This window comes from Labrus bergylta, chromosome 9 (assembly GCF_963930695.1).
Source record: "Labrus bergylta chromosome 9, fLabBer1.1, whole genome shotgun sequence".
In the NCBI taxonomy this organism is placed as follows: domain Eukaryota; kingdom Metazoa; phylum Chordata; class Actinopteri; order Labriformes; family Labridae; genus Labrus; species Labrus bergylta.
In genome coordinates, this window is record NC_089203.1 from 22697065 (window position 1) to 22769153 (window position 72089).

The window sequence follows — 72089 nt, forward strand, 5'->3', positions numbered from 1 at the left end:
CACTCGTCAGCCTCATGCAGCTGGAAACAGCTGGGAAGTTAATTCAGACACAGCTCATGGAGATGGTGAATTAGCCACGCTGTTCTTGACCCCGCAGACACAAAGGTATATGGTTTTCTGACATGTCTAAAATGGAGATTAATTGTGAAAAATAAGAAACGATCCTGTAATTAAACTCAAAGTGTCTGCTCCATTCCAGTCTTACCACAAGCTGTCCAATGCACAATCAGGTCAAACTGTCGGAGATCACATTGGCTAAAGGAATATTCAGATGCTGATGCAGAAAAAAAGGAGATAGAATGAGAGCTAATTTGACAACAATCTGAAAAAAGACAGCGAAGCCAAAGGGATACTTGAATGTTTTTTTTATTTTGAGCATGGAATAGAGAAATAAGACTGCTAAAATGAAAATGTTTATTGGTTAAAGGTGTAGTATCTCTGATTGAGATGTGTGTCTTGTCTGCTGGATTGATTACATTAATAAAACAACAGTTTATTTGGATAACGTTTGTTTAAGTTCAAGTGTCTGTTTAACTGGACGATTAATCGATTAATTACAAAAATAACAAATTGTTAAAACTGAGTTAAATCATTCTTAGTTGCAGCCCTAAAATCAAGTGAGTGAAGTTAATCTAGTCTTCTTTGGGTCGCTGCACATCATCATCATCATTTCTTAAAGTGTCCAATGGGTAAAAATGCAGGAAATCTCATCTGAACAGTTTTAGCACATAATCAAAAGGTGACGGATAATAATAATGGGCATTTTGTCGCTTCAAAAGAGACTCAACATTGTCGTACACGTGTGCAGACGTTTACATGTGCAACAAATGTGTTCACACTAACACAAATGACGTCAACAAATTCTTTACACATAAGGCTAAAAGTGTTCATCCTCAGAGACACATTTCCACTGATAAACACCAGCATGTCATCTGCTCGATAATAACCATGAATAACTTTATACTGCCACAGAAACACTGAAGACAACAGTACAGAAGCTTTAGAGTGAACTTACAGTACGTCTTTGTCCTTCTCTGCTCACTAAAGCAGATTAACAGGGTTTACCTTGATAATATACCTACAGCCTGGAAATAAAACTTAAGTTCTATGATACACTGATATTACATTATCTTACATGCAGAGCCTCTCTGTCATTAATCTGAAAGCACATTTTAAAAGTTAGGTGTAAGTCTACTAAGCTGTTGAATATCGAAAAAAAAAAAAAACCTATAGAAAAAGCCTTTCATTTAGTAAATATATTAAAACATACAAACACATAAAAAAAAATATTCAGATAAAAAAAAATAAAAAGACAGAAAAAAGGAAAAGAAAAATAAGTCTGATGTCCTCCAACATCAAAGCAGTAAAAATGTCTTAAATCTGATTTGTTTTTTATTTAATCAAACTAATTTTCTTCCTGTGTCGAGCATCAGTTTGATTTCATTGATTCTGGTTGTGCTTTTCAGTGTTAATCAAATCCTGGTCAAACTGAACGGAAAGATGCAGACGATCAAACGCAATTTGTAATTTGAGCGTACTATATTAAAAGTATTGCTCATCAACCAGCAAAATGCGGTTGTTGTTCTGTTTGATTAGTTATTGCATCTGTGAGGAGTTCTTATCAGGTTATGAAACAGACTGTTATCATACTGATGCCTCTTTATTACCGAAAACAGCAAATGAGACCATCAAGAAGAAGATTATGAATCCTGTAACCACGGCTACGGGGGGGGGGGGGGGGGGGGGGGGGGGCATATTAATTCCTCCTAGTCACTGAACGAGAGTCATCCCCTCCGTTGAACAAGGACGTTGTTTGTAGAGGAATAATTGCAGAGTGTCATTGTCGTACAATTGCGGGAAAACTGTCAGACTTTCCAAACCGAATGAAATACTTTGTTTGGTCAAAAATACTTCAAAGAAATAAGAACCCAATGACAGTTGGGCTCCTTATCTGAAGGGAAATTAGTCCTACAAACGGCTGCACTTTGGAATTCAACATTTATTAGATCAAGAGTTGCATATTTTATATTTAAAAGAAAGAAGGATTTAACCTTTTTGCCAGAAAACACCACCTACCTACTCATAAAGGGCCAGATCAAAAGAGATAAAGCATACTGCTTTTATTCCAGGGGGCGCCAAAAACATCACAAACTTTAAGATGGACAATGGACGACAGACAATAATCTGCAAATGTCTGCTCCGTAACGCAGATTTCACTTATCACTTGAGAGTTAACCACCAAGATGATGGTGAAAGATTCATCGTCAGGATAACAACCTTCTAATCTTTTGTTTTTCTGAAAGTAAGCAGAGATGATCTAAGTGCTTTAAAACTATTGAGTGTTAATATTTAGTGCCAGTATCGCTCAGTTAGTCACGCAGGTGTTCCATATACAGATGCTTTTTCCTGTCTCTCTATAGCTTTCCTGGCCCAAAAGCCCCCCCCCCAAACATATGTGATGTCACAGGTTTAATAATCGCTCTAAGGCATCCTTAATACACGATGATGTAGACATACGCAGCAGGAGTCAATAGACAAATTGAAAAGCACAATCCTCAAGAATATTTTGGTTTCATGAATCAGAGCTCAAACCATTTGGATACTCAACCCCTTTTTTTCTATGAAAAGTTTAAAACATTTATTTTTCGGCTACAGTTACTTGATTGTTGGAATCATTTTAAAGTAGAGCGCCATTCCACTGAATAAGGCATAAATCAAAGTGCAACAAAAAGTGAAGTTGTCTTTGTCTAAATGAGAAGAAGGGTGGTTGGTGAAACTCTAAAAGCTCTACAGGAGAAGCCGCTTGGGATAAAGTTTTAAAGTCAACACTACTTCAGCAACAGTGTCTAATCCGGACTTTCAAAGATCCAAATCGATACCAGTCTGTGAGGTAGTTTGATTTTTCTGACTGAAATATTAAAACACACCAGACGATATATATAACCTTTAAAAGCCTCTCAGAAGTCTTCTAAAAGTATCTTGCTCCTGAAGGAATGATGCGGTTTTTAATCATACTGATATTATCATTACATTGCACTAAATAACTGGACTTTGAAACTCTTTAAAACATGTGCTAGATTAATTTAAAATGGCCACCACATCCAACAGTAGCAAATTAAAGACAATAATAATAAATGTGCCCTAAAAATGGTTTCTGAATGGTGTGTGGGTGTGTTCATGTCCACCTGCCAACAGTCACTTTATCACTGCACCAGGTAGGGAGAGAACGCCTCCTCTGTGAGTTTGAGTCCGTTCCGCTGGATGATTTGCTCGATGGCTATGTAGGTTCCCGTGAGGAACCCGATGAGCCCAATCAGGCTGATGACGACGTTCTTGATGGTCATCAGCGGCGAAAGGCCCTCTGTGTGAAACGTGAGGATCTGAAGTAAGGGGGGGAAAATCAGCGCCAGGAAACTGCTGCTGACCGAGCCCACCAATGAGATGACGAGGTCCAGCTCGGGTATCAGGATGGCGAGGGCACCTGGAGGAGGACAAAGAGAGATTTGGTACGTTAACAGGGTAAAAGAAATTCATTTAGCTACGAGTCTTCTTTAGTTTAGGACTGGCTGTGCACAAATTTTACAATCCATAAAGTCTGTTTCTGGTATGTTTCTCACACTTTGAGAAACTTTGGAGAAAACGTCCTCTACAGAAGTTAAAGTGGCTTCCAGTAGATGTAAGAGTTACAAAAATCCAAAGCATTCCCTTTTTTAAACAACTAAACAGCATATATTCTCGACATGGTCAGGATAGGCTTGATGCTAAGCTGAGCGGAAATCCTAACAGGACCATGCTATGAAAAAAAGCATTTATTATTGTCTAAAGTGCAAGTTTTGGGGGGGGGGGGTGGGGGGTTAATAGAAATTTGATCTTGAATTGATTCTAAAGCTCCTAGCCAATACAGCTTCCCCTTTTTTTCTACAGTTTCGTCTACAATAAGGAGTGACAAAATTAACATTTTAACAAAAAGGCATCAGACTCAATGTGCTGGGTTTCTTTATTAGCTGCATTTCTGGATAATGCATTGGGGGGAAAAAAAAATTCAACTTCTTACGATGTGTTTTGCAGGCAAATTCAATAATACCATCTCTGAAAAATAACGTATTTTCTGATTTTACCCATCCACTGCCTCTCACACAAGAATGATCACGTGTAATGGAAGAGCTAGATGAGGAAATGACTTTTGTTGTTGGCAAGATAAAAGCGACGGCTTCTTTATTTTTCATGTTTTCTGCTGCACAAATCTGGTAGGAAAATCAAAACGACAGTAGATAAGGGGGCAGAGGAGGTTATGAAGATGAAATAGAAAAGAAGGGACTGATGAGAAATGAGGTGAACTGTAGTAGGTAATAAAGGAAGGACGCTGGAAGGAGAGTAAAAGAGATGGATGAGGTCAGAAGGATGAAAAAGTGGGAGAAAAATAAAAGAGAAAGCAGCAGAGGGCCTCAAGTGACAAAATAAAGCTGTGATTCTGGGGATTATTTTTCACGTGGGCAGGAGCAGTCACCACGCTGCTATGGCCACCAGGCACCTGAGTCACCTTTATCTGTTGCCGTGGGGACAGGAATAAACAGCGATGTGCAGTGATGCTTAGACAAAACAAGCCCCTGCTCCAGTGACAGCATTGTCACGACCGAGGTGTGTGTTGTCGTTCCTGCGAACAAACTCCACAGTGAAGCTCAAACCTTGAAGCAAGCACTTGGGCAGTTGTTACATGCATGGACACACTTGAAAAGAGACGCACTTGCTTTGCTACACAAACACACATATACAAGGAAAGCTCTGTCCATTAGCATCTACCTTTAAGTGAGTGGAGAGGACAAGTCAGATGTTCTTGTTCTCTCAGTACATCGGACAGCGATTACCAGCGACTGATAAAAGACCCTTTGAACAATAATCAATTGCACACTGCTGCATCTTCACAAAATCTGTCAAATTAACCTATGGGGGCGCGGCAAGGTTGAACTTTCATGTGACAAGTAACGGCAGAAGCACCACGCAGCCACTCGCTGCGAGGGAGTAAACCTGTCACTTCTGAGAAAGGTCTGAAGGGTGCTCTTCAAACTACTTGAAAAGCTTTCCTCGAGGCGAGCGTGGCCGTGATAGAGGACGGCTAGTGGGGGGTGGGAATACCTTAAGATTTGTATTGAGACTTCATAGCAAATAAACTGTCAGGCTGTAGCTAAAAAGTCTGGCTGCCATCCCCTGAGAGACCGGCAGAACGTGGATCATCAGGCAGCTTCAAAGGGCTGAAGAGGGATCGCGTCGAGCACACTAATTTGGCTCTCCAGCCTCCGATCGCAAAATAAACAAAGAGAAAATATGACTTTCTTTCCCACCTCAGCCTGCCAGGGCTTCGGTATGCCGGAGAGCACTGCATACATTGAGAGACGTCTCAAACAAAAGAAATGCAGGAGGAAATGTCAAGATGGTTTTATGATGTTGCGGAAAGTGAAGAATATTTGAAAGAGGCAAAGTGAAAGAGCGACCTTTCCTACAGTATGACTTTAAGGCTTGGCATCGAATCTGCAGACATTTGTTTCTGTAAAGGCAGGAGAATCCTCAAAACAATCTCACCAAACAAAAAAAAAAAAAAAAAGGTTTCTTGTCTGGAATTGCTCAAGTAGATTCCATCAGCCAGTAAATGCAAAACAAACTCTCCCCAAAGCCACGAGACTCCACTGACTAAACCAGTCATTTTACCTTGCAGGATACAGGAGTTGCTGGTTCCTAATTCTGTGGGGTTCATTTGAGCTATTGTGTGAAATTGCTATTTTAAATTTTTTTTTTATTGGATCCAACACAATACAAAAAAGTACAGACTATAAACTGATTATAATAGGACTAATAGGCCCAATATTCAAGTATCTGTATTGAGACAGAGTCGAGTTTAGTGTCAAATGAAAGGAAACTGAACATCATTTAGACTTGAACACACATTGGTGTAGGATGATTGACTGAGTTTTACCATAAGGATCCCTAGTCCAAACAAGTAGGAGAGGATTAAAGAGTTCAAGCAAAGTTGTTATTGATGTTTAGTTCATATATTATGATTTTGGTGATTTTGGTGTAGCGACTGACAATGGCACATCCAGTCATAAGGAAGTAAGACAGAGTTGGAAGGGAAGGTAAAGCTTGACCTTCAATCAAGACAGCCTAAGGCCAAGACGTAGTGCAAAGCCTGGGAAGGAAATGTTGAACAAAAGATGTTTCAGAGCCTTATTGTCACCAGTTTACTGTCTTGTGTCACATTCTTTTAACTACACATGCAGGGCCACACACCATTAAAAACTAGAAACACTGAGCTTTTATCTTTACACTAGTAGCACACAGACACACAGGGCAGGCTGAGGCAGTTCAAATAAGAAGAAAATAAAGGAAAAGCTCAAAGGGAAGAAGGGAAGTGGGCTTCTGTATACATTTAAACTGTCAGCAGGCATTTTCTGAACTGAGCCCACAACTTTAAAATCCAATGGGAGAGAAAGCACGGCAGACAGGTGAAGTCGATTGCCTCCAGAGGCACAAAGAAACAGTCAGCAGTTAGTGGTTGCACTGGAGATCGGCTCAAAGATTGGTAAGGAAGGTCGTGGTTTCTTTTTCTCCACAGTCAAGGGGAGCCATCTCACTGTGTCATTTCTTCACCTTGCCACCAGCAGGACGGACCCACAGGAACCAACTGCCTCCAGCTCAGGACTTTCATCTGGTAGGACCCAGAGCTGGCTTATCTGTTACTGGACTGAAGCTCATTAAAAGATGGAGTGGAGCTCAGTCTCCTAAGCAGACGCCCAGGCTATATTCACTGGGACCAACAGCCAGCGAACATTGAAGGTCTGCATATGCTAATGTTAATTGGCCAGGAGTCTCTTAACTCAACATGGAGCCAGCAGCTGGAGTAGCAGCAGTGGTAGCAAGGTTAAACTTTGCTAACACTCAAGATAAAAAGAAAGAGCTCAAATTGCTCACGCCTTCATTCACCAAAGCTGAGCTCCGCAAGCTTCCAGTCAAATGTAACCAATAACTCAAACATCATCATGCAGCTTCAAGAAGAAAAAACTGCTAAACTAATTTCCCCTTGGGAGGATACAGTTAAAGTATAGCTCATCTACAGTAGCTGCTGGTTCACACAGTGGTTTAGTGTGATGTATTGGTTTATGCTTGCCTGCAGTACAACATTGTATCAACTGCATTTAAAATCTTATACTACAAAATTAAGAAGCAATGTTAATCTAGATCTTATCCTCTGAGTAATATGTTCATAGATATTATTTGACCGTGTCCTATAGCCAGCAGGATAACTTCACCTAAAGATAATGTTGTGTAGTTCTTCCAATGGGATCTGTTCATCTTGTATACATTCTGCAATCCTGATTGAAGTCCTTGCTGTTGGCTCCTGTGTAATGTGTTGCTGCTGCCTCTTAATGTCCTGTGTAATTGAACTGCCAAATGGTCTGTATGTAGATAGACTCAACAGTTAAAGTGATTCACAACCAGGAAAATAGTGAGGACTCCTTGAACTTGCGGTGGTTTAATGCTTAGTTCATGGATTCAATCTGCCCAACAATCAGAGTATAGCTGGTCTTCTGTTCAATGACAAATCTATTAACCATGATGTTGCAAAGAGGAAGACAAAGTTATAAAACTCTGACATAAGCGATTTACTATTTCTCTGCTCTTGTCATTGCCTGCAGAGTTTATGACTTAACTAAACAGCCATGATCCCTAACGATCATTACCTTGGCATCAAACACACCTCCTCTGCTATTTTCCCTCCCCTTTGCCCTCCACTCCGCTATCAAGCTAACCTCTGGCTCACCTCCCTCCCTCCCTCCCACTACTTCATCACGCTGTTGAGTCAGCAATCAGCTTTTCTCCTCACCCCTATGAGCCGACAGACTGTGTTCTCCGTTACTCACTTCAGACAGCTCTTTTTAGGACTGATGTTTCCAATGCATGGAGCTTCTTCTGCCACAAGATGAGAAAGGAATGATGGAGCTGTAACTGTTTCAGTGTCAATGTGAGGTCAATGACATAGACACTGCAAGACACATCAATCCTAATAGAAGAGCAGAGGAATGAAGTTGCAATGTAAAAACTCAAGTTTTATATTGATAATAGATCATTTCAGTCTTTGATCATGAATATACAGAAACTATCTCTTCAATATTCAGTTTTGTTTCACTTTACATTTAAAGTTTCCAGAGCTGTTTTCAGTGGGTCGCAGAATGTGTGCTGGCAAAAAAAAACCCTGTCAAAAAGCTGATGCAGCAGTTTTTTTAACCTGTTATTTTGTTTCTTTTTTTTTTGTCATGTTTTGTGCTGTCTGAGGTCCAAACTGTAAAATTGTTCATTAACTCAACCAACCATCTTATTGGTTGAAATAACTGGGTAGTAGGTCCTGAGGCTGGACCATTTGAGAACCACTGTGTTGGACAATATCCTTTATGTCGATATAGTTTATGATGTGATAAAATAAAGTTATATAAATAATGTTACAGCCGCCATTTCTCCTCCTACTGTCTGACCCTCTTCACCCCGCTCTGCCTCTCTCCCTTTCTGAGCAAAAGTGCCTGCATATTAAAAAACAAAGCTATATGTATTTTTAATGCAGGAGAGGAATTTTATTTTACTTTTGACTTTTTTTCTTCACAAACGGGTAATTTATGTTGGCATTTTCTATGCACACGTTGACATTGTGCAGCTGGCTGTTGTTTAAGCTGCCTATGTGACGCTAGGAATGTGGAAAATTGGATTAAAACTTGAAAAAAGAAAAGATAAAAAAAATACATATATTGTGTATCACTAACTAAAAAACAAACAAAAAAAAATAGATATGGTTTTTGGTCCATGATATCACTCAGCCCTACTTTGTATATAGTGAAGTAAATGTGAGTCATCATGGCTCCAGGACAAAAACAAAACAACTTCCACTTCAATGAGAAACATTACATTGTGGCCCGAGGAAGGGATCCATCATGAATGTTTGGTGAAAGGTGGAAACATTTCCTTGCTTTTCAATTACAAACTCTTGATTGAATGGTTGGCGTTCCTTACTCAACAATTCCTTCTAGATGCTCAACAATTGGCAAACCATTTCCTCGGAAATTAAAACATTATTTCAGCCCTGGGGATAACTGGCAAGAGCAGTGTCGTTGAGTGGAAAAAAGGATGTTCACTAATCAAAGTTACCAATTCAATTTATCTTGGCTTGTGGTTGTTTGAAATTACAAAACTACCAGGCAACAGACGCTGTTATTACAACTCTTTCCTGCGAGAGTCATTTCATCAGGGAGTGACTGTGTGCTGGAGGGTGGTAATCGAATCTATGATTCATTTTTAATTTAATCTTCACTTAACCTTTATTTAGCCAGGAAGGCTTGATATCAAAGTTTCCCCAAAAAAATATTTTAGGTGGAAACTATACCGAATTATAAAAAACAGAAAACACACACCCACAGACACACACACACAAAAAAAAAAAAAAACATTAAACTGACATGTGGTGTGATACCTTTTATTGGTACAAAAAGCTTCTAGCAGGAAAATATTTTTTTCTTCCACTAAACTGATTGGCTCAAGACGTGTAGTGACTGAAAGCAAAGCCATGTTGGAGCTACAGACTGACTCACGGTTTGTTTTTAACAACTTCCAGGCGTCTGGAATCTTCCTGAAATGTTCTTGAGAAAAACCAAACCCATTTCAACACAAACCTTAACCTAAACCTGCAATTAACGCAAAGGGCAAATTTATCTGCATTCTCAAAATGATGAAAGCATCTGTTGAGAATACTTTGTCTGTTTTATGCCCAAGCAGTAGCAGGTTTCACCATTAAATCCTGTTTCTTTGCGTCAGTGAGTTAGAAGCCCAGGAGGCATTGTCCCAGCAGAAGAAGCCAGGCTCTCAAGTAGATGGAGCTCCTCCAACCTTCAGTGAGGCGATCACAGGTGATCACTGCCATCCTCATTCATTTTTTCACCTGTCCAAAGCAAAAGAACTTTGGGTGTCTGAGCCAAGCAGACGGCGCATTGATGTGGGCTAAACAAGTTGGAAAGGCTGATTGAACCAACTAAATGGTCAAAGATACTCAATCAAATTGGTATTCTCTTTAACAAATTACACAGGTGAGCAACAGGTGAGCGGTTTTTTTTTGGTTCTATTTTCAAGTCAATGGATGAAAGGCAAAACAAACCAAAGTTTCATAGCCCTTAAACAATAAATGATCAAAATCAAGACAAAACTAAACCATACAAGCGCTGGCTATGTAACCGCACATGATCTAAAAGTTGCACCTATTGTAAGCCCAGGCTGATAATCAAAATGAAACAAACATAGTCAAATAAAGCTCACTTTAAACCATGAGGACTGTGACGTACCCAGGCGTATAAAACACATCTCTTAGTGTTGATCTAAAGTATGAGAGATTTGGCCTTCAAAAGTCGCCTGGATAGGATGTGTGAGCGGCGTATTACACACCAACGAGAGTGCAGCATGTTGTATCCGTATGTGTGTTTATGAGAAAAGACGCAGCATGGCTTCAAGGGGGAATTATGACAAATTCAGCCGACTGTTTACCTTCTCTAGCAAAGACGACAATTGTGAAGAATAATTGCTCTAAATTGTATGGCTGTGAGGGACTGTATGATAAATAAGTATGCTTGCTGCTTGTTTAGAGCCCCGTTTCATGAATAAATCCATATCAATCTCCCCTGAATTTTGAAATAATTGACGTACATCTTGAGCAAAATGGAATGCAGAACATGGGGTGAGCAATCATGTTTTCGTGGATGAGATGGAAAAAGTTTGTATCAGACAATGAGGAGGAACTGGTCAAATTCACGAGAGGGAAGTGCCGGGCTACAATTTGAATAAAGAGGAGTGTATTCGGTTTGCAAACAGAAAATCTAGGCAAGATTAACGCTTTTCTGTGACTTTACAACTAACCTAAAGTTTTCATTAAACAGGAATGTTTACAGGGCGCTCAATTATTACAAAGGAAAAAAATAGATTAAAACTGAAATCATTAGAACTTTAACTTTGAAAGGCATATTCAAATACACGTCTGTTTAAGGGAAAAGGGCATATTTTCATATTTAGTACTACCGTATATATTATGGTAACACACCATGGAAGAGCCATTCTCTCTTTGTAACAACAAATGTTACATTAAAAGACCTTTCTAGCTTGCCCTGTTCTTCATCAGAAATCCAACATTTGTATCGTGTCACTCCTGCAGCATAATACGAACAAACAAATAGACTCTCAAAACAACTGAAGGCATTCACTGAATAAGAGTGCTTGAAGTCTACAGGCCCTGGAGTCACACCTGGAGGCTGACATGTTCATGAAAGCATCAATAACTTGACTGAACAAGATAAAGGAGAAAAGCAATCAATCGTAAAAACTTAAAAAAACTCAATGAAATGTTTTGTGACAAACAGATTGAAATGATCAAGGGTCATCCTCTGGGGTTCATCAACCTACCTACCAAATTCAAACACATTTTTTGCAGTAATAGTTGCATGAGTTGTGCACATCCATAGACTAACTTACTCATGTCTAACATGTATTTTACTAAAGGCTTAGGGCTTAAATACTACAGATATGATTCAAATACCAACCCCCTCTCTGGTTTGTATCTCATTTCCCACCATGATAAAAGCTTACTCCAGTTATGAATAGTTCTATATTTCTGTAAACGATATTATCAGACAAACCAAACTCTTTCAGTACAACTATCAAATCAAGAAAATAACGTTTTATATAAAAGTATTTTCTGACTGCAAGTGAGTCAAGTTTTGATACCTTGAAAATTTGAAATCAATATCAGCAACTGAAGGTTGTGCCGACAAAGCGGACACTCTTTCAAAAGGCCTTCAGTCTTCTATTTACTTCAAGATGTTGAAGAAAGAACTAGACTGATAAAAAGCCAAAGCCTCTTCCTTTAAACAACAAACAAAAGCTGTAAGCACCTTTTGGGAATACTACAATGGAAATAATGACAAAAAGAGTCCAGCACTGCGGGGCCAAGACGCTCCCAGTGGACACAATACTTTATCTCCTTGCCAAACAAGGTTGAGAATAAACGAGCTGCAGGATCAGAGAGAGACTGTTGTCCTTCACTTGCTAGACATAGCATTGACCTTTCTATACTTTAAGGGCTCTTGGTTGGCCCTCCAAGTTTTTTAGTGGCCTGAAAGTGCAAGATAGGCTTCATACAGGCTCTTTTACAAAAGTGTGTTGACCTGTTTGTCCTTCAAAAGAAATTTAACTTTTTGTCATGAGCCATAAGGCCGTTTTTGTTTGTCTGTGTACACGCAGCAGAAAAGGAGTTTGACACCTCTCGATACAAGTCCTTGTGCCGATTGTTGAACAAAGATGAATAAAACTGCTTGGGGGTCACAGCGGGACAAGGCTCCTGTGTTTCTGCTGACTCTCCTCTGTATAAAAGTCGTACTGCAGTCTGTAAACAGTTACGTTCCTGCTGCAAAAGTGCTAACTCTGAAACCTTAAGATTCCAAAGTCTCACACTGTCAGGACACTAAGCTACATCCAGCACACTCGTATTTCACTACTCAGCCACTCAGTGATCATTTAGACCAAAGGAAATCTAAGCGAGGCATGGATCAAATGTTGATTACTTATGTTTTCTCTCCCTGGACAGGAACTGTATTTTCAAATGTAATAAAGTTTCTATGTTTCTTCCTAAAGCTTAAATCATTTGATTCTAGTGTTTAGAAAATACATTGCACTAGTGGCCGCATTGACACGCAACTTTATTGGCTCAGATTATATGTTTTCATTGTGAAATTAACATTTGTTTGTTTTTGGCAAGTTAAAGGCAAACCAAGTTTATTTATATAGCACATTTCAACAACAAGGCAATTCAAAGTTAAATGCCGGCATTTTCTCACATCTCACTTTAGAAGCTTAAAAAGGAATAAAGTTGTGTTTAAATGAAGACTGGTTAATTAACCATGTCACATGACAAAAAAAAAGTAACTCAGTAGCTGCCAAGTATTGGTCATGTCTAACCATTCCTTTCTTCTGTTAGGTGTCAACTTAAGCCCTGCTAAGCAGAACAGAAGGGTATGCAAAAATAGCCTGGTTCATTCATTCACCTTAATGGACTGAAATGTGCATGCATGCTCCAACTGAGGGGATATAGATCATCTTTTCATGTCGTTTGACATTTTTTAAGAGCCCAAAAATGATGTCGGAGGCTATAAAATGTTGAGTTAACTTGATCTGGACACTGACAGTGAGGAGACAACAACAAAAAAACAACGGAGGAAAGAAAGGGCAGAAGGCATAAGAAAAGCAGAGGAGGGCTGAAGTGAGGGGAGATGAAGTTTGAGGGTGATGTTGACCTTCCCCCATCAGCAGGAGGTAAGTGCTCAAGACAGAACTCTTCAGGCTGACCTGTCTTCTTACAGTTTGGCTACTCCGGCTGTGCTTCTTGTAGCTCAGCTGGCACACACAGAGCTACTGTTTGGATGTTTGTGGAGAGAGTTTCTCATCGAAACATAACGTGCCTTGCATGTTCAGACATTATTCTGATTAAATACAACCTTCTTTCACTTTCTAATGTGAGGCGTTATAATCATCACAGGCGTTTTGAGGCATAATGGTCAACTGATATCTAATTGATAGAGCAAACAATTATATTTTGGACCATGGTTCCCCAACCCTTTTTTGGCCTCTGACCCCTAAACAAAGCCAAGACTACCTCCAACCATTTTTCAAATGTTGCAGTAGTTTTGGGCGGTTTGTTGTTTCAATTTCTTAAACTCTCTTGATGAAAAACATGAAGAGTAAAAGTAAGTGAATCTTACGCACAATTAAAAAGGTTATAACCAATGAATTTGTGCCAAGTAGGGTTGCCACAGTTGCGCAATTTAGACAGGGTTCTCTCTTTCAAACGTGGCAGCTTTGGGTCAACAATTTGTCTAAAGAGCTGTATGCAAGTTTAAACTAATACGAAGCTAATCATTGTAAGCTTTCTAGCTCCATCCACCCGTCAGCTAAGAAGTCAAGAAGCCTTTACCATGATGGGTGACTTTCCATCAACAACAAGCCAGACTTCACTGCCCAACATTAGTGTTGGAGAGCAGTAATTCTCTTTTGGCTGAAGAGGAGAAAATCCCTGCAGTCAGGTTTAACATTTGGTGGAAAGCCTGAAACCAGGACAGTGGAGGCAAGAGCATTAAAGCATAGAACATTAAAGCCTTGGTTTTGAAATACATTTTTTAGGTGTAATGTTTGGGCCCTTGTATTTTAGAGTTTTTTACTTTTCACTTAGCTCAGGCTAATACAAATGAACTGTTTTTAATATAAAACACAAAGCAAATACTCTTTGGAAGATAAACTCAACTGCTTTCCTCTCAATATAACTAATTGTTGCTTTTAGTTTTTATTGTAGTGAATGCAGTACTTTTCTTAGAGTTCTCTGTGTAACAGACATTTAGATCTACAGTCGGTTTAGCACACCACAGGTCATCTGATCCTGGGGTTTTACTTCTTCTAACAGACACGAGGTAATTCAGATGAGGCCGAACAGCCGCTGAAAGCAAAGGCCAAACAGTAGAGGTGAGTTACATCCACAAACTTAAAGGTGAACGTGTGCAAACATCATGTTTCTGAAAGGGTAAAAACATGACAGCACCAGTCCAGCAACATGCAGCATGCATTCCCGGTGGCACGCCACCTTTGTGCCAGAGTGCTCCAGGATGAGGTTGGAAAAAAAAAAAAAAAAGAAGAAGAAGAAAGAAAGAAACAAGAGGAGAAGAGGAGGCTCACGCGACATCCTCCCGTCCTCTCTTGTTCCCGTCAACAGCTTCACAACACACGCTAGCTGCTCTACTCAAGCCTGTGGCAAAGTGACTCAGACAAAGGAAGCAAAAATAAAACCACCAGTGCAGCTAAGAAGCTCTGCACAGACAGGAAAAGAAGGTTTGGTTTTGTGACTTGCTTTGCAGGAAGTATTGGTAAACGTGGCTTGTGTATTTAAACATCCTTTAAAATGAGGCATTATGGAAAGGAGAACTGTCTAGACTCGAGTTGGATTTCCCATTAGTTGTCTTATTATGTGGACAATTTGGTGTGACGACAGCATCTTTCAACTGATTCTGATATCATTACTTTTTGTTGTAGATAAATTGCCATCATGAATGGGGCATTCTATATGTTGATAACAACCCATTCATCGTGTCCTCTGCTGAGACCACAGGGGCGGATTTCTATCTGCAGCAGTGTACTCTTGGAAACTTTCAGCTCTGAGAATTCAATGAAGTATTACATTGTACAGATACGATTGTTTCACCACTTAACATTTTAAGCACCAAACGTTTCTTTTCCAGCATTCAGATCCATTTTCATTTTAGGCATTGTGCCTTTTCTGCGCCATGATACACTGTAATAATAATCCACTCTTGTGTGCTCTTTTGCTTATTATGAAATTTGCATTTAAACACATGGACTTTAAGAGTTATTGTGTTGCTGCACTGTTTCAGCCCTTCACAGAAGTTCATATGTAGTAATGAATGCTATTATGGGATTTTCACACAGACTGTAAATATTAATGGACAAAGCCTGAGTGACATCACCCATCCGTTACTGCAGGGGTCTCCCATCTAGGCGAAATGTTGACCCATCCATTTCCCCGGACAGCTCCCCCAAGCGATGTACGCGTCCCCTTGCCTTGAGTAACACCTACACTTGGCTGGTAAATGCTATTACACAAGTATTCACAATCCAAATTGGAGATATTGTTTATCAAGAGGAAGTTTAAGAACTCTATTTGCCACCAGTGAAGACAGTTTATTTGTATAGGGTGATGGGGTGGTCATTAAAGTATTCAGTCACTTTTTTACCCCGCTGATACTACATGTTTTTTAATTAAACAGTCTGTTATACGAGAGAGAGCAGCTGTGGTCCATTCAAATGTACTGAAATAATGGTATTTCTCGAGTCTTTTTGGCATCTCCTTGATGGAAAGGTTACGTTTATGTCCGTACAGACAGACTAAAGGATGTGACCCTGTCCAAATTGCAAAGGTACGTTGGCAACATACATAGTTGTACAATTCAGAAAATGTGAAGGAGTTTGCTTCTATGTTTTCTACGAAATAAAAACAAGAAATTACATAAACATAGGTGCCTAGGACTTCTATTTTGGTTACTGTGGTATCATTACAGGTTTCAATACTGCTTGATTTTTTTGGTATTGTATTGACGTTTAAACGTCTGATAACTTGACGCATAAGTATATACATGCATATTTTCCATCTAAGACCATGTTTTTCAACACATTTCTGTAAGGGATTTATCTCATGGCACTTTTCACATAAAAGTCCAGACTATACTCTCTCATGATTATATACGGTTGGCAAGACTCACTTAATGCAGCTCTACGAGCTGGCTCACTGTTGAGAATTTAAGTGCCCATTTGAAGTTTATAGGCTGATCAAACCTCAATCAAAGGACCTGACCTTTGGCAAACCTTGTTGAACCCTGTAACATAACTGTATCAACGTACATAAATCTGCAAGAAACAAGTACAAGTCATTTAGCAATTCTACAGCTGCCACTGAGAGGCTCTCTGATCCAAAGCAACAGTAACAGTAAAAGTAAGCTCCTCAGCCAATCTCTGCTAAATTAGAAAAGAGTTCACTTCAAAAGAGATCTCCCTGCATTGAAATTAACTGACCTTTCCAGCTGGAGCATGAGTCAGAGCACAGCTGAACACAGAGAGAGTTGCACAGTCGTTTTCTCTTTTACCTCCTATCTGACTGCTTTAGCTCAAACTGAAGCCACTGATGGAAAAGAGGGTTTTTTTATTGAAACAACTGAAAACGGTAATGCATGCTTCTTTTTACAGATCTGCCACTTAAAAGCTCTCCTCAGTAAAATCATGACAACAAAATAACTTCCCAAACATCTGTCAATACTCAACGCACTGTGACATTTTCCACCACTTTCACAACATAGATCCACACAAAGACGTTTTGTTGGCTGATTGATCTCCCATTACGCAGAGACAAACTGAGTTTAAAACAAAATATGAGACATCTAAATCTTAAGCACCTATTCACTTGAATGTTCCCTCTCTTTGGGAACTTTTAAGATGAAACGACCTTCAAGCAAATGTTACAGATCTGCTTCTCTTTCCTATATCACACAAGTCTTTCTTGGATGTCACAGTTTGAGGTTTAGTGTGTCTGTGACCTGTTTGAACACTCTTTGCTCGCTTTGTCTAAGGCATGTTTTCTTTAAAAAAAAAAAAAAAAACCTGAGAGGGGGACAGGGAAAATATCTGATGAAATAAGGGAATAAACACTGAAAACACTGAAAAGGGTAAATATATCTCTTGCAATTGGTTCAGCACATTGTCATCCAACCTTAATTTATTTACTGGAATTGACCAATGCAAAAGCATTCAAAGGGCTGGAAACCTTTAATTGCACAATACTTCCCCGGTCTCCCCCAAATTTATGCATCATGTTTGGGATGATGCCAATCTTTTCCTAGTTTCTGCAAAGATATCTTCCAACTAAAAATGAGAAGGGTAGCAGATTAAACCATTTCATTGCATTATTTGGTGTTGTATGTACTGTATGGTACTAAATAGTCATACGGTGTGATAGCTCATTCAGGATGAGTTGATTGAACTGTTTTTATGTAAATCCTTTATAACCTTTTCTCGTCCTTTGATTTAATCTTTCCATAAACTTTAGTTTGGAAAAATTAAACATGTAATAAAAAAATGTGATGCAATATGGACACTTTGTCAATGGAATGCGAAATAATTTCCCAGCAGATTCAGGGATATATTTCTCTTCATTTTCATTCCCTTTTATTTTTGTAAGACAGAGGCAAGGACAAATACTGTGTATGTACAGTAAGAGGTCTAAACACTTGACATATTGGGGGTTAAGAAAGGTTGTGTCATCTGATGTAGATGACATGTATGTTAGAAATACTGTGGAAATATTTTTTATTTGCATTTTATTTGATTGTTGTTTAATGTCTTTGTTTTGAATTATTCTGGAAGTTCTTTTACTAAAGATTTCAGCAGATGTGTGGTCTTAATTACCTTCCAAAAAAACGTCCAGGAGCAATCATTCTATAAATACCATCTGTAGGTATGGTTGGTTAAAGTGAAAAAAAAGAAAAAAAGAAGTTCTGCTTCATTTCTTTGCCACATTTGGAAGAAGATCTGAAACAATCTGTTGAAGCGAAGATGCACCTGCTGTGTAGAGCGGTTCAGGGCTTTGTTTCTTGTGCACAGTCAGTCTCTCTCTTCGCTGCACACTTAGATAACCTTGCACTGCAGAAAGACGCACATTGCTAAAAACACAACAGTGGCATTGAAGACAAAGGCTTCTCCCTCCAGACAGACAAGAAATGACATCTGCTCTCGATTCAAAGACTCTCAGAGGCATTCTCTTCAAGATTTACTCCACACATACGCCAACGACAATGCACTGCTTCAATCTCATCTTGTATTCTGATTCAAAACTAAAAGCAATCTCCTACTCGCAGACGTGCATGTAGGAGCAACGACGTCCTCCGGTCCCCTGTCCCTCGCCTCTTTCATTCAAGCATGCGTCAGTGGGATCCCTCTGGAAGCGTCTTTTCTTGTTGCTGCACCGTCTCTACATTCTCAACACACACTTTGCTCCGTGCCAATGAAACCCTGCGCTGCCTTGCAAATGACCTGCAGTCATGAATGTATGCATTTATTCCCTTGTATTAACTTATCAACATGCATGTGCAGAAACCTGTAGAGCGTGTCAAATGTCATCTGCATAATTCTCTACAGGCTCCAATCAAAGCTAATAAAGGAAATGAAGATCCTGCGGCTAACAAGCGCTGCGTTTCTCTAACTGAATGAGTCTGCCGTGACTTGAGGTTTAACTCCATGTGAGGTGCGGCGAGTAGGGAATGGTAATGAACTGAGGCTGGACATTTCTAGTGAGGAAAACAATAATTTCACATTTTCACAAAGTGGAACTGTGAATCTGTCAAAGTCTGATTACTGCACGGCCATATACCTGGAGTTGGATTGCACATTTCTGTAGTCAAGTTAAATTAATAAATTATTATAATATACATTCCTGCTTCCAAAGTACATCTTATTCTCTGCTCTGTTTTCCTTCTGAACACCTAAAGCACTCCTTTGTGCTAAGAAACCAGCATCTGTATCACACTGAGATCGCCACATTAGTCTGCAAAACTATGAACTCCTCACATTTCCCTCCAGAGTGGTGTGATTTGAACTGCAGCCCTAACATTCATCATTTAATTGAGGCTTCGATGCAAAGCACTTAACACTGCTGTGTGTGGGTAGGATACACAACACCTTTTCAGAAAGTGAACCCTCTATTCAATTGTTGACTTCAGATGTTACATATCGCACACTGCCAACAAACACTGCACCAATTACAGGATTTGGAAATAGACCTAATTGAAGACAGATGAAAACTTCAAACAAGCAGATTTAAGTTTACAACAAGGAAGCAATTAATCCAAGTTTGATTAGTAAACTCTTTACAGACTGCATGTGCTTTTTCAGGCACACTGGAGGGACAGATCTATCTTAGCTCACATTCAAAGATTTCTTTAATCTTAACAGATGTTGAAAATGTGAGAGACCTTAAAAATGACAACAAATAATGATAAATTAAAATCTTTAGAAACATTTTTTTTTTTTTTTAAATCAACACTTTTCTTGCTAAAAGTTTGAACAACAAGCTGCCTCCACACGTGGCCCACATGCTGTTGCGAAAGCAGAATTGGAGAAAGTTCAAGCTTTAAGTAGACTTACACAAGGAGAAAGGAAGACAGTAGCTGGGCAAGCTGGTGTGTGTGTGAGAAGGAGGGAAACAGGAACTGAGCAAAGTCAGCCGATTTAAGAAGTTTGTGAAGACACTAAAACAAGGTGGAGGAAAAGGTTACCTAAAGACAGATATGCTAATGTACAGGGTAATGTACTTTTATCTACAAATTAATTTCTCAAAGATAGGAAGTGATCATTTAATTGAAATTAATTTGATATCGGTGCTACAGAATGCTGAAAATAATTTGACTGCTGCCTTGAATTTAAAGCTGATGAGAAAAGGATGGAGAGCTACTGACAACAAACCACCACACTTCTGATTTGATACCTAAGTCTGCACGTCTTCTTTGTAAACACACTGAAGAGTGAATGTGAGCTTCCATCCTCCTCATTACTCCGAGATTGCTCATCGATTTGAGAGTGCCTGCTGCAAACTCAATTACTCCTTCAGTTCCTTGTTTTTGACAAAGTAAGCTGTTTAGAAAACCTCATTTAGCCTTCCTTCTCTTTAACAGCAGCGGGAACAATAGTGAGGTCTCACTCAGATTACAATGACACAAGGGTTAGCATCATGTCAGTTTGCAATTTGCAATCCTTCCATCCCCAAATTAAATTAGTGCCATCCATCACATTTTGCTACAAAAAAAAAGTAATCAAATTCAGGCTCACTGGAAGAATCAATCGAGCAACTGGTTTTAAAAACCATGTTGAGCGGGAGGAGTTGATTGAACTATTTACTGGTAGCTTTTATAGGAAGCACTTTGAAATATTCATTGGTTTTCCAGCTCAGGGTTCTTGTGGAAGAAGGTAGTCCAAATGCTTATCTACCCGAGACCTTCTCTCTTTCTAGGGGAGAGTTGTTTCCAGGGAAATCTGGTTGCATAACCCCTCTGGTGTCTTTTGGGTGTGGCCCCGGGTCCCCAACCACTTTATATGTCTAAAAGTACCTCCACAATGACACAAGGAATCACGTTTTTTTTGTTTTTTTTCACATTTTGGTTTTACATGACACTCATGAGAGAGATTACAGATGCTAGGATGTACCCCCTTTAAGTCCCAGTCTTAACAGGACACCATTACTTTACTTCGTTCTCTTCAAAGCCACCAAACTTAATTGAAAAATTTGACAAACCATACATACATTAAGGCACTTACTTTGGCTGCAGTGTTTGTGTTATGGTTATTTGAATCACCAGTCAAACAACAGTACAAACTATCTGACTTACAGCAGTAGTGGTAGACAAGCAACTCCTCAAAGTTTTAGTTAATAGATCAGATGGCTTAGAAGAGAATGATGTAACAGCTTTAAAAACTTCTTACTCTTTCACAAAAAGTCATCTCTGTTGAAATTATGAAATTATAATAAGCCAAGGCTTTGAATCCTCAAGAATGTTTTCCCCTGGCATTATATATACATAGCAAAACATGTAGAGAGTTTAAGAATGTAAAATGTTGGTTGAAACTCTAAAACTCAAAATTAGCTTATGTGTTAAAAACAAATTATCCACTTTATCCATAACAAATTTCTTCTGGAGTATCAAAAAACATGTACAATAATATATTGATATTCATTATGTGTGTTTTTTAAACAACGTTGAATCAGCCATGTTTGATACTATTATTTTAATGATCCCATTTCAACACCTTTAACAGTTCTTACCAACATAAACTGTAAGCGTTGGTTGCATAAATCAAATGGCTATAAAGCATTTAAACTTGTAAACTAAAGCTGTTGCGACAGCTCTGATTTTTATGAAATGAGTTAAGTTACTGATATTGATCTTTAACTGGGTAGAAGTCTGCCCCCTACTGACCCCAACGTGTCTCAGCACCTCCTGTCTGAATCACAGCGATCGGACCAGAAGACACGTGACAAAAACAGAGTTTAAGGATCAGCAGTCCTCGCTGAATGGGAATCAATAGCAATTGGAGGACTGTTTCTGCTATATATAGCCCGGCAGAGCTATTACAGGGAACCGTGTGCTGCTGCCTGAAACTGTGCGAGGAAGGAGAACGGATGGGAATTGTGTGTGTCTGAGTGTGTGTACCGACACGACACGTGGCTGGTAAGTTACTGAATTTCTTTTCTATTCACGTGACACCAAAAGGCACACACACATAAACTACTTGATACACACACATGCGACTGCAGTTGAACACAAATCTCTCAGCAACAAACACTCCTTGAGACACACAGGTGCACACGCACACGCACACGCACACACGTAGGGATTGAAACTCAGTTCTAATAAGAGTTGATTCTTGTCACAGGAAAATAGAATCACCCGATTCTATTTTCCCGTTGACTTTGCTTGCAGGCAATTAGGACACTCCAATAGTAAACAACAGACTCAAGCTGATTTTGTCGCTGATGCTCGCTCGTTTCACATGCTGTTAGGTGGAAACCCAAGTTCTAATCATCTTATAAAAGCAGTTCCATTAAATATGTATCGCCGTCTTGTCTTTCCACCAAATATTAGAAAATTCTCTATACTGTATCAATACAGAATTTATCATAAACTTATTTTTTATCTAATCGAGCTGATTTGCCTAATCTCCAGATGTGGAGGACTTGAGAACAGCAAAGTGCATTGAGGACTTAATGATTCTTGATTAGTTCCTCTGGCTCTTTAGTACCTGGAACTTATTGATCAAGAAGCGCTGATCACTTAGTGGCTCCTCAGAAGCCGTCTTCCAACCACAGATTCAAGGGTCAGTGACAAATACGGGTTGTTCAGATGACCAATTCAAAAATCTTTGAAAGCATGCATCAGGTTCATTACAATGTGAGATTTGTATTCATGTTGGGTTTGTGTTTTTTAAAATGACATTTAAACCTTTTTTTCAAAAATTAAGAATATTGAATATTTCATACATTAGAGTATATATAAGTGTACTCATGATTGTAATTACTTCATTTTAAAATAACATAAGAAAATAGATTTTATTAGGATTATCCCTAAATTTACAAGTTATGCCCTTTTTCAATACTGAGCGGGGCACAAAGCTGAAAACACCTCTGTTTTCTAATTCATTTTTGGCAAATTATGTAAAAATTGTTAAAAAACAAATTCTTACTGATACCTGATCTAGCTGTCTTAGTCAGGATCGGTGCATCCTTAATTAATTCATATCTTAAGTAAATTACAACATCTGACCAAAATCTTCAGGGGGAATTCATGTCTTCAGTATTTGGAATAAACTCAAGGTACTTGTGCCCTAATCAAAGGATAACATACCAACAGGCAACACTTTACATCTCTCCTTCTTTACATCATGGCCATCACAGCCCAAACAGCATTGCCACCTTCTATAGTAGTCTAACAGAAAGGCTTGTCATAAATGTCAAATAGTGTAACCGGTTACACCATTTGACCTTTCCACTTCAAATCAAATTTGACAGGCATTATCATTGAGACCTATGTAAGCACATTTCCTGGTGTGAACATTTCAAATCTATTTTTCGAAGTGAATACAATTTTTTATAATTATCATAAATTGTTAATGTTTTTCTGAGGTCATACCATTTGACATACCTGACCACGCCCTTAAAATGTCCAATTATCTCATGTTTTAAAGAGAGTTGCTAAACTTGGCCTGCAGCAGTTAGGACCATCAGGGGTTCTTCTTTGTGATATCATTTCTTGTCACATGATATGATGGATATATAGACAAAATGGCTCCTTCAATGGCGGTTACACCATGTTGACAATTTGGTACTTGACTGGGTGACACGATTTCCCTAAAATAATTTATAATAATAAGAGCAATGATGTTCCATTACTTTTATTTACTATTGAAAAGTTCTATTGTAAGATTATGCCAGGCTAGTTCATAGGGTGTTATATTGAAAATTTAACCTTTTTAAAGCAAGTTTAATTCTTTGGTATGAAGTTTCAACGGTTACACCACTTAGACATTTTTGCCTAAATACCCCAAATATTCTCTAAAAATGTATAATTAATATAAATTTTAGACTAGGTCCTCAAAACAAAGGATGAAAGCATGTCATCTGTGCATTTAAAAAAAAAATGTAAGCCTTTAAAAGTTAACTAAACCTTATGGACACAAAAAAAATGAGCGTCACGTCATTGACCCTCAAAACAAAAAACTGTCTGAGCATGACTTCTGATCTCAGGGCTACAGCTCTATCTGAAGCTGTCTGTACATTTAAAAAAACCTCATGCCAGGGGGATGCCTCTTTTCAATTTTCACCAGTACTTTTAAAGTACGTTATCGTGCACTTTTACCTCCCTGTGAGTTTTTTTAAAAACAAAGATACATGTAGAGCTATTAAAGAAATACAGATCTTGAAGCTGTCTGCACATTTGGTGACTCATTAGAAAGAAGGCTTTTTTTTTGTTGTTGGCTGTGATCCCTTTAAAGTGCCAGCTGGAATGCAGATTATCACTGCTCGATTTTTTGTTATTAAATGAACCTAATAAAAAATACAATAAAAGAAACTCCACACAAGTAAGTTCAAAAGCTTTGCAGCACCCAGGAAGGAAGTACAAAACAGACCCTGATCTATTGTTCCTGCTCGGGCCCTGAAACGAAGGCTTTCTGCTGAACTTCACTGTGTCTGCATCAGAACATCCAACCGACGGAAGGAGGAAATAATCAGAGAGCTGGTTTGAAGTCTGGGAAAGGGGAATGCTGCCTATGACGCAGGGCTCATCATAGAGCGTCCAACATCTATGCACCGCAGCCAAACTGATGGACTTATTTCAGCCGTTACATCACTCTCTAAAAGCCACCAAACAAATACTAAAACATCATTTTTCCTTGCTAAATGTCAGTGTTGCTGATCTGCCTCTTCCTGTATCAGAAATGTTGTTTGTGCTATTTTATGCCATTAATGGCTAAGCACTTGTGAGGGTAAACTAGCATATAACCAATTAAAGGGATCGATGTGTAACCACATGAGCACATGCATGTGGACGTTAATCACAAAGGGGATCAAAGGCTGGCTGTTAGCACTGCTAACCACATCCAGCAAACCGATTATACATTCTTTACCAGCGTATGCTATTATCCTGCTCGATCCGAAGAGATCACACAGCTCGTAACAATAACGACTGCACAACACAGATACAAGGCTTTCTTCCCTTTAGACTCGTGGACTAGTCTGAATTAGAAGTTCCCTTTGATCAACAGAGAAATGAGGCTCGGTGATTACTTACATGTGAAGATGACCAACAGGGTGCGGAGCAAAAGGTCGACGGGCTTCTCCCACCTCTCGGGCACACGGGCCAAAACTGGTGGAATGAGAATCTCAGCTGGTACGTAGAACTGCAGGGCGAAGGTGATGAAGATACCAAAACAGTAGAGCAGCTTCACGGCCTGGTACATCCTGGAAACAAGTGGGTAAGAGGAGAGAATGACAGAGACACATCAATTAAACAGAATAAATGAGAAGGATTTGAGTAGTAAAGTAACAGCCAAATATCCATTAATCATCACATTTGAATCTGTTCAGTGCGCTGAAATGCAGCGAATCAAAAACAGATCATCAAAAACAAAACAAGCATCAACACAAGGCCTTCATTTTCATGTTTAAGATCAATGAGGAAAAATATTACAAGATGAAGAGGAATCAATTTGTTGTCCTTAGTAATTATAGACTGAGAGTTTTCAACGTCACTGAACAGACAAGCTATTCTACTAATTAGCGGCATCAGTCCAACCGTTTTAAATGCCAATCTGTCTCCTGCCGCTGTGAAGATCCTAACAAGTAATGAGCGGACACATCCAATCCGAGGGTTTGGTTTTCTACCTTTATTCTCCCTCAAAGTCTAAATGAGCTGAAAATGAGTACACAATGTTCCTGTGCTTTTTTTCCTTCACACAGAATAAAAGATGAATGGTGTTAATCAGGACTGCAGAGAACTAGAGCAGAGGACACGCACCACAGATTTGTCAGTTAAGTTAAGTCTGCTTTGTGAAGTGAAGATTCATTTCCTAACCTACTTTATGTGTGCGTCTGGATTTTTAGATTTCAGATTAGCTCTCTGTCTGCGTGTGCTGAGCCCCAAAGTGAGGACACTTCTTTTCAATAGAAAGTAGTAATATTAGACAGATTCAAAGCTTTTGTTTAATTATAATACAAAATATCTATTTAGAAACCGGGCCCCGATAATCATAAAACTCTGTCTGGGTTTGTGCGTACATGGGAAACATTCTCAGGTCAAGTTTTATACACAAAAGCAGGAAAGCCCATTTATGAGAACTGATGAGTTAACTTTTCAGTCAAAAACTTTTGTCTGAAAAAAAAATCACCGTTATACATTTATATTTCGTCGTTTGACCAGATAAAGCACCAAAAGTACAACATAAACAGCTGCTTGACTTTTGTTTATTACAATCACACGTATTGGTTTCATCTGTGCATAATTTCTAGAACCTTTGTGATGAAATCCCCCAAGTTGAGCTTTGGGAAAAGTTGTTGAAACTCAGATTAATTTCGTAAAATTAAACACAAAAAACACAACTGAAAAAATAAAGTACAAGGATTAAAACAGGCTCAATAAGATGGTTAGATAAATATTCTTTTTGAAATGGTCTTACTGTCTTGTTAAAACAGTTTGTGGTTCTACTGAAGATGACCACTAGAGGGCATCATAGGAAAACTGTACAGAAATTCAACTCCCATTCAGCACTACTGTTGCCTCTTTTAGTGTAAAGCTCTGATTGAACAACCACCAGCCTTCAGGAAATGCTGTGTAGAGTAATAATTTGACTAACACTTTTCCTAGCTTTAATTCTGTGTTGGTATTGAGATGCAATAAATTGGGGAATTGAAAATATTGTCAAACACTTTAATAAACAATCTGAACTGGTCAGTGTCCAGGACAAGCACATTTAGGGGATGTTATATGACCGTGTGTGATCTTTATGATTCCGCTGCAAACACTACACCTTGTCTTTTGATTGGTGGCAGAAGCAAACTACCGGAGGAAGCAAGTCAAAGCAAAAACCCACAAACACAAACCTTTCCATTAAATAAAAAACAAAGTTTTTGTCTCACCAAAAACAGAAAAATAGCACTAAAGGCAAACTTTTACATCGCTGTTTTTACAAGGCGTTCGCAGTGGAAACACATCAGAGTTGAAAAAAATTCTCTAGCATTTAATAACTCTCTTTCATTCAGTTTTTGGAGAATATTTCTACTATCTCTCCATTGTCTTGCTGCATTCTCCTCTGCTTGAGTCATTCTTAAGTTTCTTAAAAGTCCTCCTAACTACTCCTCACAGTTTGCACCTTAGGAGCTCTTAAAGTTCTTTAAGGTTTAAAGTTTACCACGCTCTAGTCTTAAAGGTGCACTGTGGAGTTTTGGTCGAGAAATGTGAAAGTCGGAGAAGTGTACAGATTATGTGGTATATGTTCATAACTCTATACACAAACTGTCCTCAGAGGAAAATCTGGTCCCTGGAACACTGTTTAAACATAAAATGTTACGCGGGAAGTTATGGTGGGTGGCTGGCAGCAGTGAAAGCATAACTCTCCTCGCCACCTTTTCTGCTCCGAACAGTGTTCCAGGGACCCATCTTATTCTTCGAATAGTTTGTGTATTAAGTTCAGAAAATAAAGCATAGAATTGTTTCACTTCTCCAACTCTCAAATTTCAATACAAAATCTACATAGTGCACCTTTAACTTTAAGGGGAAATTAAAAAAAAAAAAAAAAAAGTCATGATTCTAAGAATTTTCTTAGAATTTCATCACTAGGAACAACTCTTTAAATCAGAATCAGAAGGAAGCTTTATAACTACAGCCCCCAGGCATGTTGCTGTGATCTTACCAGCAGTTTGGCAGGTTGAGAGTGATGCTCCCTCCTATGTGCTCTCCAAAGCACATGTATCCTATGGTGCCCAGGCTGATGTAGAGGAACGTGACGATGCCCATCCCAGAATACAGAACGGGGATGAATCTCTGAGGCCTCTGCATCTTGTTCTCAAGGGGAAGAACCTGAAGACCCCACAGAGAAAGAGACAACCGCAGTGTTAACTGCACAATGGACCAAAAGAACGAGTCATTTGTGGGTCATCCTCTTTACTTGACATTTGAACACGAGCCCAAAGACTTTTTTAAAAAGTGTCTTTAAAGGGTTCCTGTGAGCTTTTCATTTTTAAAATGTCACTTCCTCTCAGGCTGCCATGTCTTGATTTTGGACTTAATGAAGGCTAAATTTGGGTTGACATTTCAACATATGAGAAAGTTCAGTGTTCTCTCAGCAGTCTGGATGCTGTACAAATGAGAAAACTTCTGCAGAAATCTCTTATCAGCATATCTTACTATATTGAAAAACAGTTCATGTTGCAGACCGTTTCCCACAGCTTGGCAGTAAAGTTCTTAACTATCTCTCTTAGCTAATGTCCAGTTTGCTTAAGCAGTTTTTGATCTCTTGAATGCAGAACAACAAAAAAGTTTCCTGCTTTTTTTAACGATCATGTCGGGGCAAAATACGCTGATAGACGTGCAACAATTGCCAGTGATTAACCGGCCTGCTGATCACTGAGATGTATTCTTCCAAATGTATTTTATGTGAGGCTGGAGTACAGTGTGATGCATGCTAATGGCCAATTTGTACTGTCTCCACATGATTATGAGAAATATGTTTATTTGTCTGTAACGGTCAGGAGTCAGGATGAATAACCTCTCCTGCAACAAACCGTCAACACATTCTAATAATGCCTGAGCAATATGACGGATGACGAGGCCGATCCACACTTTAGAGTCAAGTACGTGAAACAGGTTAATAGGTGAGCTTTACTCTCTTTTATGGTTTTGAATTCATAATGAGCATCCAGGCATCCAGCTCCGTCCTAAGATTTAACAGGATCGGCCAATGCAGGTCCAGTTTTGTTACTTTCAAACTACTTTTCTCTCATAACAGCCAAAAGAACCTAAATACATCAAATAAAATACATATTACGTCTGATAACCTTTTTAAAATGGCATATAAGAAAGCATAATGTACCTGAATATAGTATCTGGATCAGGAATTAGATATTTTAATGAAAAAAGGAATAATGATTATAGTGTAGCTCAAATTGGTTCCAGATATAAGCTGGGTCTTAATGATGTCTTCTGTCAAATCCAGTCATTATAATGTATCCAGAAAATCACATGAATTATTATTCTATTAAAAAACAGAATAAATAGAAGAGGGGAGAAAGAAATAGAAGAATATGAAGAAAAGACTGAAAGAAAAAACAAGAGGAAGAAGAAGAAAGAGATAGAAAAGGAAAAGGAGAAGAGAGCAAAGAGCAGAGGAAGAAGATAGAGAAGGAGAAGTAGAAAAAGAAGAACAAGAGCAAGAAAAGGAACTACTAAATGGAGAACATTATGGTTGAAGATGAAGAACGGGCCGGGGAAGAAAAAGAAAAAGTAGGAGAAGATGATGTCGGCAAAGAAGATTGAGAGGAAGACAGAAGAAGAAGAGAGAGAAGAAAGGAAAATAATGAGAAGGTTAAGGGATCAACCAGGCAGGAGAAAAAGAAGAAGCAGAGCAAGAAGACAAATGCAAACTAAGGTAATGTGAAGAATATGTTGAAGAAGAAGAACAAAAAAACAAAAACAAGGAGAAAAAAAGAGGAAGAAGAAGTGAATGACTTTACTATTGTTCTAGGTTGCTGCTCTATAGCTTCTCCTGGGAGCAGCTTTATGGGTTCTTTAAACTTCTCTTTGTTTCTACTCTGTATAATAAAAATACCCCAGTTGTTTCTAGTCAATGGCCAGGTTTCTTATTATGGCCAGTAAATACGTGTTACCAGGCCCAAGGTACAAATACTTAGTACTTCACTCCTAAACTGTGTGTGTCTGTTTTGTGGGTCTGTATGCATTCTTTAGAACATAAATATCAGATGTAAATGAGTTGAAGTTATCATTGGCCGGTCACATACCACTCCGATCCCTTCGAAGGCGAAGATGGCCGTCCCAAAGAAGAGAGGGTAGTCTTTAGCTCTGCCCACCTTCGGTAGGTCGATGGGGTAGTGGATGTTCTGTAAGAAAATAAGAGACAAATGTAAACACTTACTGTACATATCAATGATCATATCTTACTGGCTGCTTTGTCATTTCTGAATACCAGTCTACAAGTATACATCTAATCATGTATAAGATTTACAGTAAGAGCCCCACTGGTATAATTCATAATCACATTAAGGTAGAACACCTTGTGCAGAGACGAGGTCGCTTCTTGGCCTGTTGGGCTTGTTTTGTTTTCCACTAGTTGCAAATTACATTAGCTTGCAACAAAGTTATTTAATATGATTACCTTTTTGATATGTTGATGTGAAATAAGAGAATAGAAAGGGAGGGCTGTAAATACTGTGAAATGAATAAGAGACTGTATACTAAGTCTCTGTGGTCAAATCTGACTGGATTACTTCGAGGCAAAAAAAAAAAAAAAGGTCTAGATACACGACTGACGGTTTTCAAATCTTATATCTCTTATAAATCAATATCTAACAGCCTGGATTAAAATGACAAATGCTCATCAGTTAGCAGTTTCTGTCCTACTTGAAAAATAAAGTGGATACCTTTTTGTATTATGTTTTCATCACAGAGGAATATAGACTTGAAAATGTGTAAAAGAAAAATTATGTATGTGTTAATAAACTATATTCTGATAACTGATTAACACTCTGTTTTGTTCAGGTTTCCTTTAACATCAGGACACTCTCTAAACTGGCAGCATTTTGCAAAACTGTGATCTCCCAGCCTAACTAAAAACTAAGTGAATCTTTTGGGGGAGGAGCAGTAGAGTCGGCCGGACTTACAGCTGCTGACAATGCCTCTGCTATAATGGTGAAACCTCTTTATGATTTCACTTTGGATGGCCATATTTTATGTTCCTCTTAAAATGAAAGTCAGCCGGATGGGCATAAACTTTACAGCCATGATGTACAGTCATTAAAAGGAAATTGAAGCAGGCATGTAAGAAGTTGAACCACGTGAATATTTGGGGTTAACTGCAGAGCTCGAAACCATAAAGAGGAATTAAATCAAACGGAGCGAAATAAGGGAGCGATTCCAAAAGTTTTTAGTCGTGCGTGTAGCCTTTATGCTCCAGCTTTCTCAAAAAACTCCTTCCCCAGGTGATCCATCAGCCCCACAAAAAACATACAGGTCACATATATCACTTAGTGCTAAATCTTTGTACACTTTCTGATGCAAGAAATTGCTTTTTTTTTTTTCAAGGCAAGGCCGTTTCTCCGGGAACACGACTGCTATATATCTGTAAAAGGGCAGACGCTGCATGATGAAATACTCCATAACAGGAAACCAGGTAATCTGCAGACTCTGTCACTATCAGTTGTCCTGTTATCCATAACAACTAACATCCTGGGGGACCCAATCAGCAGAGTGGAAACAGAGAGAAGGATTATAATACACAAGGAGGGAAAAATCACACTTTAAAGGGGCTACTTGTAAAAGAAAGTGGAGAAAAGGTAAATTAGATCGCTGCTGTGATTACATATTCATATATTATAGTCCTGCTGCACACAGTAAATCTCTACCGTAATAACCACAGTACTTTCATGACTATACTGTGTGCAGTAATTGCAGATATTCAATGCAATGCATTTACTTTCTGTTGAAAAACATAGCTAAACAAATATTCTGCACTTTTTCAGCCCGTCCAGATGTTTCTCTGAATCAAACAGGGACCTGTTGTTTGATTTTTCTCTACCAGGTTTTGCAAGAGAAATTAAACTGGTTGGTAAATGTGTTCCTAGATGCATTAGATGATGTGCATGACAACATTATACCCCTGGCATCAGAGCAGCAGACAACAATCAGAGAAATACAAACTTTTACATTAACGTCCTGTGGGGAGTTTTTAGCTGGTAGTTAAACAAAATGATTATTATTTTATTTTTTAAGATTTATTTTTGGGCGAGATAGGACAGTGGATAGAGTCGGAAATCAGGAAGAGAGAGAGAGTGGAGAATGAAATGCAGGAAAGGAGCCACACGCAGATTTGAACCTGGGCCGCCCGCTTGGAAGACTATAGCCACCATACATGGGGCGCTCGCTCTAACCACCAGTGCCCCAAACCAACTGAACTCTTATCACAATTGCAATATTATTCACTGTAACTGCAGTCGCACAATTACACCAAATTGTCAGTACTATAACATACATTACAAAATCAGCAAAGAATTAAGCTGTCACACTTCGTCCATAGGGGGGCGTCAAAACCGATACAATGCAAAAGTTACTCACAGGTGCTTTAAGTTGAAACTAAAAATAAGTTAATGACAACTGTGATGCTAATTTCTGCAGCTGGAAAGTGCATTTTGTAATAGTAAACATGCTCAAACCTAGAAACAAAACATGCTCTGTATTTGTTATCTAATTATCTCTTTAACTATCTGAGCCATGAATACAGTTGTAATATGAAAGTCCCTGCAGTTGTTGCCAATATTCTCTGTCTTTGTGACGCAGCTGTTACTTCTGTTGTTTGTTGTCATTTGACTTTGTTGGCGTCTCAGAAGAACTAGAGAGTTTCAGGTCAGGAGAAAGAAAGGTTTCATATCTTTTTAAACGCCTCTTCAGAGAACTAAACATTTTTGAATAGGGTCGAACAAAGAGTCTTTAATGTTTTCTCATCAAAACAGATATTCACTCTACCACTGTGACGTCAAAGTGGTCATAATACAGGAGAAGCAAAATCTTTGGCTTCAATATGCAAATCCTAGATCAAATATATAATACAGAAGGATTTTTTTTCTGCTGAGCATTTGCATGCAGACTGGATGTATGCTGTATTCAGACTGCAGATTCATAAGGTGCGTTAATTGGTTTAACCAAGTGTATTTTGTGACCTGACACAAAGTTTAGAGAAAGGGCCATGCTGATGAGTAGAGCTAAAGTCAGTAAACCTTCTCTGAATTAAAAAAGGGTTGAACTGAGAAAGAGATACGGAATAAATCTGGTGCTTACGGTCAGAGAGTAGAAGTAGATGAGGATCAGGCTGGCCGTCATGACCAGGTTGGCAATCAGGGAGAGGGGAGCCAGGTACTTCAGGTTGGGGGTGAAGACCAGTAGGATGAAGGGGGGCAGGAAGCAGAGCATGTAGAGACGGGAGTCGAAGCTCGGCACCAGGACCTGCGTCTGGTTGGTGAGGTTCATGTGGCAGCTGAAGGTGGTGGCATTGGCTGCTTCAACCACCTGGAAAAGACATGAACGGAGGGAAAACATCATGTTATAATGAGAGAAAGAGGGTAAGGTCTTAGTATTGTCACTACTGGGACTAAAATATTCCTCATTAAGGCCAGGTGTTTAAAAATCAGAACAGTGACTGACTGGATGGGGAGTGTTTAAAATAACCACAAATAAAAGTGCAAAGGTTTTAAGAAAAGTAGAGTATTAAATTCTGCCAGGTGAAGTTCATGTTGCAGCTTAAGAAAAGAGAACACCAGAGTAGACAGATGCTACCATCTAGTGGTAAGAAACTGTAACACACAGAAGGACTCTCCCCAGGAAAAGTCTTTGAACAATGTCAGAATTGTCAGAATTTAGAGACCAGATCAAATTCAAACACAGAAAAAACACATGAGATCTCAGGCTGACGAAGAGCAGGTGTGCTCAAAATGTCACCCTGGTGAAATACATTTCTGGAATATTGGAGCCCTGCAGTGTGCGAGCCATCTTTGTCTTCGATAACTCTCGTCTCATATCACATGGGAAAACATTCACTGTAAGGCTTTTTAGTCAGTGACAATTTGAGGGACATTCAAAGTTACATTCTTAGATCTACAACACAGGATCAATAGGGAGGGATAAGTTCACCGGTCCAAGGTCACACAGCAACCAAAGATAAATAGCAAGTGGAGGAATGTTTGAGCTGAACTGAACCTGCACACTCTGTCTGAGTGCATGACGCATACACAGGTACAATTCTGTATCATTATGGTTTTTTAAATTAAACCAGGAGTTCTGTCTCATTGAGTTTTAAAAAATATTTTGCAAGTGTCATAGCCATGACAGGCAGTGGCACAATAGCATTGTTTCTGCCTTAAAACACAATTTTAACAGTTAAATAAAATATCAACATCTACAGTCAGAAGTTATTAAGTATTACTTCAGTTCTATTCAGTGAAACCTGTTTATGTAGATTGGAATAATTTCCTCTCAAGAAGAAGGAGCAGTGTACTTGAAGCCTCTTTGCCCCATTTGAACCTTTGTATAAAGTAAATAACCATGTGTTAAAAGTGACGTGTGTGTGTGTGTGTGTGTGTGTGTGTGATCATGACCTGCTTGATATTGTCGCTGAGGAAGACAAAGTAGACGCAGCAGAAGCCAAGCTGGGTGATGATTAGAAACAAGTTCACAGTCTGTCTGAGTAAGACAAAAAAAGGGAAGAGGTCAGATGAAGGGAACAAAATGAGTTTCTGTATGTGCAATGCAGATTAACTTTATCCACTTACTTATAATACGTGGTCTTAACATGGAAACTTGGTTTTGAAAAGTGCCACATAAATTCAAGTATTTTATTTTGAAAAATTGACAGTTTTTTTGTACAAATTCCAAACTTTCTTGTTTAAAAGGGTTCAATTGGCCGTTTAAATGTTTCTGCTTTTTATTACTTAACATTGCACAATTCAAGGTTTTGCAGTAACCCGATTTTAGAGAGGTAGAGCCTCTGAAACTATTTTTAAAAGTTCATGAAACTCTAAATATCTTCACTGAACTGGGCACTGGTAAACATGAAATGAAAATGAATATGAAAATGTACAGGTTTATAATAATTTGAGGAAAATAAATACACAAAAAAGAAAACATGAGTGGGGGTTGATAAAAGATGAGAAAACATTTGAGCAGAGTTGTATTCTTGTTTTGATGGGATCAGTAGGTGAAACATTTGTCTTACTTTCCCCACTGCGAATGTCTCCTCAGCCATGAAACATTTTCCATCCCATGCTGCATCGCTTCACCGTATGTCAGAAATGGCCTGTTCACTCTGGAGGGAAACACAAAGTCACATTTTTCAGTTCACATCTCAGTGGTCTGTTCAGATAAAATGATATTATGCAGAAGTGCAAATAACTGCAGCTCCTGACATGTCCACTTGAGGCTTTTCCAACAGTGAGGTAAAAGTGAAGACCACCAAGTATACGTGTTAACATAAGGATACTTGTACTATATATTTACTCCTCCTAAGAATGAAATAAAAGTTGCAGGAAACCCTTGACAGAAACAAAGGAAGTATGACATTATGAAATAAAAAACTCACAATTAAATTAAATCTGTGGGGGCGCTGGTGGCGCAGCGGTTACTATGTATGGAGGCTGTAGTCTTCCAAGCGGGCGGCCCAGGTTCGAATCCAGCCTGTGGCTCCTTTCCCGCATGTCATTTCCCATTCTCTCTCTCTCTCTGATTTCCAACTCTATCTACTGTCCCATCTCTCAATAAAAGGCACAAAACACCCAAAAATAAATCTTTAAATTCATTCTGTGGCTCATTACAACTGCTAATAATAATGGGCATTTGTAGATTTACTACTTTATACTTGTGGGTAGTGTTGTCAGAAAATTCAACCAGTGGCTCCTGCATGTCTGAGTGAAGAAGAGGATGTGAACAATCAAGCTCTGTAATAAAGTAATCCCTGAAACATTTTTTTTTTTAATTTCTCGGATTGATAAACAGTATGAGGGGTAAGCAGAGTACAAGTGCAGTTGAATCTATTTCTGCAGGCCTGTAGTACATGCTCGTCATTCATGCTCTCTATCTGCTTAATCCTCTTTAGTGTTGCAGGGCAGTGCTTGCGTATGTCCCTGCATGAACAGGGCAAAGGGTGGGACGGAGACACTGTTTAAAAGCAACGCACACTGAAGCTCATACTAATGGAGCTCTGAGAACAAGGTGGAGTGCACATGAGTGTGATAATCACCTCAGTAGTCATACAATAACAGCTGTTAAACAGATAATGGATCATTCTAGGAGTTTATTGACTCAGTTATATAATCGGGTGGCTTTAAATTTGACTTGTGACAACATTTACTGCAGCAGTTTCGACTGGTGGAGCTAACAGGTCAGTTACATTATCACTGCTTTGTTGACTGACAAACACTCAGTCAACTCAGTGTCCATATGCTGTTTATTACAGTGGGGAAAGGGTGGAGAGACACAGACACCTAAATAGAGTTTAATCTGTCCGTGACAACACACAGTCTCTGTTGGCACAGTGGACAACAAAGTATACACATGGCAACCCTAGCAGAAGCCATTGGTTTTACAGTGCATAAACTGTTAGATTATAAAGCAGCAAACAGCCACAGTGGACCTGCTGTGAGGGAATGAAGATAATACCAAGAAATGATATTTAGGCTGTAATCTGGAAACAACTGCTGCAGGAATACCAACATAGTACAAACCATGAGACATTTACTTGAACCCACTTTATCACAATATACTTTTTCTTTCTTGAGTTAAGTAAGGAGAAATAATATAAAAAAGGTTTTAAAGTCCCTTTACCAAATATTTACAGACTGTGGCAGTCTTTAACATTGCAACTTTTATAGTACTGCAAACGCAACACAGAAAAGGAAGTTCACTCCTGGTTATACAAACATGAGACGGAATGCAAATATGTCCCTTTTTTGCCATCAGTCAATTTGGCTCTGTAATTTGAAACACCATGATAAAAACAAATATGATAACATCCTTTGGTTTGGATTTGACTTTTTTGGTTCATATGAGTAACTTTATTGAGGAAACAATATTATTTCCTAATCAAAATATTTATCAAGGAATACATTCAACCTTCATCACTCCAATGGTTTTGTCCTAACCATTGATTAATAAAGGTTTGGCCAATCTGGAGCAACTAGGGGTTGAGTATTTTGCTCACCTGTGTCATAGCAATCCATTGTGACATTCACCAATAAATATAAATACATGTTTACAGTGCATCATGATAAATACAAATATCATGCAATTTAATGTACGACTGATAACCCCGACATTTGTTTTAGAGAAAGAGTCAGGTTGAGGAAAAATGCATTGCATTTTGGTCTATTAAATCTAATGTGCATGAAGGATTTCCTGTTTGCTTTGTTAGAAGGCGTTGACATTATTCACGTCTGACATTTCAGTGACATTTCCCTCCACTTAGCCTGCTGGTAGTCAGTTAAAAGAGCAGACTGACTGGCAACACTTGTTTTATAAGTCTGTTAATGAAGTGCGGCTTCATTATGTTCTTTTTTTCTTACTTTGCACCAAGGTGGTGTGAACATTGGACCAGCATCCTCATACAGTGGACTGCTACGATTCCCATACACAGCAGGCTGACAGGTCCGAGCTGGAGAGAGGGGCAGAAAGGACACACATTTTTTGAAATTCAGATATGGTTCTAGTAAAAATCGAAAACTATCAATACCTGGGTCTTGAAACAAAAAAATTCCAAGCTACCAAATATTTGGTAATTTCTTGTATTTAACTACCATAAATGGCAAGCAAACAAATCAGAAATTAGCAATAGTAATTAATTCAATTAAATAAACTGCACTGACACTAAAACATTACATATGTTGTAGCCATGACAACGAGCTGCATATCATAAAAACACAAAACAGTGGCAACAACTCCAGCATTTATCACACTAGTTACTCATGCTAGTACATAACATACAGTATATCAATTCAAGTTCTCTTTAAGAGATCATATAAAATACCGCACAGCTATAGAGAGGAAGGAGTGTGACAGGACCAAACTAGATCAAGCATAAGAATGATGCAGTATCAAGTTGTTGGACTGGTTCATGGTTCACTTGTCCTTTTACTTTCACAATGGTGTCTATTGTTTTATTTAAGAGCACTGTGGGAACAGATGGTCTCTTATCATGTAGCACTTACATGCTGTCTCACTGCTTTGAATACAATCTTTCACTTCGGTGCAACATGTAAATGTTTCACACCTCGACCACAGATCTCTACACAATTCTGTGAACCAGAGTCTCAGCTTGGTAAATAACACTCCTGGAACATCAGAAGTACATGTGAAAAATTAAATTAAGAATGATATAACCACCGCTGTTTAAGAGCATTTACTTTCTTGCCACCTTATTGAAAGCACATGCACAAAAAAATAACACAGAAAGAGTTGCGCTGCAGCAGGTGGCCTATCAAGCCTGAGTACATTTGTATTTTATCATGAGTATCTGACAGGAGTTGGAGCAGAATCTAATACTGTGTCTCCAGACCTGAAATGTGACCCGATATGATCAGATAATAAACGGTGTACTCACCACCAGACCTGCATTCTTAACAGCCAGAGGCAGACCCAGCAGCCCCGTACCAATGTTCCCTTTCAACAAGTGGATAAGAGTCTGGCAAAAACTGTAGAAGGAAAAGAAAACAACATACATCTGCTGTTAAGACCAGATCAACTTTGTTTATATCACATTTTCAACTCATTCAGAAGACACTCCGTTGTTAATGACTGCTTCCTGTTCCGTACGTAGTCGATTTTTAAAACTTACGAGGTCCCCGTCCGTTCACCAATCCTCTCATAGTTACGCTGAGGTCTGGAAGGTCCCGGAGGAGAAGGACAGAGAGCATCCATTTCTGATGGATTTTGGTCAGAGAGTAAAGAACCTGCAAAGAGGGAAACACAAGAATATATGAGAAAAAAAAAACTGTGTTGCACGTTGTAAACCGCAGTATCATAAAAGGGAGATTTTACAGTTGAAGATGTTGGCAGATTTATATTGATGTTTATTTCATCAATTTAAATGTTGGCTAAACAGCTTCTTATAACAACTGCAAAATAAACACAAGTGATAAAAGCATACACATAAATCATGTATAATATTTACATTTATGCAACAATTAGTTAGTAATTAATCAGTCAATCCAAACTGGTATTAGTCAGAAACCACATCTGCCCTAAAAAGCAAGTGTCCCATATTCCACTGACATATTCCTGTTTGAAACTGGATGTCTTGGTGGTTTTGTTCGTTGATAGCCTATTGTGAATCTATGAACTAAATGCAATGAAAATAAGTAAAAAGTATTTAGTTTAAAACTGTTGTTTGATGTCTAATGTCAGTTTCTTACTTTCTTGTCTTGAATTAAATCTTCAGCTCACATGCCGTACGAGCTCAGTATGAGTGTTACTTTGTTTCTGATCTAACTGTTTTTTTATCTTGCGTTAATCTTGCTTCTCTTTGGTCTCACTGTGCATTAGGCAAAGCACGAATCAAAATCATCTTGTGACCAAATCTGATAGAGAGATTCTATCAGAAAGTGTGTCCTTAGAACCTGCTGACTGACCATAATAAACACATTACATATTTTTGGTAGAACCGTCTATCATGAAATTAAATCAAAACAAATGTCATGGACTGAACAAAAGCCCTGCTGCTGTAGTCAGCTCCTTCCACCGGCTTGTTTATTGATCTGAGAAACAGCGCTCAGGCTGCTGGCTTCAGTGGAATTTACTTCAGTCTCTCGTGACTCTTGTTACCCTTTAACCATCAGAGAAGAACTGGGGGCATATTTCAGTGAAGGAGAGATGAAGAGCAGAGCGTTCATTGTTGCATCAGCAGGCTAAATGCCTACTCACTGTGAAAACAAATACTGAAATGAAACAGGCCCGTCTTTAAATCACAAAGCCCTGTGTTTAAAAATCACTCGGCTGAACTCTGACATCACTCCTGACAACTACACAACAAAACACTGATGTATAAGTACAGGAGGTTCAATTTAAAGTTCAGCAGAGCATGCATACACCATACACATTATATCCAAAAATATTTATCAACTAGAATTGGACATCATTTCGAACAACAATTTGATTCAATTGAAAGAAAGAAGAGATTGAAACGTTGTCTCCCAGACAGACATGCATGAATTTTCATTTGATTTCATTTGACCTGCATGACAAATGCATCACAGCAAAATCAGATTATTTGGAAATTATGCTGCTATAATAAACCCGATTTGAGCTTGTTTGATAGTTCAATAGTTGTTGTCCATTGAAGGAATCCTGGTATCAAGCATGGCTGAGCCGAGTCTGACCTACCTAACAGATCATCAAACAGAGCACTGGTGAGCTTTAAGTAGCTGGGAGTGTGAGTCAAGTAAATCCAAACACAGGTCCTGGAGAGGCAGTAAGTTAGCTAAGGGTTGCACGTCTGCAGGATGGAGTTATAAACTGACTTTCTGGTTTGCAGTTGAAAAGGCAAATAGACTGCCTGTCTAAAAGTCGCCACCGGGATTTAACTAAGCAAATAGGTAAGAGCCTCCCATTGGATAATAACTGCATGGCCGATTATCTTTCAGCTCATGCAATGAGTAGCTTTTAATTTCTTAAACTACTATGTTAAAAGACCCATCCTGTGGTCGTGGAAAAGATGTTAGTCTGTTTGAGAAGGGTCAAATCATTGGCATGCATCAAGCAGAGAAAACATCTATGGAGATTGCAGAAACAACTAAAATTGGGTTAAGAACTGTCCAACACATTATTAAAAACTAGAAGGAAGATTTACCCTGTTCCAGAGTGATCAGGGTAAGAAGAGAAGCAGATGAAGTGATGCACCCATCATGCCTAGTGCCTACTGTACAAGCCTGTGGGGGCACTGCTATGATCTGGGGTTGCTGCAGTTGGTCAGGTTCAGCAACATTATGTGCCCGAAGAATGAGATCAGCTGACTACCTGAATACTGAATGACCAGGTTATTCCATCAATGGATTTTTTTCTTCCCTGATGGCACGGGCATATTCCAAGATGACAATGCCAGGATTTATCGGGCTCAAATTGTGAAAGAGGGGTTCAGGGTGCATGAGACATCATTTTCACACATGGATTGGCCACCACAGAGTCCAGACCTTAACCCCATTGAGAATCTTAGGGATGTCCTGGAGAAGACTTTGCGCAGTGGTGCGACTCTCCCATCATCAATACAATTTATTGTTGAAAAATGAATGCAACACTGGACGGATATAAATCTTGTGACATTGCAGAAGCTCATCGAAACAATGCCATAGCGAGTGCGTGCAGTAATCAAAGCTAAAGGCGCTCCAACAAAATAATAGAGTGTGTGATCTTTTTTTTTTGGTGGCGATTTTTTTTTTTTTTGGCCAGACAGTGTATTTGCAGGGTGTGTTTCACCAACACAAATATGCATGGCTGAAAATGAACTGCTCTCTGTAACAATACAGATTATAAGTAAAGGATATTTGAGTGAAGCTGGGCATATACTGTACAATTTTCTGCAAATTAAGACCCGATTTTTGAGACAAGTGGTAAATTGTTCAGTGTACACTGAGTCACAACAGCCAATAACGGCCCAAACTGCTGTTCCCGACTAGTCAGATGATTTTCTGTTATATTGAAAGATAGACGCAGAGCAAAGCTGATTCCCCAACTCTGGGACTTTTTTCCTGATTGGGCCTTCACAAACTGACAGACAACTTTTGAAATCACCATGGCAACAGCAGGATTGCCTGTTTAATCTGTTGCCCCCCTCCTATCATGAGAGAAACATTGGCAAGAAGCAACTGCAGACCTCCAGCTGACAGGGAATATTAGGATTAAGCAGCTAGAAAGCATGTGTTTATTGTTGATGCAGATTGTGTGTACGTGTGTGTGTGTGTGTGTGTGTGTGTGTGTGTGTGAGAGTGAGTGAGAGAGAGCAAGCGTTTTTGACGGTGTGCATATTTGAGCCGTGCATAGGAGGCAAATGAAATGAAAATATGTAGATCTGACTTCAAACCCCCCTCTGAGTTTTCTATTGACAATTGTGTACGCTCCGCCTCCATCCCAAAGTAACTTGTAAAGTGTGAGTTCTCAGGTCAGGCCGGACTATCTGGGGATTCCCCCGAGGCTTTTCTACGACCCCTTGTCTACGCCAGGCTTTACTTTACTTTATGGAGAAAATAAATCACAGCTGCTGTACATTCATCAAAATGTGTTTTAATCCTTTGTTGTGACATCCTGCCAAATTAATTAGACATTAAAGCTGCTTTAATGATTCTCTGTCAAACATCCAACTAGGCTTACATATAATCCCACTGAGTCTACTTTAGATTATGTTGGATATAAAGTGTGTGCCATACCCAGAGTTGTGTTATTTCCCATTACAATGTACTGACAAAAACAGTGCACATGTTTGACATACCTTCACCTCTCGTGTCCACATCACTGGAGGCCATCATGTTGGGACGGGTTGTCGGCTGGGTGTCGTCTCCCCCAGCCTCACAGATCGTAATGCCTGGAGGTCAAAGAGTCCAGCATTGACAGCTTTGCACTACAAAAATAAATATATCAGTGTAAGATTCAACATCATCAAATAAACTAAACAAATAAAATAATTCAGTGAATGGAAGTTACACGGGCGGATCTTCATGGCTTTTAGTGACGTGTTGCTTCTTTGATTCAGTTGTTAGCATTTGTAAATTTTAATTTTAAATTTCAGCGCGCAAAGGAGTGGGCAATTTAAAAATGTTATATTTAAAAACTAGAATAAGAATGCCTGTAATATTTCCCTTTATGAGTATAATAAGTAAATAATAATACATATTCCCATCAGTTTCCCAACATGAAAGAGTCCATCATTGAAACAGATCCCAACCCCCAAACATTGAATTACAAAGATATAAAACGCTCACCAAACATGCAGAAATTTGGTATTTCTGCTGGAAATAAATCACCCAAGCAGTTCCCTAATCACTCATTTTCAGCCAGCTGTTGTTTCTGTGTATTTTTCTTATGGATAGAATGTCTCCATGTTTGTGCTTTCTAGTTTTCTAACCCTTCCTTGAAATCTATTTACAATGGAAATTAAACCAAGCATAATAAACCCCATATGTTGGTTTTCAAGGAAGTACTTTGGAATTTTCCAAAGACCGGTTTAAGCTCCTTGAATTTTTTTCTTCTCAGTATTATACGGCAAAAACAATTTTCTAAGGATCTGGAACAAAATAAGAAATTTTAAGAGGCAAACTTGAACTCTGCAAACATTCAACAATTCTGTCTTGACAAAAGAAATTAGAAGATCCCCCTTTTAAGTAAAACTATAGTTGAAAATGTGTTTTTATGGTGTAATGCTGCAGTACTGTACAAACAACAAGGGAAGAAACCTTTAACTTCACTGGTCATCTAATAAACAGGTCATCATAATAAGCCCCATCTATTTAGTAAAGGCTTTTTGGGATTATATGGAAAAATCTGGAAAATCGTAATATGATCAAATTCAGTTAGCGTGGAAATTGTCCGACACACAGGCGAGATGTTTTATGGTCTCTGAGGGAGGTGCAGCCTGCTTAGCCACAGTATTACACAAGAGCACCAAAACAGTCTCTGAGAAGGTCTTCATAACCTGCTGCCGTGTGTCAGTGTAAATTCTTTTTATAATCAAACAGAGATTCATAAGAAGGCTTTACTGTCCACATGCAAGAACAGAAGGTTTGGACAATGCTGCAGTTTTGGTGATCCAGACGCGAGAGCATTTCCTGAAGGTCAGAGGGAGCACACTTAATTGTCTTCTTGTTGCATCATTCAAGTATTTTAGTGAATTCAGCACAACCTGAGAAACAGGATTGTCGGTATTCACAGAATACATTTTGACACCTGTAAAGGTCGCACACGCAATATTGGAATAAAGTATGTATGCACACACAATCCTTGGCAGCCCTGCATAAGTCCGGGCCCCAGTGCAGCCCCAGTCAAATAAATCTGTATTCGCCCCTGCTTGTGAAATTAACGAGTGTGCACTAATCTAAATCTATACACTAAGTATTTTGAGCCTACTTGTTGGAGTAGCGGGGGATCCAGATGTATGGTAGAGGTAACACTGGTAGCAAAACGTCATGTTTACATGTTTAAATGCACAAAAACAGTTCCTACATGTTTATTTCAAATATTTATTTAATTTCAGCATGTTCGTTTATGCCAATACATAGTAACATTTGCTATTTAACAGTTGGTTACATCAGGTAAGGGGAGTCTGAGGGTCTCCATAAAAATCCTTAAGGTTGGATTTAAATACAGACAGAGACTGTAATTTAATGTCTGTAATTTTACATTTAATGATTTTTAGTCATTTTGGTTTTATACAAACTATCACACAAACACTTCTTGTAAACTAGTAGAAGCAGTGCACTATTACATTTTGTCTGAAGCCCTGTTTTATTCTTTTTACTCATGTTCAAAGTGCCGATTCATCAAAGTTGAAATGAGAGTTGGCTCTGATACCGCCACATTCAAAAGGAGAAACCTGTAAGCTCTCTGGAGTGCAGAGAAGAAGGCTATAAAACAATATTAAGATAAATTTAAGCCGCAAATAACTATTCTCCTTAATGCTAAATTCTCAATTATTTGATCTTTTTCAATTACGCGACGCCCAGCCACCACCATCGGACTGTGTCGTCCCCACAACCACCGGCGTCCTCATTCATGAACGGACTGCTTCGACCTCCACCTCAGCGCCACAAAAGTGTGGACAGCAGGAACGCGAGGAATGCAAAAGAGAAATCCTGCCTGAATATTATCGCATATGCTCTTAAAGCGTCTTGAGATTACACTTGTTATGAATTAGCCCCATACAAATAACGATTGATTGATTCAAGACACAGATCTAATGAGGGATAAAAAAAAAAGTGTTAGGAAATACTTTCTCCCAAGATTGATTTAAGCTCCTTGAATTTTAGAAAATTCTCAGTTTTCTCCGTATTATATCAGAATAAAGAGAATTTTCAAATGGTTTTACAAAAATACATTTGAAGATTCTGACTAGGTATCTGGGATCACTTTAATGGGTTTGTTTCAATCATTACCTCTATCGGTAGCCTCAAAAGAAACTAAGCATTCTCGACTCAAAAAACTAAAAATGCATTTGAAAATGTTCATGTTTGAGGCTTCACTTGTATTTGAACAACAAGGCATCTAATATACATGAATCATAATAAGGCCTCGTTACTCAGGAAAGGATTTACAGTATGTGATTATGAGGGGACTCTAATTTCAATCGAGTAAAAGACCAAGGTTAAAGGAAGAAGATATAATGATCAAGGCTCTGGCAGCTTAGGGACTGACAGGCTGAGTTGTTGGATGGTCTCTGAGGGAGGTACAGCCAGCTTAGTCACAGTGTTACGTAAAAGCACCAACAGGGTTTGTGAGAAGGTCTTCACAACCTGCTGCGTGTTGTTGTAGCTTCTTGTTCTAATCAAACTGGGATTTGTATGCAGGCTTTACTGTCCACTTGCTTAGCAGAACCTGAGAAACAAGATGGTCTGCATTTACACACAAAAAAAAAACATACTTCCAAGATTTCTCACCAAACAAAAAAGTGTGTTTATCCTGACTCGACCCGACCCTAAACTATTGTGTTTTATACAAGGCCTCTCAAGTGTTGAAAAAGAGAAGACCAGAGAAGAAGTGTGACTTCCACATCAACTACAATGTAACTGAAGGCAGGCTAAAGGGCTTCAATTACAAGCCTATCAGCAATTTTAACCACTGTGTCATGAGAAGACCAAACAAAACTAACTACTGTGACAATGCTGATAGCATGGAGTGCACTTAAAGCAGCACTTTAAACAGAAAGTTATTACACTGAAGGAATGTTAAAACATATAAATACAAATATGCTTATAGTGTCTTTTACAACAATAAAATGTTAATGAATGCAACACTAGCAATCATTAAAATGAGTGAACATTAGCTGATTTCATTGTTTCCATTTGGACAGTCCCAACTAGCAAAGAGTGATATTACTTGAGGAAGAAATTAGTTTTGAGCTGAAATTTTGTCATACAAAAAAAAAAAGCTGGTAGCATTGAAATTCCCTGTATATTTGTCAAAAGTCCAAGACACAAATATTCAGCCCCTCCAGGAAATTGCCATGTCCAGAAACTTTTCACAAATTTACCAATCATCTTTTCCCCCCGACCCCTAACAGGCCTGCATCACCATGGGTTAGAATGGAATCGCTGTAATACTGAGCACTTTTAGTTAGGCAAAGGAAACTTTCAGCACAAGATTTATTATAAAGCAGCCTCAAAGTCAGTCTTTTCAGGCTTTGAATGACCATGGAAACATACATGGGCTATGTTTCATATTATACAACCTCACAAAACATTTTGAAATAAGTACAAGGAGGTGCGCAAGAGCACACTAGAAAGCTACCTGTGCACTGTTCATTTATTTAACTAATTTCAAGCAACAATTACCGTAAAATCCGGTGTATAAGACTCACTTTTAATACCTATTTTTTCGTCTTAAAAGTTGGCTGCGTCTTATACACTGGTGCGACCAATACACCAGTATAAAATACTGAAACACGCGCCATCATTACAGCGGGTGCAGCAGCCCCTAACTGCAACCTGACGTGATTAAAAACCCATCCCTATTCATTGTGTATTGAAATCTGAGTGCACGCTATGCAAGGAAAGACCAGTTTGGCTGCGCGACTTTTTCCACATATTTTCTTCCTCACGAGGTCATAATCATGCATTTACAGAAAAAAGTGCAGTGTTTCCCCTAGGTTTACAGCTTTGGGGGGTGGGGAGGTGAGGAGGTGCGGGCAGACGGACGCCGACACAAAAACGTTAAGGAATCTTGGGGTTCATGGGTTACTTTTAATGACAGCTGTCCTGTTCTATCGGAAAGGTATCCTTAAATGACTTCTTTCCCTGATGTCCGATCCTATCCACTATCCCATCTCTACAATAGAGATGTGCATTGAAATGTTACAATGTTACAATTCACTTGAAGGACGCTTTAATCCAAAGCGACATACATTAGAGAGTAAGTAAGTACAATCGTAATCCATTCATACACTGCCACCGAAGCGGCGGGAGCAATGCAGGGTTAAGTGTCTGGCCCAAGGACACATCGGATATGTTGCTCAGCTGGGGATCAAACCCTCGACTCTACCAGCTGAGCCACAGACGCCCCGAAATACATTTGTGAATCTTATTTTTGTATTTGTGGATCTGTTTTACATTTATATAGAATTAAATATATTTGTGTGTGCATTGAACTACATTTGTGAATCCTTTCTGTGTGCATTCGTGAATACCGAGACTGATCTAACACCATATTTCACAAAGCTCATGGACACGTCCAAGCAGTAACCTGTTGCTTTTGCACTGTCAATTAACTAATGTTCTGTTTTTGAATAAACTTGTGGAAATTCAAAATGTTTTTTTTTTTTTTTTTTTATCCGATTCATCGATTAATCGGAAAAACAATTTATTCGGTTATTAAAATAATCGTTAGTTGCAGCCCTAATTACATGGTTAAGGGTCAATTACTGATCTATCACAGGATCTAGTGTTTACATATGATAAGCGACACGCAGTACATTATTTGTTAGGTGCGGCCAAACTCTCCTGCCTGCGTTTGCTTAACCGGGTCGGTAAATTCAATAAGTGTTGTCCTTTCATAGCAACACAAACACAGACACAAAGACACTGCAGACACACCGGGTTAGGGTCACTATCGTCTCAATGGACAAACGCGTTAACAGCGTTAACGCTGTTTGCCTCCGAGAATGTTTATGTTAAACAAGCGAACTATACATTTTGTAATAATCTGATACTCGTTTGTTTTGTTGACGCAGTAGTTCAGCTACAGTGTGTGTGTGTGTGTGTGTGGGTGTCATCATTCAACAGTAGCAGACGTTAGCTAGCTGTTTGTTTGTTCCGTTAACACCAACCTGCCTCGGAGAAAACGTCGCAGTTTTGCTTTCCTCCCCTGGTCTCGGGCTGGCTTCAAGAGGCTAACCTCGCCGCAGAACCTCTTATTTTCATATTGGAGCCATGTCAGGTATGCCAGGATACAAGGGCGGCTACACTGCACCGATTTGAAGGCAAAACAGCAAGTCAGTCGTCAATGGGAGTCAGAGCTGTGTTCACATGACCTCTTCGGGGAACGAGTAGCTGTGCGTTCAAGTGTTAAAGAAATAATCGGAAAAAAAAACTCTTACTGAGGAAAAACGGAACAACAACCGGAAAAGTGGGAGAAAATAATTGGTGCCTAGTCAAACGAGGTCGTATTACACAGACAAAAGTAAATGTTACCTTGATATTACAATAGTTTACGTAATGCATTTTTAATTTTAGTCCGGACGGTTATTTGTGCTGTGTTGTAAGCTTGGCAACTATAGTAGTTCTGTTCTGAGCAATGGGAGGACGTATATCTTAATTGCAGCCATCCGGTTTTTACATTAGAGCTCCTGAACGCATCAAATGCTGACAAACGATATCTAGACTTGAGAAGGCCAAATATCCGAGGAATACTTGAATGCATTTTGCTTCGTGCTGTCCGACGTGCTGTTGCCATAGATACAGGATTATAACTTAAAAAGACGAGTTTAGGCTACTGCCTATTTAGGCATTTTATCAATAGTTACAAAAATAAACTCTATCCCACTGTAGTTTCATTTTTGGTAACTAACGTTGATTGCATGACCCCATTTTTTTATTACAAAATCACAATGTTAGCCTAGGCCTATTCAAATTTTTTTAGACCTTGGCCTGCTGACATTTCCTCCATGAATGATTTATAATTTAATACTAAATAATGATCTCAGAAATGAACGACAGATAAAACAAAATGTAGCCTATAAACAAAAAAAAAACAGCAAAAAAAGAGTTGAAAATAGAAGTTGAATAAATACACAAGTTGACAAAGAAAAAAATGGTTATAGGGGGGTTTGTGCAGAAAATGACAACTGACTTCCAGTTTGCGATTAGATTAGGCTGATGCCTATGGAAAACCTTATAGGCATAGGCGTACCATCATATTGTGTAGGGTATAGCTACCCACATCATTCTTAGCCTTTCATCTCCCTTGTCCAATAGCCTATGTCTCTGGATGCATTTATTTTATTTTAAGATATTCCTTATATTGGGTAAAATTGTTTCTTGCATTCAAGATTTGACAATGTTCATTTCAATAAGATTAATATAAACTATCATGTGTTTTGTATAGCCCACTTCCTGAAACATATAGTCAATAAAGATAGGAAATTAGGATTTTGTTGATTCTGTCTTCTTCCATTGCGCGAATAATGAAGTTGGATAGACTAATGCCAGAGAGAATTATAGCCTACACTTATTTTGTCACTGCTCCTTTACATCAGTACTTTGAAGTTACACAGATCATTTGTTTGTAAAATCACTGGCCAAAACAAGTAAGCCTTTCACCCCCCCAAAAAACAAACCCTTTAAGTTATTTAACAAATCTTTATATTATTTATTCATATTATTTAAGCTATTTAGGCACGGTAGTGAATTTCACATTCATTTCACTACATAACAAGAGTCTCCAAGTCCTTTACCATTTTTAATATTTTCATGGTAAAATTCAATAGGCTACATGGATACATTAAAATCATCATATTACACTGAATTATATTCTGTAGCCCCTGATTATGATATTCAAATTTATTCAGGTTATTTTTACTTTATGTACATTTTGAGTGTTTAATGTCTTAATGCCTATTTCGTTACAGTTACTTGTATTGATTATTGTTGATAAATTTGATTATATGTCCATGTTGATCAGATATTTATGATCTGCTGTCATGAAACAAACAAAAAAACAGTCAAGCTCCCTGAACAATAAATTCTGTCTGTCGTTTTCCAACCTAAAAGAAAGAGGTGATATAAAATAAATAAAGTATCTTTTTCTCGTTTACGCTTTTATTGAGAATAATAAAAAAATAAACACATTTTTTTCTTCTAATTCTTATACTGCACTCGTCAACGTTGCGAAACAGTTTTTAATTACAATTTCTAAAAAAATAAATAATTTATTTTGATTTTTTTTTCTTCTCACACCGGATATCCTGTAGTGGCGTTAATCACAGCTACCTTTACTCTAGCCAGCCAGCCAGCCAGCTAGTGGACGTTTCTGGAGGCTTTCACGATACTTTCGGAAGTCAGAGGCACAGGTCAAAAGCTGAACTAGTTTGCGCAAGATCTCATTAAACATGACGGTAAGATACAACCCATATTTTAAGTTGAAATTAGCTTTACTGCGAAGTCAAATATCCAGCATGTCCTATGTTCAGTGCTGCGTAGCGACCTAGCTAGCTCTGGAGACTTGGTTAAGTTGGCTCATAACACTTAATATTTACAATCTATGCAGCTGTATAGCAAATAGATTTTCTCTATTGACTTGTCAGAGTTTTAGCAGAACATGAAGTTATCTGTTCCGACTCTTGTCATAACTGAAAACCAGCTGAGCATGACGTCACAGTTAGATCAATACTGGTCGTGCTGGTTTTGTGTTTGGCCCAGGGTTTCCAACTTCGACATATCTCTAAACTGTATGTGATCTGACCTCACTGGATTTGGTTTGTCCTTATCTTTAAACTGCAGCGTAGGTGTTGCAGTCATTACATATGATCGAAGTGAAATCCAGTCCTCACACTCTTAACATGCACTGGGAACACTGGGAAGTGACATTCAGATCATTTTTGATGACATTTGATTAATGTGTCTGTCACAGAAGCACGAGTTTGAGGTTGCTATGACGTGTGAGGGATGCTCAGGAGCGGTTACCAGAATCCTCAACAAGGTGGAAGGTGAGAGTGACAGGTCGTCTGCATCTCTTTATCTCTATTCTCCTTTGGGTGCTATAGGAAGAGAGAAAACAGACCCCCCCCCCCCCAGGTGATCTTCTGTTTCCGCCATTCCAAAACTTAATTGAAACTAAATCGAAGTCTTTATTCCAGGAAACACCCTCTAATAATAACGTGACTCTGATCATAAATTAGGACCTAGATGGACGGAGGTTTTCCCTCAATGTTTTAAAACCAACAAGATTCTGTGCCAAATTGTGGCGATTACAATGCAGTGCAAATAAATAATCCATTCACTGACATATTAAGTGTAAAGCTTATCTAATTTAATTAAAAAATACAAATGATTTAGTTTTATTGTAAATGATCTCCCTTGTCCTACCTACAGTAGATTCAACTTCTACTAGAAGTCAAACGTTAAGAATCACAACTCTAATTCATTTTGATCCCATTGCAATCCACCATGAATTAATTTAATCAGGTTACATTTATGTCCCTGCATTTTATTTCAATATCTTTTCCTTAATATCAATATGCAGGTTAATGAGTTGGATATTAGCAGATCCTACCATTCACTTGTTCTGTGATGTGAGCTCCAATCTTAAACATTCAATTAAAACACCTGCAATGAAATTATGAATCATTTTTATTTCAGCACATTGAGTCTATGCTTGTCATATAAAATGTGCTCTATAAATAAACTCGACTTGACTTTGTATCTGTCTAAATAGGGTTGTTCTCACGTTACATGATTTTTTAAAACTTTTATTTAGTCAAAATCAGCAGATTTCAATCCCTGTTCGATTCCACAGAAACAAAAATACAAGTCCAAGAAACTACATTTTTGGCCTTTGCAGTTCTTTTAATTACTGAAAAATAGCAGCCAAACTCCTGCACACTGTCATAAATTGCATAAATACATTGGCAATGTTTTGGTACTGAAAAGTTGAAGATTTCAGTTAAAATGTGGCTTAAGATGTTTAAAAGCTTCTGGATATTATCAGTCATTAAAATGATGTAGATCGTTTGGTAAAATAAATCATATTGCTTGAAGAATGTTTTTAAAAAGAGCGTCCAGCTTTTTTTTTTTCCATCTCAAAGATTTAGCTTCAGTGCAGTGTGACAGCTTTTATAGACTTCTTGCATCAGAAGCATCTCGTGATTCCTTTTCTCACAGTGTTGAGTCAGCCAACATGTCACCTGATGCAGCTCTACTCTCTTTTATAACATTGATTTGTAAGTGACACTTCTGTTTTCTCATGGTCTGTCTGTGATGTTTGTGATGTTACCACAAGAATCCCCCCCCCCCCCCCCTCCCCGAGTCAGTTTCTTCATCCACTTAACCTGATACATTTACATTTTATTACAGAACTGGAGAAAAACATGTACATGAGCAGCATCTTTGGGGAATCTTGTATTTGACATTGTGTGAGTCAATGTACTTTCATTGAAGTTCATTTTGTCTTGTTTTTTTCTTGATCTTTTCAGGTGTGACGTTCGAGATTGATCTGCCCAAGAAACTGGTTTGGATCGAGTCTGAGAAAGATGTGGAATTTCTTCAAAAGACACTGGAGAAATGTGGGAAGGAGGTCAAGTACAACGGCACTAAATGAAGGAATCTGCTTCTCGTAGAAGGGGTGACAATGCTGATAAAACGTTAGTCATGTTAATGATTATTATCTCCGTAACCTCAGCTGTAAACCTGTACCTGTTTTTCTGAACAGAAAAGAGGGGGGATTAGAGGTTGTGATGGGAGCAGCTTTTTTTGTGTTTAGTGACATCTAGCTGTGAGTTTGCAGATTGCAACCGATTCAATAACTGCTCCCGTCATCCACCCTTCCAAGTGTGTAGGATTCTGCTCATCTGTGAACATGTGTGGGTCAGCAATGAGTCATTATTTTAACCCAGTTATGATGTCTTTCCTAGACTTAACTTGAGGTCAGATGAAGCTGGATAAGTAAATCCAGAGGTTAGGCATGTTCACACAGAAGAGGAGGTGATGGAAGTCTATGACCAGTTATACACATGAAGGCATCAGCAGATCATCGTAGTTAAGAAAGCCAGAGCAAAGGATGATGAAGAAGTTAAACACATCATTCAGACTAAAATCAACACAGCTGCAGCGACAGATGTAGGAAGGATTTGCAAGGAATAATATCACCGACTGTGTTAATACGTAAATGTAGGCTTCTATATCATCACTTTACACTGTTAGTGCACGATAGATCTAAATATAATTTATCCTGTTCTGTCCCTTTAAATGAATTATTTTCTCATCTGACAGTTTAGGATGAGTACACCTTCAAAAAGTAAACTTCAGTGCTACTGCTTTGTTTAGTCTCTGTTGTAGGATGAAAACGGGAAGTCATACAAGAAAACGCACAGATCATCCAGTCAATTTCCAAAATACTTTATCAACATGACATCGAAACAGGCACCAAAACGAACAGCAAATCATCATCCTCCGAAAGACAAAGCAACATGTTTGCACGTTTTTTGACTCTGTTTTCCCCGCCTGATCTTGTTGCTTTCCTGTGATGTGTGTACAGCTGATCATGGCTGCACTCACACTCCAGAAACGGAGCCGGTGGGGCAGGGTGCACGCCATCCGTCAGAGGAAAAAAAACTGTTGATGGAACATGGCACGCATGGACTATGTAGAAAATGGCAGTAAGGTCTATGAGTTGGTGCTATACAAATACAGATTGATGGACTGATTGATCTCTCTTCATCTGTAAATCTAAATCCACATGGAGCACATAAGTCCTACAACAACTTGTCTTCTCTCTGTGTCTCCAGGAAATCATTCATGCTCATATGAAGTGAAGAATCATGCTGGAAGTTCTGTACCCCTCATGAGGAGATGGACGGGCCTGTTCCCTCCCCATGCCTGAACGCACAAAATTAAAAATGGATGCAGATTGGGTTTTTTTTTTAAAGTATAATTTTGCAGAGACAGAACTGGCAAACATGTATGGAGAAAGACAACAAAATCCTACCGGTCATGTCGTGAGCTCTTGTTTGTGTGAAAAGTGAAATGAAGAGATGAGAAAGTGATGATGCTGTCTTCTAACACGGTGGTATGGTCTTAATCAATCTACAAGAATTTCCAACACGCCTCTTTTCAGTTTACTACACATACAAGGAGTTTGATCGGGTGAAGGATGTTTTTGAAAGAAAGGCCATTCTAAATCTTATTTCTTATTTCCAGCACTTGTTTTGTTTTACTTTCAGACATCTGTATTTGTTAAGTGTTTGAAGCATTACAATAAGACTCTAATAAATTCCTCAGAATCATTTAAAGTACATTCCCTGATTGTAAAACCTACTTCAGATAACTTAGCTGAACTTGTCTTACAGCTTGCTTTTAGCTTCAACACAGTTTACACAACGATAATCCACGAGCACTACAGGTCACATTCGTCATGTTTAATCGAGATTTACTGACACATTTCTCTTCACAACATGATTCTCTTTTGTTACTTCCTCAAACAGATAATCCCTTCTCCTGTACTTTTCTAATTGTCTGTGTGAATATTTGTCTGCACAGAGGAAATAAAATCAGTTCTGCCTCAGTATGTTGCAGCTCATTGTTTCATTGCTTCACTATAAGGACTCATATTTCAATTGTATCTTGAGGTCATCTGTAAGAAAAATCTCTCTACATCACTTTGTACATGTTTGTTGCTTCCTGCAGGCAAAATAATCTATTTTGGCATTTATATGCCCAAAATTGAACACCAAAAAAATCATTTTTCTGGTTTCCACAATCCTGTTAGTACATGACGGTGCATGTAATCCAGGCTGAAGAAAAAAGATCATTCACATTAGCACAACAATAAACAATCATCACATCAACATTGTTGCATAGTCATCTTGTCACCACATTTCAAACGTCCAGCATATTTTCTGGCTCCATACAAAAGTGGAGGCATGAGAATGCATAATTACTCAGTAATTAGACCACCAGGAGGCGCTGTGAGGTCAAGTAGTCTCTTCTTGAGAGTTGTTCAGTGTTTAAAAAACTCCTTCCTGCCTTACATTTTCAGATGTTTCATGTTTTTCTTGGAAGAGCTGAAAAAAAATGTATGTAAAGATTTGCTCAGCATACCTTCTCACACAATTGTTTGGAATATAATGTGTTTAATAGTGTCGTTTCTCTGTTGTGTTTAGCTCTTTATATAACTGAACATCCACTGAGATATGACTCAGAAACACAAGTACCACTGCTGGTGTTTTTTTTTTTCCTCCCAAAAAGAGAAGATGTTTTGTGTAATCAAAAGGTAAGAAAACTCATCTACAAGAGTTTAATGTGTCAAATTTAAGACTAAAATCCTCCTGGCTGACATGTCATCATCTGTCAGGAATCATTTATGATGTTTATGATATGATGTTCTAAGTGGGCGGCCCAAGTTTGAGTCCTTCTTTCCTGCATGTCATTCCCCACTCTCTCATCCTGATACTCTGTCCACTGTTTATCAAATACGGGCAAAAAAGATATCTTAAAAATAGCATTGTCATTATATGGAAGCACACAGCATTCACTGGTGAAAATAAAGAAATCTGCTGTTTTTCTGACGTTATGAAATAGTCATCATGGAATAACGAGAATAGTTTTTAGGAAAAATGAGAAATCTGATCTGTTTTTCTAAATTAAATACTTCACCATCTTTTTCATTTGGAAAAACAAGGATGTTTTTTCCTTTCTATCTTACAAAAACCCAAGCAGCGGAACTATCCTTTTGTTTAAACAGTTCTGAGTTTGAAGATAACAAGAGAACAAAAAATGAACAGCTTATAATCTTCATCATTAAATAATGAGCTCATGGATTTTGTAGTCACTGCAGAGGGTAAAGACTCCCTCTCTGGCCTCCTCGGACTGAAACAGCCACTGAGGCAAACAGAGACTCATTGTGTTCAGCACAAACTGCACAGATAACAGGGCTGTCAGCACAGTCACCAAATTCATCATATTACCCTCCCACACACACAAACACACACACAAACACACACTGCCTCTCTTCAGTTCATCTTACTGTTTAACTGTACAAATACACAGAATGTGTCTTTTATTTCGTGCAAAAAAACAAAGAACATAAAAGTGGACGATATTGGGTGATAGTACTCCTACTGTCAGGGGACTTACATTAGATCAAATAAACAGTAAAAAAAATAAAAATAAACAGAGCAATAAATACAAGAAGTGTTCAACTGGAGGAGAAAAGAAAATGTATTTTTCGTTGTAAAGAATTGAAGACAGTGGCAATATAAACAACTGAAGTCCTGTGAGTGATAACCACCTCAAGCAGGCAAACTTTACTTTGCAGTCGAGGACGTTTTCTGTCATTTGTACGCTACATTTAATGGTAACCAAAGTAATGGTACTTACAAATACCGTTCTTTAAAGTTTGTAGCAACTTATTTGTGGAAGGCCCTTTGCAACAACAAACTTATTTGATTTTACAGAACTTGTCTGACCTGCACAGAGCTCTGACCTCGACCCAATCCAACATCTTTGGGATGAACAGAAAAAATCCAGTCTGTATCTACATCAGTGTCCGATCACATGTGACTTAAAGGAAGAAAATCCCTGCAGCTACGTTACAACATCTGCAAGGAGAAAAGTCTTAAAGCCAAGTTACAAGTTACTTTCCAGATTTAGTCAAGCTCAAAGCTCCGGGCTTTGCCAAACAGATTCGTCTAACTCCTGAAGCGGCGTCCTGCTCTCTCTCGCGTCAGTCTCTCTGTGCTTGCCCACTGAAGGCCAACAGTTTGGCGAGAGAGGCGCTGCCCACCTTCCGCTGGTCACTCATTGTCTTAAATTTAAGTTTCCAATCAAACAAACCTACTCTCCATGGTTTATTTTCCAAACAGTTTATCTTCGTTGTCTTTCTGTGGCTGATTATGACATAACGATGGAGAAAAGTGGCGCTGCTAGCTCTGTTAGCATGATGCTTTGAGCAGTGAGTCGGATTGTCGCGATGCACAATGAATGGGGGCAAATTTAAGTGACGTATGTCGATCGAAACTTGAGCAGCCATGTCCACACAGTCCTTAGAAATGATCTAAGTCTTCAAATCTTAATATTTGAAGTCAGGTTTCCAGAGCGTTCAAATTTTAAGTTCATTTGAGCAGCAGCTAAATAGCCATGGTTTTGGACTTGCATGTCAAGATGTTTTGATGTCCGCATATTTTGACCATACAAAGGAGATTATGATTGCAGCCATTCTTACATATTCCACACTCAGTTTGTCAGATTTGGCTCAACGTTCCTCAGCTGTATTAGGCTTGGCTGCACTAATGCTAGCATATTAACACGCTGAAATAGCTCTAACACACACATTCACACACTCTGTCCTCAGCTGACCAGTGACAGGTAATTTGTGTGTGTGTGTGGGTGTGTGTTGGTGTCCCATGGGTGGGGGGTGGGTGAGTTAGGGGTACAGTCAGGGTTGTCAGATCCTGTCCAGTGTGCCAAAACAAACACACCCATCACCAGGGGGTTACCGGCAGTCGGGGGGGGGGGGGTGGGGAGCGGTTTGACTGACGAGAGCAAACAGTCAGCTGACCCTGCGGCTTCACATCTCTCTGGGAGTCTCGCTGTATATTCCCTCTATGTTTGGTGAAAATGTATCATCCCGTTCCGGGTGGAAATTCATGGAGGCGTTTGCCAATAATTCACATAAAAGAAACATTATCATGTTAATGACTAGACAGGTTTGAGGTGAACTTTTTTGTGTACCTTTGCATGAATGAAAAATGACGTTAAAATGAGAATATTTGCCTTCATATCAATGCTTTGTGTAGTTTGACAGAATCACAATATCAACAAAAGGGTGGATAAGAACATACTGGAACAGAAAACCTAACGCAGCCGTTTCATTACATGCACAGAGATCCCACCGGTCGCATGCATAGCATACAGTCTTTGGTCATGCACTGATTGCAGGGAATAAACATAAACACTCCCCTCCATTCACTGGCTGTACATTGTCTTTATCCTGCTTCAATCTCAGATCAGCTCACTGGGACTTCACAGAGAAAATTCTTCTAGGTTGTCAGGACAAATGTTAGGTAGTCAAGTCTTGGCTTTTTGTTTTCAAGCATGCAGCTCACCCTGACAATGTTTTTTCAGGCGTTTTGAACAAATGTGAAAGCACTATTTGTCTCAGTTTCTAGATAACTGCACATACAAATGAATCTAACACAAATGGTTTACCATGACATTTTCCCTCCTTCTTTTCCATCAACATGTTAGCATCATGTTAGCATGTTCATGACTCTTAGTAAAGGTGTTCATGATTTAGCAGTTTCTTCATGCCGATGCTTCTGCAATTCCCAGCGGGTCAACTATAACAGAAACTCATCTGAATTCATTACACTCCATGACCTGATGCGATTGATAAGTTTAAGATCTCAAAACAGGTGGAATTTAACAAACATTTGCGTGTAGGAGAGGAGGTTAGATGTCCATCAAAGACCGGCTCACACAACGACAAACCAGGCTTCATACCCCTAAATGAGTGATTGTACCACAGTTGTGCAGGGACTTGAGGGCACTGCTGCTTCTCTTGGCAGCGGCACCTGGCGAGGACAACGTTGAGACGTGTTCAAGAAAAACAACAACACAAAGCCATGTGGAATTTATTGTCGCCCAGTTCAGCTGCCTTCTTTCTGCACGTACAAGTGCGATTTCAGTTTTGATTTGAATTCCAAAAATTGAAAGAGTCCCTGGATCTGGATCAGATAGTTTAGCCCAGTGCAATAATAAGTGCAATAACAAGCACAGATAAGGCTGGAATGTGATATGGATCAGAAGTTCTGCACGGTCTTGTCTTCGTTCTACATGCACCTGCAAAGATGCATGTCATGTACACAAAGGTAAACACACCCAACCACGGCCCAGGAAGGAGCCTGAAACAGATAAAATAATAGATTAAAGTTGACATGAAAAGACACACATGCACAGGCATGCAAAATAAATAAAAATGTACTGTATGTGGTTCAAAGAATGGAAGTTGAATTTGCAGACTCTTTCCCGGTAACCAAGAGTTCACTGGAGTCAGCCTGTGCCAGCCAAAGATACAGAGCAGGAAATATTATTACAGTAATAAGTAGAACCTGTAATGTCAAGTTTGGCAATGGGGCTCATATTGCAGGGTCATTACGGATGAGTACTTTGTCTGCCTAATGGTGTGAATGGGATCTCCTTTTCTTGGAAGTCTAAAGATCATTTCTGTTCTGTGCAAACTGGACTTTAACAGTGTGACGTTTAACATTCTGTTGGCATTTAGCTGCAGTCCTACAGATAGCACGAGTTTCCCATAAAGCCTACGTGCTGCTTCTGAGGAGAATTAAAGCTTGCCAGCAATTATCTTTATGAACATGCAAAAAATCATGTATAAACCTGCTAAAGAAGGCGGGGGAAGGAGCAGATTTCCTATCTGCTGAGGTTGTAGAAAGGAGTGAAAAAAGAATTGAAAGTTGTCAAAGATCCAAACAGAAGCCAGAAGTGTCATAATTCTATACAGATGACATGAACACAGTTTGTTGCAACCTCTTAAAGCAGAACTTGTAACACCAGAAGCAAATGTTAGCCAAAGGTTACATGTGTGAGTGAGGTGCTCATGGATGTAAAGTCAGATAAAACTAATCTAAACCACTACTTGATTTAAGTCAGTTTAAAGATGGGAAGCTTATTGGGATGTGTTGACTGTCAATTGTTTGCATCCTGGTGACTATTTGATTTTGTTGGGACTTATATGAGACTAAGGATTAAAAAATGGTATTAGTCTTAATGCAATGTGCAAGTGTACATTTTTAATTTTTGTGTCATTGTACAATATATGCCATTTACCTCACCTAAACCTTAGATCTGCTTATTATAGGCCGCATTGGAGCATAAAGGGCCTCACTTTGTTCAGTTGCTTTGTCCCTTAAAGTTACATTTCATATTATGCAGTCTTAACACACACTTTTTGAGGAAATTTGATGCGTTTTTTTTAGCTAATTTGAAGTGACATTTCTTCTGCCACCTCCTCGCCTCGTCTGAAAATGTTTTCTGTCCAACAGGAAGTGACTGTGTTCTCAGTTTATTGAGACGAAGCAGAAATAAAGCTCTGTCCTCTGTCCATCCACAAGTCAGCTTAGAAACACATTTTTTTATGTTGAGAATCGAAAGCACTTTAACTTCTTACTGCACAGCCTGCAAGTCAGAACCTCTGTGTGTGTGTGTGTGTGTGTGTGTCCATGTGTGTACGTGTGTGTGTGTGTGTGTGTGTGTGTGTGTGTGAATGTGTGTGGTTAGAAGATTAAAGCCAGATACAGTAAGAAAAAAAAAAACCTGTGTGCATACTCTGATGAGGGAACACTGTGTACTAGCTGCAGCAGTGTAGCTCCCTGGTTTACACGTCACCAAACTGTGCAGCTGCAGACGTCTGCTGCTTTGACTCAGAGTTTCATCAAGTTTGAACTCAAAAGAAAAGTCTTCTTCCACGCCCTCTGACAGAATCATGTTTCATATTTAAAGCTCCTGTGAGCATGTTATAAGACATATATAGGTTTCAAAGGAAGTGGTCAGTGGCACTCAGCAATATATTCTTACACAAGATAACAATTTGTACGCTCAAGATAATTAAAAAAAATCACCTTTTCGGAACTTCAGGTGCTCTGTACATTACTTACAGATTAAGCACATACACATTTTCAACCATATACTATTGAGAGGATTTAAGATGACGTCTGTGGATCATTCCTGTATTTGTGCTTTCATCTAATTGTATCTGAGGACAATGAAATCAAAATAACATACGTCAATAGCATGTTGTCATTATGACTTACACTTGAACAGGTTTAGTCTGACCATATTTGTTTGTATCTTTACATCCCCCCCCCCCCCCCAGATAATTATATGTGTGTTTATTGTGGCTCATTGTGGACACCCATATGGTGACTTTACAAATCCCGACAAACCGTTGGCTTGAATCACTACCGTGCAGGCTCTGAACTCATCCTCTGTCCTCGGTGTAATTACAGCCTGTAACCTTCCATCATGGTTTGTCTCTGTGTGGAGGCTCAGCCAGACTGTTTTCAGGAACGACTAAATCACAGGCTTCTCTCGAACGCACGAACACTTTGCTCTGTCACGTTTAAGGCTCTCAGCGGAAGAAGAAGTATGATTGAACAAATCATTTTCAGAAGTGTACAGACCCATATGCCCTGGTTAATTGTATTTATGAGATGTATATACATGTATTTACTCCTGTGCATTTACTTACAGTGCTCATGGCATTGTTGGAAGGGCAATTGGCAGAATCAGGTATCACCTACCTGTGCTTACATCATTTACATTTACCTGTAGTTTATTACCACTGCTACTCTTTATTATGCAAAATTCTCTTATTTCTTGATGTGTAGTAAGAGTTCAAGTGTGGCCTGGTTAAAAAAACCTTTAGTTTGTATAACTGAACTGTAACAAGACCCTTAGTAAGGTGGCACATAACTGTCTTTGATCAATTGTAAGCAGCAAGTAGCAGTGATGCAGCAGCTGGAGATTTTTAATCATGTATCATGATGTTGCCATCTCACTGGTCAGAAACCAGTTAGTATGTTATCTTATAGTTTAACCAATTTGATTTGTATTAAGACTGGGCAGTGCAACTCCTCAAAAATCATTGTGGCGGTGAAGAGCGATAGAAGAGGAGATAAAAGAACGGAAAAAAGAGAGTGAATGCCCAGTGGCTTCTTCTGAATAATAACAAGAGAGTGAAGGCGCCAGATTAAAGTAAATGATTGAGTGATTGAGTGTTTGAAAGGCACTGAGAGGGAATCATGCAGTAAAAAAATAACTTTTATTTGGCCCTCATGATGTGTTTTCTTGAGTTTCATTCTTGGGACTCTGTGAAGTTTTCTAGTTAAATGTTATTTCTGTTTGGTCGACCAATGAGAGACGATGTAGTCAAAAACATGTCATTTACACCTAAACCAGTGTGTTCATATAAAGAAAACACATACATGTACCCTAAAAAAGAACTATACTTTGTTTATGATGTGTTTGTTTTCCTGCTCCTGTTTTTGGTTGAGCAGGAGCGAGGATGAGGAGGAGAAGGAGGAAGACGAGGATGAGGAGGGGGACAAGGTGGAGGAGGAGGAGGAGGATGAGGAGGATGAGGAGGATGATGAGGAGGCCCACTGTGACTTAATGCTAAACATGTATCAGAGTGAAAAAGCTTGCTGTGCCTGAGCGTACAGTAGCAATCATTTTAAGTGCCGGTGTGTCTTTATAGAGGAAATAGTGGTTGAAAAAAAGCAGCTTTGATGTTTGTTATTGGGTTTAAATATTCTGGGTCACCTGCTGCCTTCAGGTACACCCCCTGAATACCTGTACACCTCGTTCCCTCATTTACTCGGAGAGACTCGTACTGTGAGAGTTTATCGCATGTTTTATTCGAGGGGGTGACTCGAAAGCAGAGAGGGAGATACGAAACAACACAGTTCAGTGGAGAAAATATGACAAACTGAAATTATCATTCAAAATATTATACAATAATATTGGAAGAGCAAATTGAACTTGTGCGCTGTAATCATCTTTTGATCACACTTTCAGTGAATGCAGATTGGTGACTCTGCAGCTGTGACCAACTCGTATTTTTTTCAAGATTATTTTGAGATGTTTTTCTGCGACTGTTTGATATGACAACTTCAGAGAGACGACTTGGGGAAAGTGGGGGAGGGTGACATGCACCAAATAGCGTCAGGACCAGGAGTCAAACCTGTTACCAGGGCAACAAGGACTAGAGCCTCTGTACACCAATGCCCCACCAACTAATATTTAACAAAAGAATGTGTAGCTAAACTTAAAATTGATTAATAAGATGACAAAATATTTTTCAAGCCGAGATGAAAGCAGGTTAAGCCATATCAAATTTAACCAAACTAATTGTGATAACTGGAGCAACTTTATGACATTTTTTGCTCATATGTGCATCTAATCTGTTTTTTTTACACTAGTATGACCAAGAGGATTGACACAAACCCTTCCAACTTTCATAAGTAGCCTAAATCAGATACTGGTCTGAGCTGATTTTGTGTCACTCTAGAACAGTTTTATTTTGTAAAATCTTTGACTTCTGGGGATTTTGGATGGAACTTGTGTCCCTGAATCCATCGACTTCTGGCTCAACCTCAACATCCACATCCACCTGTGCGCAGAATAAGCAGTAATTACTGTATAAAAAGCCAAGGTTTGTTACATTTTTAATCTTTTTCCCCCTGTCCTAGTCTTTCTAGGCATCTACTTACAAATTGGCTTGCTTCCACTTTGCATTATCTTGTTAATGAAACCTCAAACACTGACCCTTTTGTTTGTTTGACAGCCATTTGTCCTCTTGTGGAGGTCGGTGTAGTTTTTTTTTGTCCATTAGAGTCTCTTTCTCTCTCCTTTTTTTGATTTTATAAGTTACAGAGAACAATTTATTTTAACAATACCCAAATAAAATGTATATCTATAATGTTTCTACGTAGGCTTAGCTTGAACTGTGGGAGGTAATTGAAGTGAAATCACAGAGGTGTTTTGGTCTTGCAGATCTTAACATGGTCAAACCTGCAGAAGAATAATTAAGCAGACATAATTACAGCTCTTCACCTCATCATCTCTGTCAGACATGTTCACTTAATTACAGAGAGACAACTGCCACGTACACACAGAGAGAGAGAGAGAGAGAGAGAGAGAGAGAGAGAGAGAGAGAGAGAGAGACAGGTGTGAGTCAGAGAGAAGTGGGTGAGAGAAAGAAAGAACAAAATGTGAGAGAAGAGGGGAGAAATTAAAGACAGAAAAGGAGACAGACTAAGTAAGGGTGAGAGAGAATAAGTGTTGTGGGAGGAGGAAAGGGAGAGTCTCACTGTTTAATGACACCTCCTCCCTCTTCTCCTCCTTCTCTTCTCTCCATCACCGGCTGGACTGTGGCTTCCAGGCAGAATGGAAAACGCCACGTTGCATCCCAGACTTTTTTCCTTCCTCCCTCCTTTCCAGCTGTTCTTCACATCAGCTCTGTTCTGCTCTGTGGGAACAGACAGAAGCAATCTACTTGACCCCCCCCCCCCCAAAAAAAAAAAAGAAAACACAGAAGAAATAACCCAGAATGATTGCATGTGTTTGAATGAAACTGTGCAAGGAATGGATTTGGATTTTGCATTTGATTGCTTCTGTCTGACAGTGCTCAGCAGGTGTTTGTAAAGTGAATCATGAATCCTGGCCGTGATGAGAGAAATGTTCCAGCGGCTCAGAGTTTGCAGAGAAATCTCCAGAGGACGAAATGTTTTCACTGCAGGCAGCTTCAGAGATTTAACATGGTAATGAGTAATAGTGTAAAAATGCAAGACACCATTCATCATGCACTGTGAATTTACAGTACACACGGTTATGAAAACCTACAAATCACAGTTTTATGGGAACCTCAAGATCCCGTCATAAAAAGCAAACACTAATATGCACTGAGGTCCACCAAAAAAATGTTTAATACTTAAAGACCTTCTCCTGGAATATCTTAAATGCATCTTACCATAGCACAATATTTTTGAAATAAACCAAGAAGTCAACTTAAATTGTACAGCCCCAACCTTAAGTGATATGGCTTATAATTGACTTGAGCTTGTATAGCACTTTTTTTGTCTTCTGACTAATCAAAGCACTTTTGCACGGCATTTCACATTCACACATTCACACATTCACATGGCAGAGGCTGCTACGTTAAGTGTCCGTCATTAGGAACTAATCTCATTCATACACATTCACAAACAACACATCTACAAGTCAACATGAATCTGAATTCATTCATGTTAACATGTCTTCAAGATAGTAGACAGCAGCAAGGCTCTGAGCTAAATGCTAACTCCGGCATGGTACCACGCTCAAATTGATGATGCAATCAGGCTAATGTTTACCAGGTAGGCGTGTAATGTTATTGGGAAATTTTGCAGTGTTTGGTTTTGATTGACAGTCAATGTAGTCAATTAAAGACACACAATTCTAGATGTTCCTTACTGACTAAAACAGCTGAGTTCGCCTGCTGATGGAGCCAATAGTCTGTATGAAACATGGACATGGACGTAGATGGGTTAGGTCGTGCCCTCAGAGGCTATAGTCCTGAAAGCGGGTGGCTGCTCGGTCCTACCGTCATTCGCCACACTCTCTCCCTGGTTTCCTAGTCTATCCACTGTCCTGGTTAATGAAGGCAAAAGAAAATACATCTTTAAAACATGGTCAAAGTGACAGTGACATCTCCCAATGGTTTCTTAAAGGTCCCATATTATGCTTTTTCTGGTTTTATATGCGCTTTAGTGTGTTTTCCAAGTGTCCTGTGCATGTTTAGGCACATCTATTTGCAAAAATTCAAAGTCCGCAGAAACGCGGCTTCTCCTACATCCTCCTGTTAGCTGCAGCATTAGCTGCACGTAACGCTCGGTTCTAGCCCCCCTTGAAAAAAATTTGCCAGTGTGACGTCTTGTCAGTGTGATATCACTGATCTAAGCCCATTGGCTCGTTGTGGCAAGCCCAGCAGCTCATGTTGCACGCCCATTAACTTCTGTAGCACGCACACGATATGCCGTAGCCTGCGGTAGCACAGTAGTGCTAAGGTGCTAATGTTTATCCTCCCCTCACGGAGCCAAAGTGGCTGCATTCCCAATATGGTAAAAGGGGCGTGACATTTCCAAGAACCGTGCTGAGCGACTGACCAATTACGGCAGAGCTGACAGGCCGACCAATCAGATCAGACTTGACGCACGTGGGCACTTCAGAGCCTTAGAGAGAGAGTCAGAAGCGAGCCGGTGCATGGAGCGGCAGTACATGAAAACAGACACTTTTTTCAAACTTTAGCTGTTGTGAACATACTTTAAAACGTAGATTAAATATACGAACCCCAAAAAGGGCATAATAGGGGCTCTTTAAGACCCATGTATTAGGAATGCTATATCATCTGATAAATCCAGAAAGGGAAAGAAGTGGAGCTGAGTGGGGCCTTAAGCCTCCTGACAAACAGCTACAACTTCTCAACCAACTCTGCCATGCCCATAACAATGCAAATGTATGCATAACTCTTACCTTCCATATAATCAAAACAGACGCATTTTTAAAATAATTCACCCCAACACAGTTTTTGCCAATTTAGAAATGAGCTAAAGAGACCCAAACAGTTTTTGTACCAGGCTGTAAACATGTATGTATTTTATTTAAATTATTGTTGTGTTTTTTAGCTTCTTTTAAAACATTTAAAAGAGCTCAGATGATACATCTCTCTGACTAATATTCCAGTCTGAAGATGTTTTGCAGAATTAGTGTTAACAAGCTCCACCTACCAGGTCAGAAAGAGTGAGGGAGGGGGGGAGTAATCGGAGGTCTGGGTGGAGGGTTGGGGGCTGGTCTGTGTCTGAACTGGGACGTCCCACTGGAAATGTCTTCTGTGAAAATTGGTAAGGCTGTTAGATCGTCCCGGCCCCTCACACTACTGACTTCTCCTCTGGTCCCTGCTCTGCAAAGCTAAAGGTAAGAGCACACACTCAGCAAAACATCTATGGACTCTTTCTGTGTGTGGAGGAACTACAAGACTTTATGTTTTAGGTTTGAGTCTGTAAGCAGGCAAAGAAGGCAAAGAAGGGAAGCTTGCAAGAACTTAGTGAAAAGTTTGCTGAGCTTTCCTTTAACACAGATTTGCTCTACTCTACCTTAAAAGCCATCTGCATTTATTTTGAAGTTGCAATAAATCAATATTTTCTGCCAGTCTGTCTAAAGTAAACCAGGCAGCAATCATTTTCTCTTCAGTGTTTGTCACATACAGTTTACCTGCTACAATCATCAAAAGTCAATCCAGTTTGGACATTTTACACTTCATTACCCGCAACAGTTTCTCCAGCAACTGCCTGCATCATTGCCCTAAGGTCATTTCACAATTTTCCAACCATTTTTCAAACAATTCAAACCTACTTAAGTTGACTTTAAGTGACATCTGGTTTTAATAGGCTGCCTATGTGGCCTCAAAACTCAGTGAGCAATCTCCTCTGTTATTACTGCTCAAACAGCTGCGAGGAAGATCACTCCCTGCAGGTAAACAAACTGTGATTATGAGGATTCATTCTCAGAGGAGGTATTGTGTGCCACATCGGCAACAGAAGAAGAGGGAGGAGGGGGAGGTAGAGGAGGAAGGGACTCTGTAGGTTAAAGTATGGGGGAGGAGGGAGATGCAGACTTGGGCTGTTTTGAAAGTTTTGTCTCAACCAAAGAGTTTTTTTTTTCTGCTGTCAAACAATGGATATCATGTAGATTCTTCACCAGATTTCAGTTTGTATGCAGAAGTTTCTGCTTCTTTGTGCCGGTAAAGAACTCCCAGATTTTAAAAAGGACTTCTGCAGGGTTCATCTGTGTGGAAAGTTGACCTAAAAGGAAAATACAGAAAAAAAACTATATGAAGAGGAGGGGTGTGGGTAGAGGGGATTCCAACAAAGCCTGATAGAAAAACTGGAGCGTTTCATTTAACAAATCTCTCTCCGTCTCTCCCTCCCGTCATCCCCTCTCTGATTACTCCCACGTAAAGGAATGCAGGTTGCCATGGCGATCAGTTACCAGCTGTTTGTAATGCTCTGTTAGTTCAGAATATGCCTTCGAGTGTCAGGACGTAACAGATTAGCAGAAAGAGGCTGACACTCCGGCATACTCTGTGGTGGTTGTTGGTCTGCAGCTGTGTGTCGTGCTTTCAATGAGAGGAAATCTTACACTGACAGCTACAGTGTGTCAACAGATTGTGTTTGTCCGTTTCCTGTTTCAACATGACAATCCCCTCATGCACAAAGCAAGCTCCTTATAGAAATACTTTCCATAGTTTCCTTTGGAAAAAGTTGACAAGCCTGCACATAGCACCGATTTTACCCAATTCAACACCTTTGGGTTGAGTTGAAATTTAAGGCGTTCTGTAATTACATGTTTAATGATCACATATGGCTGTAGTGCTTCAGGATACAAAGTAGGGTGAAGTAGGGTGTGGTAGGGTTAGGGTTAGGGTTTGGGTCCCATAAACACGACGAAAAAGTCACTACCCAACACACCAAAAAGGCCTCTATTTATTTTTCTTTGAATTCCATGATTCAGCTTCACTTTGCTAGATACACATGCATCAGAGTGCAAAATATAGAAAAAAATCGATCCAAGTTGTTCAAATGAGTGAACAAATTTTATTGCAGAAATATTCTGATAATAAGCAGACTCCCAAAAGTTATCCAAGAGTCTTTTGAGTGATCACTACGTATCTGGAAGTCAATCAAGGTTCAATAAATAACCAACTCAAGTAGGATGTGAAACCTAATTGGAAACCAGATGTGAATTGAAAACAGACTTTGCATAGGTTAAAATTCCACAAAAGCTTTTACCCTAAGTATCTTTTTCTATGTTGTGTTTTAACTATATAGATGTCAAACAGTATTCTGTTACTCAGTTACTTAATTTTAACCTCAGAGTTAAACATTTTTGTCAAAGAAACCTGTTAATATGTCTACAAATGTCTGATGCTTATTCATCTAACTATATAAATCCTGATTTGAACCTGAATATTCACCTAAAGTGGCTCTTACGTGCTTTTAAATTGTGACCTATGATGCTACTGTCCAGTAAAATATTACAGTCCAAGACACCACCTTATTTCATGTTGCACAGTTCGATGAAGTGGAAGTATTCTAGATGTTTCAGCAAATATTAAAATAGTCTTCTTGCAAGATGTTTTGGCCTGATTGGATTCTGCCTGATTTCTCCTCACCTCTCACTCTGAATCAATAGTTAAAGAAACAGTTGAATGCTTTCACTGTCTTTTGTTTCAACTTGAAGTTCTGCTTTTCCGTGTTTGTCACACCTGTCGAGCATTTCCCTGAGCTTTCTTTGGGAAGACTGAAACACAATGTTTCTGTGTTAGTAAAAGCACTGCTGAGACCAAGCGTCTTTGGCTGCTTAATTGTTGAGGTGGCAGGTCTGTACCGAGTCTGGAGGAGGAGAGGGGGGAGGAGGGAGAGGAGGGGACGTTTAAGCTGAGGATGCTGGGAAATACCGAGCCAGCTTGGCATATTGCAGAAAAAGTCTAATCCCCCGACAGGAAGGAAGGATTGTGCCACTGTCTGGACTCGACGTGGAGAAGAAAAAGAGGGAGTTTAGTTTCTACAAAGAGAGACAAAGAGGCAGAAAGGGAGAGAGACAGAGGGAAAGGGAGGAAGAAACAGGAAGACAAAGAGATGATGACAGGACTCATGACTGAGGAAAACATAAAGAGTCCGAAAAGTGGATTCAGGTAATGAGGTGTGTAAATAAAGGTGTAAAAATAAAACGGAAAGACAAATAAAACGTTAAAGCAAGAAAATTATTGAAAAAAGAGAAGAAGCCAGGACAGGTAAATAATAATGTGGGGCAAGACGTTGGAAAAAGTGACAGAGATGTGAAAAGAGAAAAACTATGGGGCTCACTCGTGTTGTATTGCTGCATCAAACTTTCCTAAAAATCACCTCTTAGTCTTGTACCACAAGTGGCAGCATAAAGCCCCCTTTTCTGCTCCTTTTTATTTTACATTCAGCCTCCTAATGTGACACTAAGATCACAGTTCTTTGTTTAATTTCATACCAAAATTGCAAAACATGACTATCTCTTCCTTCGTGGCACTTGGAGGCAAACAGCTAAGAACTGAGACAGGGAGACCCTTTTTGAGTCGTTTGAATGACTGTTATTAGGGCAGCAAAAGCTATATTAATGAAAAGTAAGATTTAATTGTTCTGTGAAGCTTTAATTATTGCCTTTAGGAAGACTATTATGACAAAAAAATTCAAGATGACAAAATGGTGAGTTTTTATTTAACACTGTGTAGCTCTAGCTGGCTGGCAGTTTGACGTCTTCTGGCCTCTTACAGTGTACATACAACAAGAAGACTGAGATGGGTCACTGGAGATGACTACAGGAATTGTCACTCCTAAGGATTAGAGCCAAGGTGGCATTGACTGATAGCATCTAAAAGCAAAGAATTTGGTTGTTGGACATTTGAGAGTCAGAAAAGACCCTAAAGAAAGCAGCATCCACTCGTATTAATGATAATAAAAAACACACAGAGAAAAGAGAGATCGTGGATCAAACAGCTCAAACCAAAGGAAGGAGAGAGCAAAGCACATTTTCCCAGTCCCTCAGTAGTCATACATTAATCACAATGTTTGTGGACTGAACAATACACTGAACAATGATGTATATGGTGTTTAAGTGCATACACAAAGGAATATATTTCTTCCCCAAACTACAGTGAAGAAGCCATCCAAAGACAATGGATAATTGCATCAAGTAAAGAGAAATACTATGGAGGATCAGTCCTGATTGAGGAAAAGGGGGAAGTCAGAGCTCAGGTGTCAAAATCTCTGGTTACAGATATCCTGGCTTTCTTCTCCTTTCCCCACGAGTGCTCCCCTACTCCCACCATTCATTCCTGCTTGTGCTCATTGTCGTCAGAGACTGATAGGGGTGACTGGTGGTCTATGAAGCCAGCTCTTTGTCTTGGCAACTTGAAGGGATTTCCCCCCTGTAGCCTCTGAGAGAAACTGAATTTGTTGGGCGTCTCGTTGCCAGTTCAGTGGGTATAGTTTGGATTAAAAAGGGTTGATATTCGATATCAATAAAAGAAGCTGATGTGAGTCACCCGGATCAACCTTTTACTTGACCAAACTTGTAGAATTTGTGTCTGCCTTAGGTTAAACATCTGTTTTTCTTAAGGCACCTTTTAGAGTTGGTTTTAAAACACTCCTCTGTTTTTGATTCTAGGTTTCCTTTTAGCATCCATGTTTACTACAATTTAGCCTCTGTAGTCAAGATGTTGAAAACAGGGTACCCTTCATCAATCATTCATTGAAATGAAGCCACATTACAACGGTGAAACTTTCTCACAAAGGGCTTAGACCGGCTTTACTGCCAGACTCAGATCTCTTGACAGGCTTTGTAACACCTGTTTGACCTTTTGCTCCACAGTTTGGTCCCAAAAAAACTAATTAGGACCAAATGGTGGAAGCCAGCTGAGAAGACTACCCTTCCTTGTCTTTCTCGTGTGGCCAGCCTTTCTTTGTTTTTCATAAAAAAAGTAAATGTAGATTTGTATCAACAGGAAATGATTAGATGCAAACTGCAAGTCAAATAAACCAATTTTACATCCTTGTCCTTAATATTGGTAACACTGCTCTCTTTCACACAGTATGCAGCATCTCATAAACCTGAGATTTCAAAGGTATTTCATTAACTACAATTTGATCCGTATGAAAATAGTCCCCCATCTGCAGAAGTCAATATACACAGAGGAAATCACTGTCGCTTCTCAGCGTCTGCACCAAATATTTGCTTCTTCACAGTCCTTTGCATGCCAGAGTTGTTTGTCTGTGCTGTTTGCTGGCAGACAGTCGGCTACAGGTTGTTTTTCATGGCCTACAAACCTGCCTGATGTAACCGGGGAGAAGAAGAAAGAATTCCTCTAAATCTGCTTCCTTTAAAGAGAATCTGAAGAAGAGATGGACAGCAGAAAAAAGACATATATGTCAGAGACAAAGTTAAATTATTGCATTGCAGCTTCAGTACAGGTTGTTTTCCTCCAGTGCGAGTTTACACTTGCTTACCTAAATAACCTCCCAAATTAAACACATTTGAGTAGAAAAAGGGACCCTTTATGAGCATGAAGTTTCTCTTTTAGCTTTGGCCCCTGTTTGATTATGAGAGCAGCTTTCCAAATAAAATAATTTGTTTTGCTGTTACGTCAGTCCATCCGTCCGGCAGCCTCCTCCTTCCTGCAGAGCAGAGCCCGACGGCTCTCTCTGACCAAACAGGAATATGTTAAAGAGGACATACGATGGGAACACCACGTCCATCCAAATCAAATACTTACCCCACATGTTTTGGAGATGAGACGAGTTTTTATTTCCCCCTCTTTGCACTCACATTAAACTCTCACGGCCGGTCAGACACGCTTTTTATAAGTGTGTGTCATTACGAAACTTCCCGTAAGCAGAGCACCTTGGCTTTTTTTTTAGCTTCGCTTTTCAGAAGTGTCCTTGTGTGCAGGTTATTTGGAGACGTCACCGTCTGCATCCTCTGCCAGGGTTGCTGTATTTTTCCACGTCCTAGCCAGCTAAAGTCCTCTCATCACTAGACCTTCAGGAACAGTGGACAGCATTGTAAAAAGTCCTGCCATGACTGTACACTGAGCAGAGGAAAATTTGTATTCTGCAGGCAGAACAAAACAATGCACAAACAATTCTGTTATATATTTCGTAGTATTCTCCAGTATTAAATTATTTATGCTAAATGTACCTAAAAGGAAAAGAAGGAAGCTTTTTTTTCACCTTTCTGCAAATATGGGACACTTTTTCTTTTCAGTCACTTTTGGCTATGTAGATCTATGATGAGATTAATTGTCCTGGAAGGACAGAAGAAAAAATACAGACGCAACACTGCAATGCAGTTTAATGAATTCAATACAAATGCATTAAGATTATGTAGTATAATATCTTTGCCTGAGCATACCTCAGGTGTTTAAAAATGAAGCCAATGTGGTCGTGCAAAATTCTGCAGTTCCTCAAGTGTCCACTTGAGGCTGCCTGCAAAAACCAGGGGAATCCCCCATTAGATCCCGTATTAATATGTCATTTTTACAGCAATAATGAAC

General features: G+C 39.1%; 3 protein-coding genes across 6 annotated transcripts in view; 2 read left to right on the forward strand and 1 right to left on the reverse strand.

The window, feature by feature from the left end:
- Positions 1-348: 348 nt before the first annotated feature.
- slc36a1 (solute carrier family 36 member 1) lies at positions 349-47735 on the reverse strand. 2 transcript variants are annotated; one of them, XM_065958620.1, is made up of 12 exons: positions 47513-47735; positions 41968-42096; positions 38326-38440; positions 38092-38182; positions 37058-37146; positions 34717-34806; positions 34100-34184; positions 32787-33014; positions 29738-29836; positions 27634-27800; positions 25017-25186; positions 349-3481 (listed from the first exon to the last, which is right to left on the reverse strand). In XM_065958620.1, exons 2-12 carry the CDS (start codon positions 42002-42004, stop codon positions 3204-3206), a joined length of 1449 nt encoding a protein of 482 aa, XP_065814692.1. In that variant the 5' UTR covers positions 42005-42096; positions 47513-47735; the 3' UTR covers positions 349-3203. The 2 variants fall into 2 exon arrangements, with proteins under 2 accessions (XP_065814692.1, XP_020493133.1); XM_020637477.3 differs by having other exon boundaries at positions 47509-47734.
- Positions 47736-49642: 1907 nt separating this feature from the next.
- Positions 49643-53957, forward strand: atox1 (antioxidant 1 copper chaperone). 2 transcript variants are annotated; one of them, XM_020637490.3, is made up of 4 exons: positions 49643-49794; positions 50310-50385; positions 51871-52038; positions 53182-53957. In XM_020637490.3, the coding sequence occupies exons 1-3, from the start codon at positions 49789-49791 to the stop codon at positions 51993-51995; spliced, it is 207 nt and encodes a 68-aa protein (XP_020493146.1). In that variant the 5' UTR covers positions 49643-49788; the 3' UTR covers positions 51996-52038; positions 53182-53957. The 2 variants fall into 2 exon arrangements, with proteins under 2 accessions (XP_020493146.1, XP_065814947.1); XM_065958875.1 differs by lacking the exon at positions 49643-49794 and having other exon boundaries at positions 50280-50385.
- Positions 53958-65806: 11849 nt separating this feature from the next.
- The window catches only part of sparc (secreted protein, acidic, cysteine-rich (osteonectin)), a 21013-nt gene continuing 14730 nt past the window's right edge, over positions 65807-72089 (forward strand). The window contains exon 1 of one of the 2 annotated variants that reach the window (XM_020637505.3): positions 65807-65923. The gene's annotated coding sequence lies outside the window, so the exon portion shown is untranslated. The remainder of the gene's footprint in view (positions 65924-72089) is intronic. The other variant, XM_020637502.3, reaches the window with a different exon arrangement.

Excerpts from the sequence above, each read along its gene's own strand:
- slc36a1 (XM_065958620.1), bottom strand. The coding sequence starts at position 42,004 with ATGATGGCCTCCAGTGATGTGGACACGAGAGGTGAAG. Across the intron at positions 38,441-41,967 it reads TGTGGACACGAGAGGTGAAG|GTTCTTTACTCTCTGACCAA; the intron begins GTATGTCAAACA and ends CCCTCTTTGCAG. Across the intron at positions 25,187-27,633 it reads CTCAACCTGCCAAACTGCTG|GATGTACCAGGCCGTGAAGC; the intron begins GTAAGATCACAG and ends ACTTGTTTCCAG.
- atox1 (XM_065958875.1), top strand. The coding sequence starts at position 50,295 with ATGTGTCTGTCACAGAAGCACGAGTTTGAGGTTGCTATGACGTGTGAG. Across the intron at positions 50,386-51,870 it reads AATCCTCAACAAGGTGGAAG|GTGTGACGTTCGAGATTGAT; the intron begins GTGAGAGTGACA and ends TGATCTTTTCAG.